Source organism: Oncorhynchus tshawytscha, linkage group LG13 (assembly GCF_018296145.1).
Source record: "Oncorhynchus tshawytscha isolate Ot180627B linkage group LG13, Otsh_v2.0, whole genome shotgun sequence".
Lineage (NCBI taxonomy): Eukaryota > Metazoa > Chordata > Actinopteri > Salmoniformes > Salmonidae > Oncorhynchus > Oncorhynchus tshawytscha.
The window spans coordinates 13,453,270-13,525,358 of record NC_056441.1 but is presented as its reverse complement, the minus strand read 5'-3'; the positions used below and the strand labels follow the sequence as shown (position 1 = coordinate 13,525,358).

Below are 72,089 nucleotides of genomic sequence, written 5' to 3'. Positions count from 1 at the left end.
AGGAAACAGAACTGAGTAAAAATAACGTACTTTACTCGGGAATAAAGAAACAGTACAATAAATCCACGTAGGGATACCAAACACACAAGACTAACACATAACAGGAACAATCACGCACAAAACACAATGAGAACCACAGGGTTAAATAAGGAAATAATAATAACGTAATGGGAACCAGGTGTGTACAATCAAGACATAACAAATGGAAAAAGAAATATGGATCTGTGGCAGCTAGAAAGCTGGTGACAACGACCGCCGAACGCCGCCCAAACAAGTAGAGGCATCAACTTCGGCGGAAGTCGTGACAGACAGTCCATCATTAGTTTAAATCATGAAGGTCAGTCAATCTGGAAAATGTAAAGAACTTTGAAAGTTTCTTCAAGTGCAGTCGCAAAAACCATCAAGTGCTATGATTAAACTGGCTCTCATGTGGACCGCCACAGGAAAAAAAGACCCAGAGTTACCTCTGCTGCAGAGCAAAAGCCCAAATAAATGCTTCACAGAGTTCAAGTAACAGACACATCTCAACATCAACTGTTCAGAGTAGACTCCGTGAATCAGGCCTTTATCGTCAAATTGCTGCAAAGAAACCAGTACTAAAGGACACCACTAAGAAGAATAGACTTACTTGGGCCAAGAAACAGGAGCAATGCCATTAGACCGGTGGAAGTCTGTCCTTTGTCTGATGTTTTGAAATTTGATATTTTTGGTTCCAATCGCTGTGTCTTTGTGAGACACAGAGTTGGTGAACAGATGATCTCTGCATGTGTGGTTCCCAACCGTGAAGCATGGAGGAGGAGGTTAAGACACACTTAACCAGCATGGCTACCACAGCATTCTGCAGCGATATGCTATCCCATCTGGTTTGCGCTTAGTGGGACTATCATTCGTTTTTCAACAGGACAAAGACCTAACACACCTCCAGGCTGTATAAGGGCTATTTGACCAAGAAGGAGAGTGATGGAGGCCTCCTGGCCTCCACAATCACCTGACCTCAACCCAATTGAGATGGTTTGGGATGAGTCAGACTGCAGAGTGAAGGAAAAGCAGCCAACAAGTGTTCAGCGTATGTGGGAACTCCTTCAAGACTGTTGGAAAAGCATTCCAGGTGAAGCTGGTTGAGAGAATGCCAAGAGGGTGCAATGTTGTCAAGGCAAAGGGTGGCTACTTTTAAGAATGTACAATGTAATATATATTTTGATTTGTTTAACACTTTTTTGGCAACTACATGATTCCATATGTGTTATTTCATGGTTTTGATGTCTTCACTATTATTCTACAATGTAGAAAATAGTAAGAATAAAAAAATAAAAACTAGAATGAGTAGGTGTGTCCAAACTTTTGACTGGTACTGTACCTCTACTTAAATATAAGACCTAAAAATGGTTATCTAGAAATGATCAACAACCAACATGACAGAGCTTCAATAATGTTTTAAAGAATAATGGGCAAATATTGTACAATCCTGGTGTGCAAAGGTCTTAGACTTACCAAGAAATGTGATTCTAACATGTATTGACTCGAGGTTTAATTCTTATCTAATCAAAATATATTAGTGTTTTACTTTCCTTAAAATTCTTCCACTTTGACATTACATTATTTTGTGTAGATGATAGACACTTTTTTTATGAAATACATTTCAATCCCACTTTGTAACACAACAAAATGTGGCAAAAATCAAGAGGTGTGAATCCTTTCTGATGGCACTGAATGCATATCGGGTCCGGGTGGAAAAGCCCCAGGTCCACTTTGGAACAGGTCCAACTTTTTGGACTTGTGAAGACCTCTAGTCTGTGTCGCCTCTCTCCTGCCAAAACCACAGAGACAAACTGTCACGGCATTCAAGAGAAGAAGGTGAGGACCAAGGTGCAGCATGGTACATGTTCATTATTTATTTATTAGCAACTGAACACTAATTACAAAAATGACAAAAATAATAACCGAAACAGTTATGTCTGGTACAGATACAAAACAGAAAACAACTACCCACAAAACCCATGTGGGCAAGAGATGCCTAAATATGGTTCTCAATCAGAGACAACGACAGACAGCTGTCCCTGATTGAGAACCATACCCGGCCAAAAACAAAGAAATACAAAAACATAGAAAAAAGAACATAGAATGCCCACCCTAGTCACACCCTGGCCGAACCAAAATAGAGAATAAAAAGCCTCTCTATGGCCAGGGTGTGACACAAACAAAGAAAAGTAGGCTTCATAAAGACTGGCGTCTGGTTTGACAGCAGAGTCCATTAATTCTTGGAGGAGAAGGAGAGCGGAGAAGATCCCTGGCCTGTGGTGGAAGCTGTTGTAGCTATCTCACACACACACACACACACACACACACACACACACACACACACACACACACACACACACACACACACACACACACACACACACACACACACACACACACACACACACACACACTCCTCTTAATCTCATCCACCCCTTTCCTAAGAAGAAAAAACCCTGTCTGGTTATCAGAGGCTTAGAAGCAGGTTTCTCTCCCACACTGCAAACACTCTGGCTCAGCACCAGGCTTCTCTCCCACACAGCAAACACTCTGGCTCAGCACTTGAGTCTGTGATACATGTTTGAGCCTGGCTTTCAACCCAACAGAGAAAGGACAAGGCTGGTTGGAGTTTGTATTGCAGGTGTCGCGTGTGCTCCCTCTCCGGCCTCAAGGTCACCAGGCTGCTTGTTATGGCACACACCTGTCACTATTGTTATGTGCATCTGCGTGTCATCAGACTCACCTGGACTCCATCACCTACTTGATTACCTGTCCTATGTAAACTCAGCAAAAAAAAGTAACGTCCTCTCACTGTCAACTGAGTTTATTTTCAGCAAACTTAACATGTGTAAATATTTGTATGAACATAACAAGATTCAACAACTGAGACATAAACCGAACAAGTTCCACAGACATGTGACTAACAGAAATGGAATAATGTGTCCCTGAACAAAGGTGGGGTCCAAATTAACAGTCAGTATCTGGTATGGCCACCAGCTGCATTAAGTACTGCAGTGCATCTCCTCCTCATGGACTGCACCAGATTTGTCAGTTATTGCGGTGAGATGTTACCTCACTCTTCCACCAAGGCATCTGCAAGTTCCCGGACATTTCTGGGGGGGGAATTACCCTAGACCTCACCCTCCGATCCAACAGGTCCCAGACGTGCTCAATGGGATTGCAATCTGGGCTCTTCGCTGGCCATGGCAGAACACTGACATTCCTGTCTTGCAGGAAATCACGCACAGAACAAGCAGTATGGCTGGTGGTATTGTCATGCTGGTGGGTCATGTCAGGATGAGCCTGCAGGAAGGGTACCACATGAGGGAGGAGGATGTCTTTCCTGTAACGCACAGCGTTGAGATTGCCTGCAATGACAACAGGCTCAGTCCGATGATGCTGTGACACACTGCCCCAGAACATGACGGACCCTGCACCTCCAAATCGATCCCACTCCAAATCAAATCAAATCAAATTTTATTTGTCACATACACATGGTTAGCAGATGTTAATGCGAGTGTTTTGATTTGATTTGATTTGATTTATCCTCCTCCCTCATGTGGTACCCTTCCTGCAGGCTCATCCTGAGTACAGGCCTCGGTGTAATGCTCATTCCTGCGAGGATAAACGCGAATCCAACCCCTGGTGAGACAAAACCATGACTCGTCAGTGAAGAGCACTTTTTGCCAGTCCTGTCTGGTCCAGCGACGGTGGGTTTGTGCCCATGGGCGACGTTGTTGCCGGTGATGTCTGGTGAGGACCTGCCTTACAACAGGCCTACAAGCCCTCAGTCCAGCCTCTCTCAGCCCATTGCGGACAGTCTGAGCACTGATGGAGGGATTGTGCATTCCTGGTGTAACTCAGGCAGTTGTTGTTGCCATCCTGTACCTGTCCCGTAGGTGTGATGTTCAGATGTACCGATCCTGTGCAGGTGTTGTTAAATGTGGTCTGCCACTGCAAGGACAATCAGCTGTCCGTCCTGTCTCCCTGTAGCACTGTCTTCGGCATCTCACAGTACAGACATTGCAATTTATTGCCCTGGCCACATATGCAGTCCTCATGCCTCCTTGTAGCATGCCTAAGGCACGTTCACGCAGATGAGCAGGGACCCTAGGCATCTTTCTTTTGGTGTTTTTTTTCCCAGAGTCAGTAGAAAGGCCTCTTTAGTGTCCTAAGTTTTCATAACTGTGACCTTAGTTGCCTACCGTCTGTAAGCTGTTAGTGTCTTAATGACCGTTCCACGGGTGCATGTTCATTAATTGTTTATGGTTCATTGAACAAGCATTGGAAACAGTGTTTAAACCCTTTACAATGAAGATCTGTGAACTTATTTGGATTTTTACGAATTTTGAAAGACAGGGTTCTGAAAAAGGGACGTTTCTTTTTTTGCTGAGTTTATGTCATTCCCTTTGGTCCCTCTTCCGGCGGTCTAGGTCGCCATTTTCCCACGTCTCAGCCGGACTGACAGGTTGCCCGCGCCTCAGCAGAGGTGACCGGTCCTCTCCTGATCCCTGGGATAATCATGTCGGTCAGCGTCCTGCGAGTGGCGGGGAGGGGGTACTGTCACATGTGCTCCCTCTCCGGCCTCTAGGTCACCAGGCTGCTCGTTATGGCGCACACCTGTCACCATCATTACGCACACCTACGCGTCATCAGACTCACCTGGACTCCATCACCTCCTTGATTACCTACCCTATATATTTCACTCCCTTTTGTTCCTTCCCCAGGCATCATTGTTTCTGTTTCTTGTCTGTGTGCTGTTAGTGTTTCTTTTGTATTATGTTGCGTTTATTTATTAATACACTCACTCCCTGAATGTGCTTCCCGACTTCCCGCACATTGTTACAGCAGGGAGGAACTGGACAGGATTCAAACTGAAGTTTGTGCTCAATTTTTTTATCCAGAAGTCAGTCAGTCAGATCCAAAAATGAGCTCTGAAATTCAAACAAAGTGCTATCAACACAAGGAGTGTTATTTATCCACTTGTACTTTGACATGTATCCAACGAGGAGCTTAAATCTGACACTGAGCTTTGGTTAATAAATGAGCTCAGCATTGCAGAGGACAGAGAGAAATGATGGCAGCCATACTTTTTATCAACAGTGAAGCGGTTCCAAATCACAGCTTGTCTCGTGCCAATTCTAGATCCTCTCGAATCAAGTGTCAAAAGCATCCCATGATCTGGCCAGGATCATTTGACTGTGTCCCTAATTGCACCCTTTTCCCTATGTAGTGCACTACTTTTGACCAGGGTGAATAGGGCTCTGGTCAAAAGTAATGCGCTATACATGTAATAGGGTGATTTATTTTTTTGCTGATTGGGTTTTATTTTTCTAAGCGTCTGTAAGGTCCTTCAGTCGAGTAGTGAATTTAAAGCACAGTTTCAACAACAAAGACCAGGGATGTTTTCCAATGCCTCGTAAAGTAGAGAACCGATTGGTCAATGGGTGAAACAAATAAAAAAGCAGACCCTAACTTAGTTGCAGGAGAGGAAGGAAACCGCTCATGGATTTCCCCATGATGCCAATGGTGATTTTAGGAGAAAACTGAGAATGGATCAGCAACATTGTAGTTACTCCATAATACTAACCGTAATGACAGAGTGAAAAGATTGAAGCCTGTACATTATAAAAATATTCAGACGCTAAAGTAATACTGTGAAAAATGTGGCAAAACTATTTTGTCAAGATTACAAGGTGTTATGTTTGGGGCAAATCCAACACAACACATCACTGAGTACCACTCTTCATATTTTCAAGCATAGTGGTGGCTACATCATGTTATGAGTACAGTATGCTTGTCATCGGCAACAGGATACAAATAAATGGAATGGAGCTAAGCACAGGCAAAATCCTTGAGGAAACCACCAGACACAGGGTGGCGAATTCACCTATCAGCAGGACATTAAACTTAAACACAAATCTACACTGGAGCTGCTCACCAAGATGGCATTGAATGTCCCTGAGTGGCCTAGTTACTAAATCTGCTTGAAGATCTATGGCAAGTCTTGAAAATGGCTGTCTACCAATGATCAACAAACATCTTGACAGAGATTGAAGAATTGTTTAAAGATTAATGTGCAAATATTGCATAATCCAGGTGTGTAAAGCTCTTAGAGACACCGCAAAAGATTCACATCTGTAATCACTGCCAAAGGTTATTCTAACATGTATTAACTAAGGGGGGAGGGGGGTTATTACCATATCCAGATATATTAGAGTTGTATTTTTCATTTAAAGGGCAGTGCAGTCAAAAATGTGAAATTCCTGTATCTTTTTCACACTTTGAGATTCAAATAACACTCTGGAATTGTGAAAATTATGATAATTCCCTTTTAGTGTAAGAGACTTTAAAGAACAACAACTAGAATTTCATTATTTTCAGGTGGGATGGAGTTTTTGGCCAACAGCATGACATCACAGTCTGATCGGATTATTCTGACCGATAACCAGTCATCTTCTATTTGTATAAATGTCCTCCTACTTTGAAGGGGTAGGCAGGGTAAGGTAGAATCTAGATGATCCTATCCTCCAATCAGAGCTGTGTATGTAAATATATTTAAATTTGTATCAACACGCCCACACAAGTGTTTCGATGGCAAAAGGAGGCTCGTGGAAATAAAATATTGTAACGATCTTCTTCATATGAGGAACAGGAAAGATCGGACCAAAACGCAGCGTGGTAAGTGTCCATGTTCATTTAATATAACTGAACACGAAATACAAAATAACAAAGTGAAACAACGAAAATCGAAACAGTCCTGACAGGTGACGTAACACAACACAGGAAACAACTACCCACAAACACCAGGTGGGAAAAGGCTACCTAAGTATGGTTCTCAATCAGAGACAACGATAGACAGCTGCCTCTGATTGGGAGCCATACCAGGCCAAATGCATAGAAAAGAAAACATAGAAAAACAACATAGAATGCCCACCCCAACTCACGCCCGACCAAACCAAAATAGAGACATAAAAAAGGAACTAAGGTCAGGGCGTGACAAATATAAACAACATAATGTATTTGGAGTTATTTTCATTAAATAAACACACAGTGATGTATTAGACATGCAGTGATGATATAAACATTTTATTAAAACGACTGCATGTGTTTTACATACAAAGCTCTCCCCCATCCTCCATTTGGCAAATCTGACCATAATTCTATCCTCCTAATTCCTGTTTACAAGCAAAAACTAAAGCAGGAAGAACCAGTGACTCGCTCAATACGTAAGTGGTCTGATGACATGGATGCTACACTACAGGACTGTTTTGCTAGCAAAGACTGGAATATGTTCCGGGATTCATCCAATGGGCACTGAGGAATACACCACCTCAGTCATCAGCTTCATCAATAAGTGCATTGATGATGTCGTCCCCACAGTGACTGTACGCACATATCCCATCCAGAAGCCATGGATTACAGGCAACATCCGCATTGAGCTACAGGCTAGAGCTGCCGCTTCCAAGGAGCAGGAGACTAATCCGGACGTTTATAAGAAATCCCACTATGCCCTCAGACGAACCATCAAACAAGCAAAGCGTCAATACAGGATTAAGATTGAATCCCACTACAACGTCTCTGACGCTCGTCGGATGTGGCAGGGCTTGAAAACTATTCTGGACTACAAAGGAAAACCCAGACACAAGCTGCACAGTAATGCGAGCCTACCAGATGATCTAAATGCCCTTTTATGCTTGCTTCGAGGCAAGCAGCACTGAAGCATGCACGAGAGCACCAGGTGTTCTGGATGACTGTCTGATAACGCTCTCGGTAGCCGATGTGAACAAAACCTTAACAGGTCAACATTCACAAAGCCGCTGGGACAGATGAATTACCAGGACGTGTACTCAAAGCATGCGTGGACCAACTGTCAAGTGTCTTCACTAACATTTTCAATCTCTGACTGAGTCTGTAATACCTACATGTTTCAAGCAGACCACAACAAGCGAAGCGAAGGTAACCTGCCCAAATGATTACCGCCCCGTAGCATTCACGGCGGTAGCCATGAAGTACTTTGAAAGGCTGGTCATGGCTCACATCAACAGCATCCTCCCGGACACACTAGACCCACTCCATTTCACATACTGCCCCAACAGATCCACTTATGACTCAATCTCAATCGCACTCCACACTGCCCTTTCTCACCTGGACAAAAGGAACACATAGGTGAGAATGCTGTACATTGACTACAGCTCAACATTCAACAATCATAGTTCCCATGAAGCTCATCACTAAGCTAAGGACTCTGGGACTGAACACCTCCCTCTGCAACTGGATCCTGGACTTCCTGACGGGCCTCCCCCAAGTGGTAAGAGTAGGCAACAACACGTCTGCCATGCTGATCGATAACACTGGGGCCCCTCAGGGGTGTGTGCTTAGTCCCCTCCTGTATTCCCTGTTCACCCATGACTGCGTGGCCAAACACGACTCCAACACCATCATTAAGTTTGCTGACAACACAACAGTGTTAGGCCTGATCACCGACAATGATGAGACAGCCTATAGGGAGGAGGTCAGAGAACTGGCAGTGTGGTGCCAGGACAACAACCTTTCCCTCAATGTGAGCAAGACTAAGGAGCTGATCGTGGACTATATAATAGGCGGTGTCAGAGGAAAGCCCATAAAATTGTCAGAAACTCCAGTCACCCAATTTATAGACTGTTATCTCTGCTACCACACAGCAAGCGGTACCGGAACGCCAAGTCTAGGACCAAAAGGCTCCTCAACAGCTTCTACCCCCAAGCCATAAGACTGCTGAACAATTCATAAAATCGCCACCGGACAATTTACATTGACCCCCACCTACATGTACAGATGACTTCAACTAGCCTGTACCCCTACACACTGACTCGGTACCGGTGCCCTGTATATAGTCTCGTTATTGTTATTGTGTTACTTTTTATTATTACTTTTTATTTTAGTCTACTTGTTAAATATCTTCTTCTTCTTGAACTGCACTGTTGGTTAAGGGCTTGTAAGTAAAGCATTTCACTGTAAAGTCTACACTTGTTGTATTCGGTGCATGTGATTTGATATTACATAATATTTTTTAAGATTGTTTGTTGACATTTTTTTTAAACAATTTAATCCATTTGAATCCCACTTTTTAACACATGAAAATGTGGAAAACGGTCAAGGGGTGTGTCTCAGACACAGAATTCCACATGAATCATTTTGGATTATCAGAGGGAGTAGTGATCTCCTGCATGGAAATAATCTACTGAGGAAAAATGATATATTGAATGGAAATAATACACTACTGATTTCGAGAGAAAAGTATACCTCTTGAAAGTGTTGGAAATGAAAAAGTGAGGAATAATCGGCTAACTTTGAAGCATTACAACTGTCCTTATTACCCTATCAAGACAGAGTGCTGTGGCTGCTGGAACTTTAGCTGTGTGTATGTGTGCGTGTGTGTGCATGTGTGTGTGTGTGTGTGTGTGTGGGCGTGCGCCTATTTGTGTGTGTGTGTTTCCACAGGTCCTGAGTCAGTTGCTTTGGTCCCAGTCTCAGGGCACAGAGCTGTTGTTTTTGGCAAGGCTGTGGCTCGCAAATATTTGCGCATTGTCTCATGACTTTTCTTCCAACCACACATTGAGACATGAATAGAAATGTCAACTTATTTATATATAAATGGTCATTAAAAGGATTGTGCAATCTATAAATACCAAAGACTAATGGTCAATGAATAACAGTGTTCCTTTTCCCATTGCTTAGTATTGTGGCCACACATGCCTGATACAAATCCTCACAATGTACATATAAACCTGACTTATGATTTTTGTTTGGACCCCCATAGGCTGAACATAGAACATAGAACACAGAACATAGAACACAGAACATAGAACATGACATAAATCACAACACTAATCCACATCGATGGAACAGTAGTGGAGAGGGTAGCAAGTTTTAAGTTCCTCGGCATACACATCACAGACAAACTGAATTGGTCCACTCACACAGACAGCATCGTGAAGAAGGCGCAGCAGCGCCTCTTCAACCTCAGGAGGCTGAAGAAATTCGGCTTGTCACCAAAAGCACTCACAAACTTCTACAGATGCACAATCGAGAGCATCCTGGCGGGCTGTATCACCGCCTGGTACGGCAACTGCTCCGCCCTCAACCGTAAGGCTCTCCAGAGGGTAGTGAGGTCTGTACAACGCATCACCGGGGGCAAACTACCTGCCCTCCAGGACACCTACACCACCCGATGTTACAGGAAGGCCATAAAGATCATCAAGGACATCAACCACCCGAGCCACTGCCTGTTCACCCCGCTATCATCCAGAAGGCGAGGTCAGTACAGGTGCATCAAAGCTGGGACCGAGAGACTGAAAAACAGCTTCTATCTCAAGGCCATCAGACTGTTAAACAGCCACCACTAACATTGAGTGGCCGCTGCCAACACACTGACACTGACACTGACTCAACTCCAGCCACTTTAATAATGGGAATTGACGGGAAATTATGTAAATATATCACTAGCCACTTTAAACAATGCTACCTTATATAATGTTACTTACCCTACATTATTCATCTCATATGCATACGTATATACTGTACTCTATATCATCAACTGCATCCTTATGTAATACATGTATCACTAGCCACTTTAACTATGCCACTTTGTTTACATACTCATCTCATATGTACGTATATACTGTACTCGATACCATCTACTGTATCTTGCCTATGCTGCTCTGTACCATCACTCATTCATATATCCTTATGTACATATTCTTTATCCCCTCAAATCAAATCAAATCAAATCAAATTTTATTTGTCACATACACATGGTTAGCAGATGTTAATGCGAGTGTAGCGAAATGCTTGTGCTTCTAGTTCCGACAATGCAGTAATAACGAGCAAGTAATCTAACTAACAATTCCAAAAAAAAAAAACTACTGTCTTATACACAGTGTAAGGGGATAAAGAATATGTACATAAGGATATATGAATGAGTGAATGGTACAGAGCAGCATAGGCAAGATACAGTAGATGATATCGAGTACAGTATATACATATGAGATAAGTATGTAAACCAAGTGGCATAGTTAAAGTGGCTAGTGATACATGTATTACATAAGGATGCAGTCAATGATATAGAGTACAGTATCAACGTATGCATATGAGATGAACAATGTAGGGTAAGTAACATTATATAAGGTAGCATTGTTTAAAGTGGCTAGTGATATATTTACATAATTTCCCATCAATTCCCATGATTAAAGTGGCTGGAGTAGAGTCAGTGTCATTGACAGTGTGTTGGCAGTAGCCACTCAATGTTAGTGGTGGCTGTTTAACAGTCTGATGGCCTTGAGATAGAAGCTGTTTTTCAGTCTCTCGGTCCCAGCTTTGATGCACCTGTACTGACCTCGCCTTCTGGATGACAGCGGGGTGAACAGGCAGTGGCTCGGTGGTTGATGTCCTTGATGATCTTTATGGCCTTCCTGTAGCATCGGGTGGTGTAGGTGTCCTGGAGGGCAGGTAGTTTGCCCCCGGTGATGCGTTGTGCAGACCTCACTACCCTCTGGAGAGCCTTACGGTTGAGGGCGGTGCAGTTGCCATACCAGGCGGTGATACAGCCCGCCAGGATGCTCTCGATTGTGCATCTGTAGAAGTTTGTGAGTGCTTTTGGTGACAAGCCGAATTTCTTCAGCCTCCTGAGGTTGAAGAGGCGCTGCTGCGCCTTCCTCACGATGCTGTCTGTGTGAGTGGACCAATTCAGTTTGTCTGTGATGTGTATGCCGAGGAACTTAAAACTTGCTACCCTCTCCACTACTGTTCCATCGATGTGGATGGGGGTGTTCCCTCTGCTGTTTCCTGAAGTCCACAATCATCTCCTTAGTTTTGTTGACGTTGAGTGTGAGGTTATTTTCCTGACACCACACTCCGAGGGCCCTCACCTCCTCCCTGTAGGCCGTCTCGTCGTTGTTGGTAATCAAGCCTACCACTGTTGTGTCGTCCGCAAACTTGATGATTGAGTTGGAGGCGTGCATGGCCACGCAGTCGTGGGTGAACAGGGAGTACAGGAGGGGGCTCAGAACGCACCCTTGTGGGGCCCCAGTGTTGAGGATCAGCGGGGAGGAGATGTTGTTGCCTACCCTCACCACCTGGGGCGGCCCGTCAGGAAGTCCAGTACCCAGTTGCACAGGGCGGGGTCGAGACCCAGGGTCTCGAGCTTGATGACGAGCTTGGAGGGTACTATGGTGTTGAATGCCGAGCTGTAGTCGATGAACAGCATTCTCACATAGGTATTCCTCTTGTCCAGATGGGTTAGGGCAGTGTGCAGTGTGGTTGAGATTGCATCGTCTGTGGACCTATTTGGGCGGTAAGCAAATTGGAGTGGGTCAAGGGTGTCAGGTAGGGTGGAGGTGATATGGTCCTTGACTAGTCTCTCAAAGCACTTCATGATGACGGATGTGAGTGCTACGGGGCGGTAGTCGTTTAGCTCAGTTACCTTAGCTTTCTTGGGAACAGGAACAATGGTGGCCCTCTTGAAGCATGTGGGAACAGCAGACTGGTATAGGGATTGGTTGAATATGTCCGTAAACACACCGGCCAGCTGGTCTGCGCATGCTCTGAGGGCGCCCCCTTACACTGTGTATAAGACAGTAGTTTTGGAATTGTTAGTAAGATTACTTGTTGGTTATTACTGCATTGTCGGAACTAGAAGCACAAGCATTTCGCTACACTCGCATTAACATCTGCTAACCATGTGTATGTGACAAATAAAATTGCAGTGTCATTGACAGTGTGTTGGCAGTAGCCACTCAATGTTAGTGGTGGCTGTTTAACAGTCTGATGGCCTTGAGATAGAAGCTGTTTTTCAGTCTCTCGGTCCCAGCTTTGATGCACCTGTACTGACCTCGCCTTCTGGATGACAGCGGGGTGAACAGGCAGTGGCTCAGGTGGTTGATGTCCTTGATGATCTTTATGGCCTTCCTGTAGCATCGGGTGGTGTAGGTGTCCTGGAGGGCAGGTAGTTTGCCCCCGGTGATGCGTTGTGCAGACCTCACTACCCTCTGGAGAGCCTTACGGTTGAGGGCGGTGCAGTTGCCATACCAGGCGGTGATACAGCCCGCCAGGATGCTCTCGATTGTGCATCTGTAGAAGTTTGTGAGTGCTTTTGGTGACAAGCCGAATTTCTTCAGCCTCCTGAGGTTGAAGAGGCGCTGCTGCGCCTTCCTCACGATGCTGTCTGTGTGAGTGGACCAATTCAGTTTGTCTGTGATGTGTATGCCGAGGAACTTAAAACTTGCTACCCTCTCCACTACTGTTCCATCGATGTGGATAGGGGGGTGTTCCCTCTGCTGTTTCCTGAAGTCCACAATCATCTCCTTAGTTTTGTTGACGTTGAGTGTGAGGTTATTTTCCTGACACCACACTCCGAGGGCCCTCACCTCCTCCCTGTAGGCCGTCTCGTCGTTGTTGGTAATCAAACCTACCACTGTTGTGTCGTCCGCAAACTTGATGATTGAGTTGGAGGCGTGCACGGCCACGCAGTCGTGGGTGAACAGGGAGTACAGGAGAGGGCTCAGAACGCACCCTTGTGGGGCCCCAGTGTTGAGGATCAGCGGGGTGGAGATGTTGTTGCCTACCCTCACCACCTGGGGCGGCCCGTCAGGAAGTCCAGTACCCAGTTGCACAGGGCGGGGTCGAGACCCAGGGTCTCGAGCTTGATGACGAGCTTGGAGGGTACTATGGTGTTGAATGCCGAGCTGTAGTCGATGAACAGCATTCTCACATAGGTATTCCTCTTGTCCAGATGGGTTAGGGCAGTGTGCAGTGTGGTTGAGATTGCATCGTCTGTGGACCTATTTGGGCGGTAAGCAAATTGGAGTGGGTCAAGGGTGTCAGGTAGGGTGGAGGTGATATGGTCCTTGACTAGTCTCTCAAAGCACTTCATGATGACGGATGTGAGTGCTACGGGGCGGTAGTCGTTTAGCTCAGTTACCTTAGCTTTCTTGGGAACAGGAACAATGGTGGCCCTCTTGAAGCATGTGGGAACAGCAGACTGGTATAGGGATTGGTTGAATATGTCCGTAAACACACCGGCCAGCTGGTCTGCGCATGCTCTGAGGGCGCCCCCTTACACTGTGTATAAGACAGTAGTTTTTTTTGGAATTGTTAGTTAGATTACTTGCTCGTTATTACTGCATTGTCGGAACTAGAAGCACAAGCATTTCGCTACACTCGCATTAACATCTGCTAACCATGTGTATGTGACAAATAAAATTTGATGGCCAACAGTCTGATGGCCTTGAGATAGAAGCTGTTTTTCAGTCTCTCGGTCCCAGCTTTGATGCACCTGTACTGACCTCGCCTTCTGGATGACAGCGGGGTGAACAGGCAGTGGCTCGGGTGGTTGATGTCCTTGATGATCTTTATGGCCTTCCTGTAGCATCGGGTGGTGTAGGTGTCCTGGAGGGCAGGTAGTTTGCCCCCGGTGATGCGTTGTGCAGACCTCACTACCCTCTGGAGAGCCTTACGGTTGAGGGCGGTGCAGTTGCCATACCAGGCGGTGATACAGCCCGCCAGGATGCTCTCGATTGTGCATCTGTAGAAGTTTGTGAGTGCTTTTGGTGACAAGCCGAATTTCTTCAGCCTCCTGAGGTTGAAGAGGCGCTGCTGCGCCTTCCTCACGATGCTGTCTGTGTGAGTGGACCAATTCAGTTTGTCTGTGATGTGTATGCCGAGGAACTTAAAACTTGCTACCCTCTCCACTACTGTTCCATCGATGTGGATGGGGGTGTTCCCTCTGCTGTTTCCTGAAGTCCACAATCATCTCCTTAGTTTTGTTGACGTTGAGTGTGAGGTTATTTTCCTGACACCACACTCCGAGGGCCCTCACCTCCTCCCTGTAGGCCGTCTCGTCGTTGTTGGTAATCAAGCCTACCACTGTTGTGTCGTCCGCAAACTTGATGATTGAGTTGGAGGCGTGCATGGCCACGCAGTCGTGGGTGAACAGGGAGTACAGGAGAGGGCTCAGAACGCACCCTTGTGGGGCCCCAGTGTTGAGGATCAGCGGGGAGGAGATGTTGTTGCCTACCCTCACCACCTGGGGCGGCCCGTCAGGAAGTCCAGTACCCAGTTGCACAGGGCGGGGTCGAGACCCAGGGTCTCGAGCTTGATGACGAGCTTGGAGGGTACTATGGTGTTGAATGCCGAGCTGTAGTCGATGAACAGCATTCTCACATAGGTATTCCTCTTGTCCAGATGGGTTAGGGCAGTGTGCAGTGTGGTTGAGATTGCATCGTCTGTGGACCTATTTGGGCGGTAAGCAAATTGGAGTGGGTCAAGGGTGTCAGGTAGGGTGGAGGTGATATGGTCCTTGACTAGTCTCTCAAAGCACTTCATGATGACGGATGTGAGTGCTACGGGGCGGTAGTCGTTTAGCTCAGTTACCTTAGCTTTCTTGGGAACAGGAACAATGGTGGCCCTCTTGAAGCATGTGGGAACAGCAGACTGGTATAGGGATTGATTGAATATGTCCGTAAACACACCGGCCAGCTGGTCTGCGCATGCTCTGAGGGCGCGGCTGGGGATGCCGTCTGGGCCTGCAGCCTTGCGATGGTTAACACGTTTAAATGTCTTACTCACTTCGGCTGCAGTGAAGGAGAGACCGCATGTTTCCGTTGCAGGCCGTGTCAGTGGCACTGTATTGTCCTCAAAGCGGGCAAAAAAGTTATTTAGTCTGCCTGGGAGCAAGACATCCTGGTCCGTGACTGGGCTGGGTTTCTTCCTGTAGTCCGTGATTGACTGTAGACCCTGCCACATACCTCTTGTGTCTGAGCCGTTGAATTGAGATTCTACTTTGTCTCTGTACTGGCGCTTAGCTTGTTTGATAGCCTTGCGGAGGGAATAGCTGCACTGTTTGTATTCAGTCATGTTACCAGACACCTTGCCCTGATTAAAAGCAGTGGTTCGTGCCTTCAGTTTCACACGAATGCTGCCATCAATCCACGGTTTCTGGTTAGGGAACGTTTTAATCGTTGCTATGGGAACGACATCTTCAACGCACGTTCTAATGAACTCGCACACCGTATCAGCGTATTCGTCAATGTTGTTGTCTGACGCAATACGAAACATCTCCCAGTCCACGTGATGGAAGCAGTCTTGGAGTGTGGAGTCAGCTTGGTCGGACCAGCGTTGGACAGACCTCAGCGTGGGAGCTTCTTGTTTTAGTTTCTGTCTGTAGGCAGGGATCAACAAAATGGAGTCGTGGTCAGCTTTTCCGAAAGGGGGCGGGGCAGGGCCTTATATGCGTCGCGGAAGTTAGAGTAACAATGATCCAGGGTCTTTCCACCCCTGGTTGCGCAATCGATATGCTGATAAAATTTAGGGAGTCTTGTTTTCAGATTAGCCTTGTTAAAATCCCCAGCTACAATGAATGCAGCCTCCGGATAAATCGTTTCCAGTTTGCAGAGAGTTAAATAAAGTTCGTTCAGAGCCATCGATGTGTCTGCTTGGGGGGGATATATACGGCTGTGATTATAATCGAAGAGAATTCTCTTGGTAGATAATGCGGTCTACATTTGATTGTGGGGAATTCTAAATCAGGTGAACAGAAGGATTTGAGTTCCTGTATGTTTCTTTCATCACACCATGTCACGTTGGCCATAAGGCATACGCCCCCGCCCCTCTTCTTACCAGAAAGATGTTTGTTTCTGTCGGCGCGATGCGTGGAGAAACCAGCTGGCTGCACCGCTTCGGATAGCGTCTCTCCAGTTAGCCATGTTTCCATGAAGCAGAGAACGTTACAGTCTCTGATGTCCCTCTGGAATGCTACCCTTGCTCGGATTTCATCAACCTTGTTGTCAAGAGACTGGACATTGGCAAGAAGAATGCTAGGGAGTGGTGCACGATGTGCCCGTCTCCGGAGTCTGACCAGAAGACCGCTTCGTTTCCCTCTTTTTCTGAGTCGTTTTTTTTTTTTTTTTTGTTCGCTGCATGTGATCCACTCCGTTACACTGGTTGTAAGGCAGAACACAGGATCCGCATCGCGAAAAACATATTCTTGGTCGTACTGATGGTGAGTTGACGCTGATCTTATATTCAGTAGTTCTTCTCGGCTGTATGTAAAGAAACCTAAGATGACCTGGGGTACTAGTGTAAGAAATAACACGTAAAAAAACAAAAAACTGCATAGTTTCCTAGGAACGCGAAGCGAGGCGGCCATCTCTGTCGGCGCCGGAAGTACACTATGTACTTAAGTACACTATTTTATTGCTTTCCTGAGTTACCTGTGGTGTAGCCATGGCTCTGTACAGTACTGTGCATTTCCCAGCCTCTGTTCTGGATTTGGGGACCATGAAGAGACCCCTGATTGCGTGTCTTCTGGGGTATGTTTGGGTTTTTGAGCTGTGGGTTAACTGGCTTAACAAACAATTCGGTACTTTCAACACATCAGTACTTCTTACAAAGACCAGTAGTGATGCAGTAAATCTCTCCTCCACTCTGAACGGAGAGACTGACACGCATGTTATTGACATTAACATGTATTTCAATCCAAAACATGAATTTCTTCCATTGCATCAAGACTTTAGTCATTTCATGTTATTTTATCTTAGAGCCTAGAAACATGTTTGTTTTTCCCTGCTTTTACGAACCGGATCGTAGCCCTTAACAAAGAGGGAGACAACACGGAGAGAAAGAAATAACAAACATATATTTATTAAAGAAAGTGAACAGTGTACCAGTAACAATGGTGTGTGTAGTCAGTAGTGTAAGTGAGGGATGCGTTCATAGATGGTGATAATGAGGGGTGTTGAGTGGTGCTAAAGAAACAAACACAAAGTTGCCCCAAAATGCCACAACCAAAAACAACAGTGTGTCTGCATGGAGAGAGTCTCCTCAATGAATGGGGGAAAGGTGTATTTATCCCCGGGACACACCCGGCCCAGGTGTGTCCCATTTCATGACGACCCTGCCAGCTCCACACGCCGACATCCTATTAAGGAAAGGTGGGAGGGTCGTCACACTGCCCTGATCACGTCAGCCACGGATGCAATAAGGTCTGGTTGCAGAGTCTGTTACGCAGTTATACTTTTGACTCATCTGTCCATACAACATTCTTCCAAGAGGCTTGGTGACTAATCAGGTGCTTCCAAGTTTTTTTTGACAAACTTGAGTCAACTTTTTGGACAAGATGGGTCCCATTATGTCTGGTGAAAACCATTCCACGGTAAGAACTTCATACCAACGGTAAAGCATGGTGGTGGTAGTGTGGTGGTTCAGGGATGCTTTGCTGCTTAAGGACCTGGATGACTTGCCTTAATAGAAGGCAACTCCGTCAGTAAGCTGAAGCTGAAGCGCAGCTGGGTCATGCAGCAAGACAATGATCCAAAACACACAATCAAGTCTACATGAAAATGATTAAAAAGTGGCCTAGTCAAAGTCCAGACCTAATCTCAATTGAGATGGTGTGGCAGGACTTGAAACGAGCGTCGACAGAGAGGGCTGCCTCACTTCTTACTTTTAGGAAACTTTTTAAAATGTATTATTTCTTACATTGTTAGCCCAGAAAATGTTTTGTGTTATTATATACAGCCGGGAAGAACTATTGGATATCAGAGTGGCGGTAACTCACCAGCACTGCCAGCATCATGACCAGGAATACAACTTTCCTGAAGCAGATCCTTTGTTCGCACCCCCAGAAGCCGACCCAAAACCGATTCCAGAAGCCGACCCAAAACAACGCTGGCGAAGGAGAGGTACTCAGAGTGGTATTCTAGTCCAATTTAGGAGGAGTGCACACCACCCACCACTTCTGAGTACATTACTCGCTAATGTTCCGTCTCTGAATAGTAAAGTTGACAAGCTCAGCGCGCCGGTCTCTTTCCAGAGAGACATCAGGGATTGTAACATAATCTGCTTCATGGAAACATGGCACTCTTGGGATATACCGTCTGAATTGGTCCAGCCATCTGGATTCTCAGTTCATCGCGCAGACAGGAATAAATATCTCTCGGGAAGAAGAAGGGCGGAGGTGTATGTTTCATGATTAATGACTCATGATGTAATTGTGATAACATACAGGAACTCAAGTCCTTCTGTTCACCCGATCTAGAATACCTCACAATCAAATGCTGACCGTGTTATCTCCCAATAGAATTCTCATTGGTTATAGCCACGGCCGTGTACAGAAAGTACCCGTGCAAAGGACTATTCAACGCTCGTCTGACCAATCAGAATCAATGCTTCAAGATTGTTTTGATCACGTGGACTGGGATATGTTTCGGTTAGCTTCCGAGAATGACATTGACGAATATATTGATTCGGTGACTGATTTTTCCAGGAACTGTATAGGAGATGTTGTACCCACTGTGACTATTAAAACCGTGGATAGATGACAGCAGTCACGCAAAACTGAATGCGCGAACCACCGCATTAAACCATGGCAAGGTGACTGGGAATATGGCAGAATACAAACAGTGTCGTTATTACCTCTGCAAGGCTATCAAACAGGCAAAATGTCAGTATAGAGACAAAGTGGAGTCACAATTCAATGGCTCAGACACAAGATGTATGTGGCAGGGTCTACAGACAATCACGGACTACAAAAGGAAAACCAGCCACGTTGCGGACACCATCTTGCTTCCAGACAAGCTAACCACCTTCTTTGGCCGCTGTGAATGATAACACAATGCCGCGGCCCGCTACCAAGGACTGTGGGCTCTCCTTCTTTGTGGCCACTGTGAGTAAGGTATTTAAGTGTGTTAACCCTCATAAGGCTGCCGGCTCAGACAACATCCCTAGCCGTATCCTTAGAGCATGTGCGGACCAGCTGGCTGGTGTGTTTACGGACTTATTCAATTGCTTCCTATTCCAGTCTGCTGTCCCCACATGCTTCAAGATGGCCACCATTGTTCCTGTGCCCAAGAAAGCAAAGGTAACTGAACTAAATGACTATCGCCCCATAGAACTCACTTCTGTCATCATGAAGTGCTTTGAGAGACTAATCAAGGATCGTATCACCTCTACCTTACCTGTCACCCTAGACCCACTTCAATTTGCTTACCGCCCCAATAGATCCACAATAGATGCACACTGCCCTATCCCATCTGGACAATAGGAATATATACGTAAAAATGCTATTAATTGACTATAGCTTAGCATTCAACACCATAGTACCCTCCAAGCTCATCATTAAGCTCGAGGCCCTGGGACTGAACCCCGCCCTGTGCAACTGGGTCCTGGATGTCCTGACAGCCCACCCCCAGATGGTGAAGGTAGGAAACAACACCTCCACTTCACTGATCCTTAATACTGGGGCCCCACAAGGGTGCATGCTCAGTCCCCTCCTGTGCTCCCTATTCACCCATGACTGCGTGGCTAAGCACACCTCTACAAACAAGATGGCATCTACAAACAAGACGGCATCTACCTCCTAAATTGGGTGGAATTTGTTTCAGCTTCTATCACATTACTTCTCCAAAGACAAGTTCAGTTTGTACTTTTCTGGCAATCATCAAGTTTGCAGATGATACAATAGTAGTAGACTTGATTACCAAAAATGACGAGACAACCTACAGGGAGGGGGTCAGGGCTCTGGGAGTGTGGTGCCAGGAAGATAACCTCTCACCCAATATCATCAAAACAAAGGAGATGATTGTGGACTTCAGGAAACAGCAGAGGGAGCACCCCCCTATCCACATTGACGGGACCGCAGTGGAGAAGATGGAAAGCTTCAAGTTCCTCGGCATACACATTACAGACAAACTGAAATGGTCCATTCAAACAGACAGTGTGGTGAAGAAGGAGCGAGCCTCTTCAATATCAGGAGGCTAAAGAAATGTGACTTGTCACCTATAACCCTCACAAACTTTTTCAGATGCACAATCGAGAGCATCCTGTCAGGCTGTATCACTGCTTGGTAAGGCAACTGCACCACCCTCAACCGCAGGATTCTCCAGAGGTTGGTGAGGTCTGCCCAATGCATCACCAGGGGCAAACTACATTCCCTCCAAGACACCTACAGCACTCAATGTCATAGGAAGGCCAAAAAGATCATCAAGGACAACAACCACCCGAGCCACAGCCTGTTCACCCCGCTATCATCCAGAAGGCAAGGTCAGTACAGGTGCATCAAAGCTGGGACCAAGAGACTGAAAATCAGCTTCTATCTCAAGGCCATCAGACTGTTAAATAGCTATCACTAGCACATAGAGGCTGCTGCCTATATACATAGACTTGAAATCACTGGCCATGTTAATAAATGGAACTCTAGTCATTTTAATAATGTCTACATATCTTGCATTACCCATCTCATATGTATATACTTTATCCTATTCTACTGTATCTTATTCTATGCCTCTCTGACATTGCTTGTCCATATATTTGTATATTCTTAATTCCATTCCTTTACTAGATCTTTGTTTATTGTGTATATGTTGTGTAATTGTTAGATATTACTTGTTAGATATTACTGCACTGTCGGAGCTAGATGCACAAGCATTTCGCTACACCCGCAAAAACATCTGCTAGACACGTGTATGTGACCAATAAAATTTGATTTGAAATGTCGCTGAGTTAAAGCAGTTCTGCATGGAAGAATGGGCCAAAATTCTTCCAATGTGAGAGACTAATCAACAACTACAGGAAACATTTAGTTGTGGTCATTATAGCTAAAGGTGGCACAACCAGTTATTGAGGGTAATTACTTTTTCACACAGGGGCATTGGGTGTAGCATAACTTTTGTTAATTAAATAAAGTATCTATTTGTAAACTCAGGTTCATGTTGAAGATCTGATAACATTCAGTATCAAAAATAGAGAAGATCAGAAAGGGGGCAAATACATTTTCACGGCTCTGTATGTCAAGTTCCCTGATGCTGCTGCCCAAGCCAACTACAAGGTCGAGTTCTAGGAACATTGGAACTTCCCTGATGCTGCTGCCCAAGCCAACTACAAGGTCGAGTTCTAGGAACATTGGAACTTCCCTGATGCTGCTGCCCAAGCCAACTACAAGGTCGAGTTCTAGGACCATTGGAACTTCCCTGATGCTGCTGCCCAAGCCAACTACAAGGTCGAGTTCTAGGAACATTGGAACTTCCCTGATGCTGCTGCCCAAGCCAACTACAAGGTCGAGTTCTAGGAACATTGGAACTTCCCTGATGCTGCTGCCCAAGCCAACTACAAGGTCGAGTTCTAGGACCATTGGAACTTCCCTGATGCTGCTGCCCAAGCCAACTACAAGGTAGAGTTCTAGGAACATTGGAACTTCCCTGGAATCATCAGCTGTAAAGATGAATGTCATATTCCTATCAGGTGTCCCTCTACAGCAGATACTGAGTACAGGAATCTTAAAAACGGCTCTCAATAAATGTACAAAGTGTGTGCTCTACCAGTGTGCAGTTCTCCATTGTTGCACATTGGAAAGGATTTTCTGAAACTCCTTCAAGCTCAGCTAAGGAGGAGGACAACATAGTGGAATCATACTTGGTGACAGTGGGTATGCACAGACCAACTTCTTGTTCACCTCCTATCTTCATGCAATATGACTTGAGCAACAACTGTACAACCAAGTTCATATCCACACAAGATGTGTAGTGGGGTGCACGTTTGGTGTATGGAAGAGTCGTTTCTAGTGTCTCAGAAACATATTGCGCTTCCAACCAAGAAGATGCTGCATTGTCAAAATTGTAACAGCAGTGCTTTCCAATTACCTCAAACAGCATGGCTGTCCAGATCTTCTCATTGAAGATGACCTAGATGTTCCCATGGTTGAGGCAGACAATGACAGAAATGGACAAGCCTGCAGAGATGCTGTTGCTATGCAGCACTTCTCACAACAAAGATAGCTCAAGTGACTGACACATTAGCCATGGATAAGATTTTTAATTCACAAATAGAAATATTGGGACCATGAACTGGTGCTGGTTTGAGAAGAACATTGGTACTGCTGTTGCTTCGAGTTTCTCTCATCCTCCACTTTTAAATACATTAGTTTGCGCTCATGAAATTCAATGGCCAGTTTGTCATGCATGCTCAGCCTCTTGTGTTTGTCCTCTGGCCCAGGTTAGTGACATAATCTTCCCTCCTGGTTGCTGCAGTTGTAGCAGGTTGACCTTCATCCTGTTGATCCCCCTCCAAGCTATGGTGATCATCTAAAAAATTATTACATTGCTGCATTAGAGAACATTTATTAATTATGTTTCATTATCGGAGTGCAAGAAATGACTGACAACATTACATATTCCCTGCTGTCTAGGGATGAATGAATGTGCCCTACCAAATCAGGATTGGAACGGTCCCCCATCTGTACTGTCCAAATGGTCATCATCGGGGATACCTTTCAGAGGTTGCTGACTATCAAGGATCCCAGTTAACAAGTCCCCCAGCTCATCTGTCTCTGGTCTTACCAATCTTGAGTCGCTCCCTACAAGCAACAGCCTCTCTCTTTTAATTGATTTTTATGTTTTTCCACAGGACCATAGAAAGAAAAGACAATATAGAGATGTTATTTGTAATTTTGTATTGTATTGTTTGTTTTACATTGCTATCTCACAAATACATTAGGCAGTGGTGGAAAAAGTACCCAATTGTCATACTTGAGATAGATACCTTTAATAGAAAATGACTCAAGAAAAAGTCACATAGTAAAATACTACTTGAGTAAAAGTATTTGGTTTTAATGTACATAAATATCAAAAGTAAATGTCATTGCTAAAATATACTTAAGTATCAAAGTAAAAGTATAAATAATTTCAATGTCCTTATATTAAAGAAAACCAGGTAACAATTCTTGTTTTTTAAATTTTATTTACGGATAGCCAGGGGTACTCTCCAACACAGACAAATTACAAACAAATCACCCCCTAAAAAATAAAACACACATGTTTTAAACTAAAAAAAAGAACTAAGAAAATCATCATTATAAAATTTTTAAAAATGAAAAAAGCATCTCATTAGTCCAGCAGATCAGAGGCAGTACCAGAGGGACCAGAGATTTTTATGCGTGACTTGAACCATTTTCCTGTCCTGCTAACCATTCAAAATGTACTTTTGAGTGTCAGGGAAAATGTATGGAGTAAAAAGTAGGTTATTTTCTTTAGGAATATAGTGAAGTAAAAATATAAAGAGTAACATAAAGTACAGATACTCCCAAAAATGACTTAAGTAGTACTTTAAAGTATTTTTACTTAAGTACTTTACACCACTACATTTAGGCCCCACTGTGTTGTTACACAAGAAGAACTAACTTTTCAAAGTGACTGTGATTTTGTAAAAGTGGGCCAACAATAAATACAGTATCTTACCTGAAGTTGTAGCCTCCTTTTGATTACTTTTTCAATTGAGTTGAATTCATTATAGATGCTTGTCCAGGCATTATTTCATGCTGTTTATTCTCCAAAATTGGGTGGTGTGACAAAAGTAGCTTCAAGAGAGTTTTCAAAGTCACTGACATTTGAGCGTTATTTTCTTTTAACCTCCATCCATTGTTTGGTTTTTGGTGACTCGCTCCAATTCCACACAATGCAACGTATTAGTGTCCCAGCCCTGGTTTTTGAAGCATCCTCAGATCAGCACCATGTGGATACCGTTAATCTAATCAGGCTTCAAAGATTAAGCGGTTAGTCCTTATTTACCCTAGTCTGGGACTCCCTAGTCTAGAACTAATTAATCAACGTCTCAGAAAGCAATTTTTTAAAATCTGGATTAATTTAAGTAGAATTAGCCTACAAGTTTAAAATGTCCTGCATTGCAGCAAAGTTATCCTGCAATAGGACGATCAGATTAAGATTATACATCTGTAGCCCTGTATATACAGTGCCTTCGGAAAGTATTCAGACCCCTTGACTTTTCCCACATTTCGTTACGTAACTGTATTAATGTATTAAATAGTTTCTCTTATCAATCCACATACAATACCCAATAATGACAAAGCAAAAATTGTTTTTTTAGAAATGTTTGCTAATTTATAAAAAGAAACTGAAATATCTCACTTACATATGTGTTCAGACCCTTTACTTGGTACTTTGAAGCACCTTTGGCAGCGATTACATTCTCGAGTCTACATGGGTTTGACGCTACAAGCTTGCCACATCTGTATTTGGAGAGTTTCTCCCATTCTTCTCTGCAGATACTCAAGCGCTGTCAGGTTGGATGGGGAGCATTGCTGCACAGCTATTTTTAAGTCTCTCCAGAGATTTTCGATCCAGTTCAAGTCCCGGCTCTGGCTGGGCCACTCAAGGACATTCAGAGACTTGTCCCGAAGCCACTCCTGCGTTGTCTTGGCTGTGTGCTTAGGGTTGTTGTCCTGTTGCAAGGTGAACTTTCGCCCCTAATCTTCCAATCCCTGCCCAGGTTTCATCCAGACGTGACGCTTGGCATTCAGGTGACTTAAATCTTGGCTTCATCAGACCAGAGAATCTTGTTTCTCATGGTCTGAGAGTCTTTAGGTGCCTTTTGGCAAATTCCAAGCAGGCTATCATGTGCTTTTTACTGAGGAGTGGCTTCCACCTGGCCACTCTATTATAAAGACCTGTTTGGTGAAGTGCTGCAGAGATGGTTATCCTTCTGGAATGTTCTCCCATCTCCACAGAGAAACTCCAGAGCTCTGTCAGAGTGACCATCAGGTTTTTGGTCACCTCCCTGTCCAAGACCCTTCTCCCCCGATTGCTCAGTTTGGCCGGGCGGCCAGCTCTAGGAAGAGTCTTGGTGGTTCCAAACTTAAGAATGATGGAGGCCACTGTGTTCTTGGGGATCTTCAATGTTGCAGAATGTTTTTGGTACCCTTCCCCAGATTTGTGCCTCGCCACAATCCTGTCTCGGAGCTCTACAGACAATTCCTTTGATCTCATGGCTTGGTTTTTGCTCTGACATGCACTGTCAACTGTGGGACCTTATATAGACAGTTGTTTGCCTTTCCAAATCATGTCCAATTGATTTAATTGACCACAGGTGGACTCCAATCAAGTTGTAGAAACATCTCAAGGATGATCAATGGAAACAGGATGCACCTGAGCTCAATTTCGAGTCTCATAGCAAAGGGTCTGGATACTTGGATAAGGAATTTCTTTTTTTTTTAAATACATTTGCAAAAATGTTATTATTGTTATTATTATTATGTTATTATTTAATACATTTTAGAAAAAGGCTCCAATGTAACAAAATGTGGAAAAAGTCAAGGGGTCTGAGTACTTGTCCAAAGGCACTGTATATATGGTGAATGAATCTTGCCATGGATCCAACTGTACAGTATGAAGGATGTTTCACACGCAAAAGTACTGTGTTTTTATCAAGGAACAATTTTCATATGACCTCTTTCTTTCTTTTGATTTTGTCTTGCTGTTGTAAACTCACTGGATAATGTATCCTACTTGACTTTGAAACCAAAGTATTTCCAGAACAGAATTTAATTTCAAGGAGTTCTCAGCTCAGGACCAAATAGCTATGAGACTCTAATAAGGGATTTTAATTTTGACATCTCTGTGTCCCAAATGGCACCCTATTTCTTTTAGAACGCAATACTTTGACCAGGGCCCATTGGTCATTGATCACAAGGAGTGCACTTGGGACACACACCAAAATTACAGGAGTCTTTAAGACATGGACAGCCAGGCTGATTCTACAGTCAGACGGTTTATGAAATTGGTTTCTGCATCACTCAACCCATCAGATTAAACCCTTCTTTAATGGTCCATGGTTGAGATAGAATAGTCCCTATTTTATCAAATGTCTCAGAGTTGGAGTGCTGATTTAGGGTTAGTTTTGCCTTTTAGATCACATTTAATAAGAATGCATGGACATGGAGGAACTGATTATAGGTCAACACTCCATGAGCCTCTTTGTGAATAACTTTAAACATTAAGAACTGTATATGACAAGAAAATTACCTTATGTCAGCCAACTCTCATTGGGCTGAAGTGGAAGCATAGGTCAGCCAACTCTCATTGGGCTGAAGCGGAAGCATATGTCAGCCAACTCTCATTGGGCTGAAGTGAAAGCATAGGTCAGCCAACTCTCATTGGACTGAAGTGGAAGCATATGTCAGCCAACTCTCATTGGGCTGAAGTGGAAGCATAGGTCAGCCAACTCTCATTGGGCTGAAGTGAAAGCATAGGTCAGCCAACTCTCATTGGGCTGAAGTGGAAGCATAGGTCAGCCAACTCTCATTGGGCTGAAGTGGAAGCATAGGTCAGCCAACTCTCATTGGGATGAAGTGAAAGCATAGGTCAGCCAACTCTCATTGGGCTGAAGTGGAAGCATAGGTCAGCCAACTCTCATTGGGATGAAGTGAAAGCATAGGTCAGCCAACTCTCATTGGGCTGAAGTGGAAGCATAGGTCAGCCAACTGTCATTGGGCTGAAGTGGAAGCATAGGTCAGCCAACTCTCATTGGGCTGAAGTGGAAGCATATGTCAGCCAACTCTCATTGGCTTGAAGTGGAAGCATAGGTCAGCCAACTCTCATTGGGCTGAAGTGGAAGCATATGTCAGCCAACTCTCATTGGGCTGAAGTGGAAGCATAGGTCAGCCAACTCTCATTGGGCTGAAGTGGAAGCATAGGTCAGCCAACTCTCATTGGCTTGAAGTGGAAGCATAGGTCAGCCAACTCTCATTGGCTTGAAGTGGAAGCATAGGTCAGCCAACTCTCATTGGGCTGAAGTGGAAGCATATGTCAGCCAACTCTCATTGGGCTGAAGTGGAAGCATAGGTCAGCCAACTCTCATTGGCTTGAAGTGGAAGCATAGGTCAGCCAACTCTCATTGGCTTGAAGTGGAAGCATTTGTGTTTAGTGAGTCCGCCAGATCAGAGGCAGTAGGGATGACCAGGGATGTTCTCTTGATAAGTGTGTGAATTGGACCATTTTCCTGTCAAAATGTAACAAGTACTTTTGGGTACCAGGGAAAATGTATGGAGTAAAAAGTACATTATTTTCTTTAGGAAGGTAGTGAAGTTAAAGTAAAAGTTCGCAAAAATAGAAATAGTACAAGTAAGTAATACTTTAAAGTATTTTTACTTCAGTACGTTACACCACTGCTGAAGCACAGGTCAGTCAACTCTCATTGGGCTGAAGCATAGCACATCCTATACTTAAGGCAAGGCAGTAGTCAACATGGCTGTTATTACAAGGGCCATGTGTGCAATCATTTGACATACCTGGATGTTAACATTGATTTAAAGCTTTTTCATTTAACAGTCCCCTTTTCTTTTTCTGTCGGACGGACAATTGCTTACATAGTCATCCGAATCTCTTCACCACATGCAGTTTGATGACACAGCTACAAACACATGGAAAACAAGCCGCCTCACCTCAGGTGCAGTTTTTGATTGACTTTTTTATGATGCACAGCTTCACACTGAATGACACTATTGTGTTAAAACTAAAGTTAGTAGCAGATGCATGATGAATGGTTTATCACTGGGACACTAGGTGAAATGTGTTCAGTCTTGGTGTTGTCCTCTGGTAGTGGATAGTGACAATGTTTACTGGGCTGGAGAAGAGGACAAGGTGTGTGTGCTCTGAGGGGTAATGTCAGTGTCTGTGTGCTCTGAGGGGTAATATCAGTATCTGTCTAGGTTCTCTGAGGGGTAATGTCAGTGTCTGTCTGTGTGCTCTGAGGGGTAATGTCAGTGTCTGTCTGTGTGCTCTGAGGGGTAATGTCAGTGTCTGTGTGCTCTGAGGGATAATGTCAGTGTCTGTCTGTGTGCTCTGAGGGGTAATGTCAGTGTCTGTCTGTGTGCTCTGAGGGGTAATGTCAGTGTCTGTGTGCGTGCTCTGAGGGGTAATGTCAGTGTCTGTCTGTGTGCTCTGAGGGGTAATGTCAGTATCTGTCTGTGTGCTCTGAGGGGTAATATCAGTGTCTGTCTGTGTGCTCTGAAGGGTAATGTCAGTATCTGCCTGTGTGCTCTGAGGGGTAATATACTATGAGGGGTAATGTACTATGAGGGGTAATGTACTATGAGGGGTAAGGTTGATGTGGTAAGTGTGGAAAACACACCTCTCAGATCACCTCAGAGCATCGCTCTCGTCAGTTTACCTGGCTTTACACATAATACCATAATACACCGATGCATTGCTTTGGTTTAGTACTAAGAGGTTTTTCCATAGTATGTAGACCAGCAGACAGCTACACTTGGTCAGGAGTGGGAACTCCCTGTGTTGGAGAGTGTGAGCTGTCTGTGCTAAAGTGACTGTGGATCTGAGACTTAACCACCTTTCACATAAATCAGTTTCCTTAACACATTTTCCACACCAAAGGCAATGTATAAAACTTCAATAGGCCCATGTCATTTAACAGCAAAGGCCGTTAATTCCAGACATTTAAAAATACATCACTGTCTTCCTGAACTGAACATCTGTGAACCAGACGAGTATTCAACCAGACATGCTTCATTTAATTCCTCTTAACTTTGAGGGGAAATTCAACTCACCTTGGTGGCCATATGAAAACATCCAAAAGGACTTCTGCCTTCTTTAGAGAATGTAGGACTGTCCCTCCCTAGTCCCTAGTCACACAGCTACGCATAATAATTCCTGTTTGTTTACAAATGCTATTGAATAATCTACAGCTCAGTGGCATAGCTGGGATGCACATTGCTCAGTTCATGGCCAGTTCGTCAGGGGCTTGTCCAACTTAAAGTGTCATAAAAAAACACACTCCCCTCTCCAACATTAGAAATATTTTCACATGACCCTCTACCTTTTACTGTAAAGAACATTGTACACCCTCCCCCGCATACAATCAACTCCATGAACAGGTTTCTGTGCCAATGCACCAGAACCAATAAGCAAAGCATACCGATTTCGGGCACTTCAACATTATGGTATGCGTCAACATTATTTTAGGAAGACTTGGAAGAATGATGATCCGCAACAGATAGCACATCTCAGTATCAGAACTTAACATACAGACAGACTGGCCAGCTACTGTGCCTTTCTAGACATTATAAACTGTCCAGAGTAGACCCACAACTGGTCCAAATGGAATGAATGGAATTAAATATTCAAATCCCAGGGCTTTTGCGTCGTTATTCAAATGAGAATTTCACTGCAGTTTACAACCTAGAGTAGAATTTTGTACTCACTTGAAAACAATAACGCACTTTTTCATTTCGTTGTGGTGTTGTAGGCTAGTCTTGGTAGGATAATAATATTGTCCCTAAACAAGCTCAATAGGGGAGCCTTTTGAACTGTGTGTCTCATGTCTTCACTGTTCTTTCATGAGCAATGACATACCTGGCCTCTCCGCATTTACTGAAAATTACTGCAGCTTTAAATGAATGTATGTGTGGTATGATTACTAGTTAGCATATTGTAGATCTGGACGAACGATCCCACCTACCACTATTGTCACTATTAATGGTGGATAGAGGGCAGTTAGACTGGTAGACTACATTGACTTGTGGTATAGTTTGCAAAAGGAAAAGCATAGTGCATAAGGGAAGTATCAAGACACCTTGACAGAGGGGAGGCGCAAGTGTCTTGGATGGAATACATGATATAGTAAAACCTGCAAAAGGGCGAAGGTAAAACATAACCCTCCCCAAAGCAAAACAAAAGTTTGACAATCGTCCCCTATTTTGGAAAACCACCACCCTTCCCCTAATAAATGTTGAACTGTCCCTTATAGACAAGCCACCTCAACTTCATGAAAGGCTTTCGTGCCTGAGGAGCAGAGGGTGAGAGTGGAGGAGAGGGAAAAGACAGAGCGCTATGCTAGAAAAATGCGGGGCTCGTCCTAAAACCTGACGTCAGCAGCACGAGCTTTAATAACATCTCCAGTCCCAGTCCGAGACAGTTGTCCTCCCGGAGGAGATGACAACTAGAAGAAGCATAATAATGCCTGAGACTTGTGCAGTGCAAAATATTTTGTTTTTAGAAAAGGAGTAATTCTGGGTTCAATGAATTTAAAATTCCTAACCAGTGATGAGCTGGCTCCTGGTGTGGATTCTTATAGCAGCTGGGATTCAAAAGGTGAGAAAGTGTCATCAGAATTATTTTTATTAACACGTGGTTTAAACTTTATTTAGCAAATATATTTCTTTCTGAAATACCAGACCTGACTCTTATGATTTATTTTGATTTATTAGGCCTAAATCATTTAATGTGTAAATTTCCAGTGGGGGAAAAAGTACCCAATTGTCATATTTGAGTAAAAGTAAAGATATCTTAAATAGAAAATTACTCAAGTAAAAGTGAAAGTCACCCAGTAAAATACAACTTAAGTAAAAGTCTAAAAGAATTTGGTTTTAAATATACTAATGTATCAAAAGTAAATGTAATTGCTCAAATAAGTATGAAAAGTATAAGTATATATCATGTGAAATTCCTTATATTAAGCAAACCAGACGGCACAATTTTCATGTTTTTTTTAAATTATTGACTTATAGCCAGGGGCACACTCCAACATTCAGACATCATTTACAAGCGAAAATTGTGTTTAGTGAGTCCACCAGATCAGAGGCAGTAGGAATGACCAGGGATGTTCTCTGTTTAGTGAGTCCACCAGATCAGAGGCAGTAGGGATGACCAGGAATGTTCTCTGTTTAGTGAGTCCACCAGATCAGAGGCAGTAGGGATGACCAGGGATGTTCTCTGCTTAGTGAGTCCACCAGATCAGAGGCAGTAGGAATGACCAGGGATGTTCTCTGTTTAGTGAGTCCACCAGATCAGAGGCAGTAGGGATGACCAGGAATGTTCTCTGTTTAGTGAGTCCACCAGATCAGAGGCAGTAGGGATGACCAGGGATGTTCTCTTGATAAGTGTGTGAATTGGACCATTTTCATGTCCTCTAACCACTCAAAATGTAACTACTTTTTTGTGTCAGGGAAAATGTATGGAGTTCTTTCGGAATGTAGTGGAGTAAAAATACAAGTAATCAGAAATATAAATAATAAAGTACAGATATGCAAAAAAAAAATACTTGGGTAGCACTTTAAAGTATTTTTCACTTGAGTACTTTCCACCACTGCTAATTTCCAATTAAGATATAAACATAGTCGCTAACGATGAAAAAGCTATATTGAATATAGAATGGCCTACCAATATGTGATTCCTTAGTCACCTTTAGGCTTCAGAATCAGAGAAGATAATTCTGCAGAATTCACTCCTCTGGCATTGGATCTACTGTGACATTTCGAGTAAAATCACCCTGAATTCCTTTTACACATCTCATTCTTAGTCATACTTTACTGCCACCTTGTGGTTGTGTGGAGTCAGGTTTTGCATTTTACTCGAGATTCCACAAGTTATTGGAAAATACTATTATTTGCATGGCCTCAACAAACAGCAACGTTTCTGTTTTGTTTTCTAGTTTAATTGTCCTCATGAAAGATTTTAAAGAACCTCAATAGATTTCAAAAGTTAAAACTGCTCACATCGTCTCTGATTTGCTGGGCTCAAACCTATGTTGTATCACTCACCCTCCATCAAGATAATTGACAATTGATTGATCACTTTTTCAGTCTCAGCACTTTACAGCGTTTGATGATATATGTCTGTTTAAGGTCACAAGGTCAAACAAAGGTCACACAAAGGGTCAAAAGGTTATAACCCTGAACATGTCACGGTGTTCACGTTCATCTCAACTCCAATTTCAGCTGTCTAGATATGATGGGGGTTAGGAATGATGCAACTATGCATAAATGTACCTAAACTGACATGCACATAGCTTGTCATATCATTAGAAAACCCAATTCAACTTCCTGTTATGCCATATGTATATGGATATTATGACATTATTGACTACACCTCTCTACTTTCTTTTCCTTTTTAGGTTAAAGAAGGGAAGCTACATGAAGACAACAAACTGTTCATGTCATGATCAGTTGTTGTTGTGGTCCGTGTGGGTTTCATTACCTTGAGAAATAACCATAAAATTCATTGTGAGGCGTAAAGTGACATTTTGTGATTGTGTCCCAAATGGAACCCTATTCCCTATATAGTGAACTACTTTTAACCAGGGGCCATACTGCTCTGCTCAAAAGTAGTACACTATATAGGGAACAGAGTACCATTTGGGACATATCCGTGTTCTCTGAGGTTGTTGTGTAATTGACAGCCTGATGACAGCTGACTGGGCTTCAGCAGCAGAACCCCCTGGTTACTGGCTCTGTGCTACAACCATGATTAAGCCTCGTTGATCTGGATTAAGCCTCCTATGCACGCCATGAATTTACTATTTATTAACAGAATTCTATTCGAAAAATGTAAAGGAAGCTGATTAAGGGGTCTTTTTTACAATCAATTAATTGGAGATTAATTGTGTGTATAATTTACTTGGATTAGAAGCTCTTTGGTTTTTAGGATATTTAACATGTTGGGGTTGAAATGTAATTAGCGCTTTGTTTTACCCACATAATTTTTACCACAAGGACAAGTTATAAGATAAATAACTGCCTTAGTGGAGCACGTAATAACACCTTTGATTGGGATCTGTTTCCCTGTTTGGGGGTGTTTGAAGGATCAACTTTTATAAGTGCCATTGCATTGACCACAGACATTACACTTGTAGTTTCCATCTAGTAGGGGCGCAAATACACGTTGTGCAAGGATATCTTGGGGTGGTAAATCAGAGTTTACCGATTGATCTCTGAGTTTTCTGCCCCGCAAAAATACGACCAAGGGATGGTGCGAAAACACACTCCCGATACCGTCATCGGATCTTAGAATGTGCCAATGTTTGTGAACGATTCTCTTAATTTGTTCAGAGCACTTTGACTAGCGGGTAGTTTGAACGCAAGAATGCTAAGGGTTGTTCTTAAGCACGACGCAACACGGACTTCCTGGACACAGCCCTTAGCCTTGGTATTTTGGCCATATACCACAAACCCCCAAAGTGCCGTATTGCTATTCTAAACTGGTTACCAACATAATTAGAGAAGTAAAAATAAATATTTTGTCATACCTGTGGTATATGGTCTGATATCCCATGGCTGTCAACCAATCAGCATTCAGAGCTAAAACCACCCAGTTTAGAGAATTCTACCCTGCAGTAACCTGTATGGGAAACTCCAAGACAAGTTTGTTAAGCAGGGTTGGTCGGCCCATACTGGAGGCAGTGGTTGCTGTTAAGACAGTAACAACAGGAGTTAATATTGTTTTCAATGGGCCGGTTTCCCGGACACAGATTAAGGTTCTGGACTAAAAAGGGATTTCACTTTTGGGAAACCCGCCCAATATGTTCTGATTCTGAAAAAAGCTCCCAAAAATGTGTCTGCTTGTTGAATGTTCAGACATCAGAAATAAGAGTAGTCACATCATTTTGGCCCACAGATGGCATGCAAGGCACAGCCAAAATAGTGTATGACATTTTAAATTAGACCATTAGGCGATCTGGCTACTTGATCTGTAATAATGTGTTGTAGAACACTCTGTGTCCTGACTCATACAAGGAAGTCATGCTCTCTTCACACTCAGACAGTCTGGATCCTAGACTAAGAATCATGTTTGTAGCCAGTCTGAGCCAGCGGACGGGCCAGTTTCCTCTGAAGGGACTCATACACTCTGGATCCTAGACTAAGAATCATGTTTGTAGCCAGTATGAACCAGTGGATGGGCCAGTTTCCTCTGAAGGGACTCATACGGTCTGGATCCTAGACTAAGAATCATGTTTGTAGCCAGTCTGAACCAGTGGACGGGCCAGTTCCCTCTGAAGGGACTCATACGGTCTGGATCGTAGACTAAAAAATCATCTTTATAGCCAGTCTGAACCAGTGGACGGGCCAGTTCCCTCTGAAGGGACTCAAATCCTATCTTTTATAGCCAGTCTGAACCAGTGGACGGGCCAGTTCCCTCTGAAGGGACTCATACGGTCTCCTAGACTAAGAATCATCTTTATAGCCAGTCTGAACCAGTGGAAGTTCCTCTTTATAGCCAGTCTGAACCAGTGGACGGGCCAGTTCCCTGTGAAGGGACTCATACAGTCTGGATCCTAGACTAAGAATCCTCTTTATAGCCAGTCTGAACCAGTGGACGGGCCAGTTCCCTGTGAAGGGACTCATACAGTCTGGATCCAAGACCAACCACCATTTGTTTGGTTGTAAAACTCTCCCTGGTGGCTTGTTCAGACAACATCTGTTTATGAGTGCTTTAAAAATGTTCTATTTCTGTTTGTACAGGCAATATTATGAAATGTTGGACACCTTTTATTGAACTTGTTTTGTCACTTCAGCTATGAACATACTTTATATTTTCAAAGAAACAATATGAGAAATAGGCAGAATAATATACAGCCAGAATATTATGTAGACATGGATCAAGTAAAGACTAACCAGTGTCATATTGATGAAATAATTTTTTCAAATGTAGCCTTGGCCATTGGACAGGACTACTAACTCAAGACCTGTGGGACAGCAGGTAGCCTAGCGGTTAAGAGTGTTGGGCCAGAAACTGAGAGGTTGAATCGCCAAGTTAACTAGGTGTGCTTTTGGGCAAGCAACTTAACTCTAATTGCTCCTGTATGTCACTCTGGGTAAGCACGTCGCCTAAAGGACTAAAATGTAATTGTCTCTCCGTTACCCTGTAATTCAACATTGCTATGAAGAAGGCCTGCAAACCAAACCTTTAAGCCCATACAGGAGGTGCAACATTTCTCCAGCCCAATAGGGGATTTGGGTCTATTACGTCGTTGGCCGAACTAGAGGGAGTTAGTTAGGACAGGTTAGAAATGAAAAGATTAAGTAGATGAAGTTAATTATGACTTTGTTCCTTGGGGTGAATTAATACTGTTTATGCAAGACTATTATTCTCCAGTACTGTTGCTACTTCAACCGAGTGCTGAGAAGTGTTTTAAATTGTCCCAGATATGGTAGCCTACTCAGAAAAAATACACATTCCATGTCTGTTCTCTACTTACATGGTTTATTGTGTTACAAGGTCATAGCGTTTGACCATGCCAAACTAAAATATGTATTATGCATATCAAGAGCGCATAACCCTAACTCCTCCTTGTCCCTCTCATCTAGGCCTACTCCCAGACCCAGAATCCCACTGCCATGCTGCCCCTAACAGAACCCATAGACCTGGAGCCATACAACCGGACCCAGTACTGCCACTGGCCCTGTGAGTGCCCCCCGGTCCTCCCCGCCTGCCCCGCAGGAGTGAGCCTGCTCATGGATGGCTGTGACTGCTGCAAGGCCTGCGCCAGGCAGGTGGGGGAGGAGTGCAACGAGGCAGACACCTGTGACTACCATAAGGGACTGTACTGCGACTACAGCACGGACAAGCCGAGGTACGAAAAAGGAGTGTGTGCATGTAAGTGTCATTCTAACCTACTAAAGACCGTTGTCTTACGTCAAATCGCATCACTTCTACACCACACTCAACGTGTAGGTGGAATCAACTCGCTATCTGTCGCAAGACAACGACTAAAGACACCAATCATAAGTCACAGTAACACTGCTATGATCATGTCCCAACACACTAATTGCACATCTAGTAACATAATCCTTGAAGAAAATGAGAAATGCAATGACAAATTAACAATTAAACAGTGAACATCTTTCATAATCATATTACTTGATGTCATGACTTGTTTGTTTTTGTTCAGATATCACTAAAAACAAAAGCTGCTACATTATCTTGTCATCATTACTGTGTGTCTCTCTGTGATGTAAGACTTCTGTCCTGATCTTCTTTGCCAGATATGGTTGGCACAGGCTGCGAGCATGATGGTGTGATCTACCGGAATGGGCAGAGCTTTAAGCCCAGCTGTAAATACCAGTGTCTGTGTGTGAACGGGGCCATTGGGTGCGTGACCCTGTGTACGGACTCCCAGCCCCCCCGGGTGTGGTGCCAGAACCCGAGGAGGGTCAAGATCCCCGGACGCTGCTGTGAACAGTGGATCTGTGACGAGCCCAAGAAGGGGAGGAAGACTGCAACAAGACATGCAGTGGAGGGTAGGACACAGATCCATCAATCAATCAATCAATTAAGGTTAAGGTCATGTTTTATTATGCCATTTGTAAGTATCAGAATACAGAATACATACATGTCTTTTGTAAGAGCTCTCAACAATCACTCATTTAATCAGTCTATCAATGGTGGCTGGTGTCACTTTAAATGTGAGGACATGCTCATACTAATAGCTTGAATGGAATGAATGGAACAGTATGATACCATTCCAGTCATTACTATAAGCTGTCCTCCCGTCACCAGCCTCCACTGCAGTATGCTACAGTTGATATGTATGTATTGAGAATCTTAAAACACTAATAACACAGGTGCATATTGGGTATTCCTTTGTGAATTGTATGCTGTGTGGGTTCTTGGAACAGTATCTGTGGTGGACTAGGGTGTAGCTTGTTACTCCAGGGAGGAACAGAGGTGCAGCTGTGTAAGAGAAGACCAAATGCTTTTCCTGTACACTCTCACTCTCTCTGTGTCTCAGTGTTATTTTTGGGTAGCTCAAGTGCTGAGTGATCCTGGCCAGTAGTGTGCAAAGTCAAAAGAGAACTTGGATTTACTAGAGAATGTTTGTTTTGGTTAAAAATACAAAATTGCAACAAGACCTGTCACCCTTGCACAACTTAACTATCAATCTTGAAGGTAAAAACACTTCTCATGGCAACAAGCTATTAGGTCCAGTTTTGATGAATAATTATATCACTGCCCATATTCAATTGTTATTATTCTCTGTCTCTCGCTCTTTATCTATGTATCTTTCCATCTCTCACTCTCACTCACTCTCCTTCTCTCTCTCTCTCTCTCTCTCTTTCTCTCTCTCTCTTTCTCTCTCTCTCTCTCTCTCTCTCTCTTTCTCTCTCTATGTATCTCTCTCTCTATGTATCTCTGTCTCTCGGTATCTGTCTCTCTCACACTTTCTCTCTCTCTATGTATCTCTGTCTCTTGGTATCTCTCTCTCTCTTTCTCTCTCTCTATGTATCTCTCTCTCTCTTTGTATCTCTCTTTCTCCATCTATCTCTATCTATGCATCTCTCTCTCACACGCTCTCTTTGTATCTCTCTTTCTCCATGTATCTCTCTCTCGCTATCATGTATATCTCTCTCTATCTATGTATCTCTATCTATGCATCTCTCTCTATGTATCTCTCTCTCTCTCCATGTATCTCTCTCTATTGCTCTCTCTCTCTATCTAGCTGCATATCTCTCTCTATTGCTCTCTCTCTCTATCTAGCTACATATCTCTCTCTATTGCTCTCTCTCTCTCTCTCTATCTAGCTACATATCTCTCTCTATTGCTCTCTCTCTCTATCTAGCTACATATCTCTCTATTGCTCTCTCTCTATCTAGCTACATATCTCTCTCTATTGCTCTCTCTCTCTATCTAGCTACATATCTCTCTATTGCTCTCTCTCTATCTAGCTACATATCTCTCTCTGTTGCTCTCTCTCTCTCTATCTAGCTACATATCTCTCTCTAAATTCTATTTGGCTTTATTGGCATGACATAAGCTTACTTTGGAGATTTACAATATTAACATAATTAAAATAATACTAACCAATATTGTCAACAATAATCTTGGGTAAAAATGACCATACATTGAACAATGACAATGTCATAGGGGACATGTGCAGGTTGGTTGATCTGTCAGACAATGTCCCTCCTCTCTCTCAATTCAATTTCAATGTAAGGGCTTTATTGGCATTGGAAACATATGGTAACATTGCCAAAACAAGTGAACTAGATAATAAACAAAAGTGAAATAAACAATTTACAGTAAAAATGTACAGTAAACATTACACTCACAAAAGTGTCTGTCTGTCGTTCTGTCTGTCTGTCTGTGTTGATATAGCTCTTCCTGCTGAGGCTCAGGGCCGGAGCAGGAACTGTGTGATCCAGACCACCTCCTGGAGTATCTGTTCTAAGACGTGTGGTCGAGGTCTGTCACTGCGCGTCTCCAACGCCAACGAGAGGTGTGAGATGGTGAAAGAGTCCCGCCTCTGCAACATACGGCCCTGTGGGGTGGACATCACCAAGCACATCAAGGTACATGTACTGACGTGCACAGACACACTTCCACGCTGAAATATGCACGAACACGTGGACACAGACACACATGTGCATGCATGCATAGACGCACATGCATTGCATAGAGGTCAAATGTTTGTTCATGCTATCTATATTGAAGAGTTTGTCTAAAAAAATACAACATTCCCAATATTAAAGGAACATTACAGAGCATTGATTCAATCATTCAACTTGTCCTCTTTCTCTTTCGCTCTTTCTCATCGCTCTCAGCCAGGGAAGAAGTGTCTGAACATCTACAGAGAAGAACAGCCAAAAAACTTCACAATCTCAGGCTGTGTCAGTAAGCAGCCTTACTGGCCTAAATACTGTGGGGTGTGCATGGCCACAGACGATCGCTGCTGCATTCCATACAAGTCCAAGACCATCGACGTGGAGTTTGTGTGTCCCAACGGGGCAGTGTTCACATGGCAGGTCATGTGGATCAACGCCTGCTTCTGTAACCTCAGCTGCAGGAACCCCAACAACATCTTCGCCGAGCTGGAGAATTACTATGGTTACCCTGAGATCGTGAACTGAGACATTTCAATAATTCGCCGTAAGCTTATTAAGGGCTCTATTCAGTCTGGATCGCTGAAGCGTTACAGATTGCACAATAGAAATTTAAAGGTCATTTCTGATTGAGACGACATATGCAGTGTTTACGGTGAATGCAGCCTTCGCTAACAAGAGAACATTGCCTTTAAATTTCAATCACGCTGTAACACTGAACTTCGGTGATACGGAGTAGAGCCCTAAACTTCCATCTACCTACATTTTGATCTTCTTTTCCCTTCCTCAAACGTTTTTTTTTTGTCAGAACTTCCGAAAAATGATTTTATTTGACGTTGGTATACATAAAGGCAGGTATTCAATCCGAGGCGCGTTATAGTGCAGAGCACCATACAACAGACAGTCCGCCCTTTGAAGGCATTTTCCCGGTGTCCACAGATGTCATTCATGGCAAATGCTCTGATTGTCAGCTCAAGCCTAAATTTCCTTTACAAGCCTGTTAGTGTGCTGCTCTATATCTTGCATTGGTTTGAATCGATTAGATTGAATCCCACCCAAAGTATTTTTCTTATAAGGGGATATTTCAACGTGAGGATTTTTTTCAGAATATCTTTATGGTCTGTATAGGGTTGCTTTGGGAATGAGTGTGAAATATTTTACTTTTAATTTATTCAATACTAAATGATTGAAAAAATGTTGCCATACAGGTATTTTTTGAGTCACAGTAACAAGTTTCACGAAATCTCGTCCACACTCATGTAAAGATTGGTTTGATCACGTGGCTCTGAATTGAATGATGAGTAAGAGACGGCGTGAGATGCTACTATAGAATGCATGTACTATATACGGTTAAATATCCATCTGTGGAAGTGTGGTGTCATTCTTACAAGGTCACATTCTACTTATGATCATTGAAGTAATCACAACACCAGGACAAAAAGTTATAGGTTTTTATTTATTAAATAAATACAAAACTGTTATGCCATATTTAATGCTTCTCATCTACAGCATTAGGCAGTTGTGCATCTTTAAAAAGCGATGTAGGCCTGTGTTCTACAAAGCCGGCAAGTGTTGCTGTAGTGCACGTAAGAGTGGGAGGGTTTTGATACGTTCTAAGGAGAACTATCCTCACATTACATTATGTGGATCTATCGGCTTGACTCTCTCATCCTTCACAACAAAATAACTTTAAGTCAGAGAAGGTTTCCATGGCACATCATCTTTGTTCTGCCGTGCTTGATTGCATAGAAAACATTTACATACACACACACAAAAAATATCAAAAATATTTTTTTGTTGCCTGAAGCCATGATCTATTAATAAAGCAATAGGATTCAAAGCTGTTCAATTTAGTTTTTGTTGTGTTTGATTAATGAAAATAATTAATGAAAAGAATAGCGGATAGAATTATGGAATGTTCTAGAATAGAACAGTTACAATTGTTTGATTCCACAGAGTTGACAGATACAGAACATCCAGGAGACTTAACTCAAAATGAATGGACAACATCATAAAACAGAGGAATGGTTACAGGAATGTGTTGTATGCACATGATACATTTCCGATTCCCTCCTTCCCACGGTTTCAAAGACGAATATCAATTTGAGCAAAAAAACTTTATCCACTTGCCTCCCTTTTCTTTCTCCACATCTAGGCCTAACACTGTCTATCCTATATCACACAGAACATGAATTATAACACTGAAAAGTTAATGAACAATAACAATGAGAACAGAAAGAAGCACTCATTTACAGTCAGGTACGTATTTAAGAAAACTGTGTCAGATGTGATAAAACACTACAAACAAACAAAAAAATCCTTATGAGAGATTTAAAAGAAAAATGTACAAACTGGTATACTAGGTACTCGCTCTGCAGCAACAGCTTTCTCCCACATTCTCTGTTGCGGTGTAGCTCAGCTGCGTTGTCCCTAACACCTAGATATTCCACTGGACTCTGCAATTGGGAAGGGATCAGTTAATTTCAGGTTTTTTTTTTTCCCTCTACAGAATTTCCTTTATTATGCCGTAGTATATACTTGCATATCTTTACAAAAACAACTCTTTGCATTGAATGGAATGGAATCGTGTGTGTGTGTGTGTGTGTGTGTGTGTGTGTGTGTGTGAGAGAGAGAGAGAGTGGTTAGTGGCAGTGCAGCAGGAACCAGAGGGCTGGAGGTTAAAGGTCGAGGGTAAGGGTCGTCTAGCAGGACACTTCGGTGGACTTGAGAGCGGTGCTGCTGTTTGCTGTGCCTTCCATACTGTCTGTGTGGGATCGGCCACGCTTCTCGTTGGTGTGAGACCGGCTTCGGTTTCCCTCGTTGGTGTGAGACCGGCTTCGGTTTCCCTCGTTGGTGTGAGACCGGCTCCTGTTGCCTTCCATGGAGTGAATGCTGGATCCGGACGCCGTGCGAGAGCGGACCAGTCTAGTCATGCTGGCAGCAGGCACTGAGGGAAGGAGGAAGAGGAGAGAAGGAGGAGGAAAAGGAGGCAGGGGGAACAGGAGGAGGAAAAGGAGCCATAGGAGGAGGTGGAGGAGGCAGGGGTAAATAGGAGGAGGAAAAGGAGCCATAGGAGGAGGTGGAGGAGGCAGGGGTGAATAGGAGGAGGAAAAGGGGCCATAGGAAAAGGTGGAGGAGGCAGGGGTAAATAGGAGGAGGAAAGGGGGCCATAGGAGGAGGTGGAGGAGGCAGGGGTAAATAGGAGGAGGAAAAGGGGCCATAGGAGGAGGTGGAGGAGGCAGGGGGGACAGGAGGAGGAGGAGAGACAGGGTTAATGATCCATTCACACTCCTGTGTCCATGGTCAGCTGGATTCCTATTGAGGGCATTATGTAATATATTATATTTAATCATTACAGAACAGGTAACAGACTTCCTGTTGTCTAAATGTCTAATCTGAAGGTGAAATTACTAATCTCATCTCCTAGTTCTAGACAATGTCATTCTTACAGGTTGTCGTGAAGACCCGTGTTATTAGTTGGCAGCAACACTAATAGGGAAACAGGCTTTTATATTTCTACATACCGAATGTTAATATAATTACTGGTCAGTGTTGGTTACACAGAGAGAGTGTGTACTTACTGTAGCCCATTCCCTGAATGAAGTACTTGAAGGCCTCTGTCAGCTTTGCGGGCTGTTGAGAGAGCAAATGAGAAAGTTAGGCCCTTTTTTCCCCTGTTATTATCCACATAATGACATATCAACTGACAGGTTCGTGGCCATATCCTACAGACGCTGTGATAAAGAGATGACAGCTGTTGTAGCAGAAGGTGCTGAGCTGGGTATAAACTCTCCAGCCTGACGTCCGTGCCTCATTGCTACTGTCACTAATGCTCTTAAGTGAAGCTGCCCTGTATTAGCCCCCTAACTGTTATCCCTTGGCCACCCCAATCCGCCCGGCCTCCGTGAACGTGTTAACAAGCTAGAAACACACCTGGTCAACCATGGGCAGGCCTCCACAATCAGCCATCTGGATGGAGGAGGGGAGAAAAGAAACAGGCTATGAGTTAGGAGTCAGTTAACACCTCATGGGGTGCGCCATTCAAGAGAGCAGAGTTAAGGTAGCACGTCATCAGCGGGACGACATTAGTCACCCGCCATGACTCTTCATTACACAAAACAACTTCCCATTTAATATTTAACACTGTCTCAGCAAACAACAAGTTCCATTAACATCACGTGTCCATTAACATCACGTGTCCATTAACATCACGTGTCCATTAACATCACGTGTCCATTAACATCACGTGTCCATTAACATCACGTGTCCATTAACATCACGTGTCCATTAACATCACGTGTCCATTAACATCACGTGTCCATTAACATCACGTGTCCATTAACATCATCACGTGTCCATTAACATTAACATCACGTGTCCATTAACATCACGTGTCCATTAACATCACGTGTCCATTAACATTAACATCACGTGTCCATTAACATTAACATCACGTGTCCATTAACATTAACATCACGTGTCCATTAACATCACGTGTCAACATCATCACGTGTCAATTAACAATTAACATCACGTGTCAATTAACATCACATCACGTGTCAATTAACATCACGTGTCATTAACATCACGTGTCCATTAACATTAACATCACGTGTCAATTAACATTAACATCACGTGTCAATTAACATCAACATTAACATCACGTGTCAATTAACATCACGTGTCCATTAACATCACGTGTCCATTAACATCACGTGTCCATTAACATCACGTGTCCATTAACATCACGTGTCCATTAACATCACGTGTCCATTAACATTAACATCACGTGTCCATTAACATCACGTGTCCATTAACATCACGTGTCCATTAACATCACGTGTCCATTAACATCACGTGTCCATTAACATCACGTGTCCATTAACATCACGTGTCCATTAACATCACGTGTCCATTAACATCACGTGTCCATTAACATCACGTGTCCATTAACATCACGTGTCCATTAACATCACATGTCCATTAACATTAACATCACGTGTCCATTAACATCACGTGTCCATTAACAACAAGTGACCATTTCCCTTAGCCTCTGAACAGCTAACACAGTTAACGTTGGTAAAACGTGCCCATTTGGTCACAGCCGGGGGCATGCATTTCATAGGTAAGCCTAAGTAGGTCAAACAGGAAGAATTGTGATATGGGTCATGTTCATCAGGAACCAAACAGGGGTAAACAAACTCAAACAGGGAGGCCTCTAGCTGGACGTCGTGCAATAAATAATGCACATTTTTGTTTTCCGTTGCGAAACGTTTTATATTACATGCCTAATGAACAGGACCCTGGAGGCTGGGTACAGCAGCAGTAGCCTCAGCCAGTGGCAAGGCTAGCAAATCAGTCACCAGGTCATTACTGAGCTACTGGAAGCTTATCAGTGATCGCCTTTCCATGATCAGATCTGTTATGAGCAGCAGGAGGGAGATTGTTGGAGGCCACTCACCTTCAGCAATGTGGTCTTTGTCGGGTCCAGCTTAGTATTGCACTCCACCTGTGGACGCAAAGTACAGAGTCTAATTTAGCGACTAAATATAATTAATTTACCATAGTAGAGAACTAAATAGGTAGTCAAATTAAAGGAATTGGGGGAGTAATATTTCATTGCTTTAGTTGTGGTTGACTTCTTTCCCTATTTTGTCCCATGTTTGAATCAGAAACTACATTTTTAACCTTCCATTGTTAATCTTTAAAAATCTCCTGTTAACTTAGGTGAATGTTCAACGCATCAACACATGTTCCTAGGGAACGGGAATGAGGACCAGAGGCATTATCGTTAATGATTTGTTTATGACATTTAGGATTACAGAGTGTGTACTTACCACAGCGTCAACGGCCGGAGAGCTGTCTCCTACCACCAACAGAGAAGGACACCTGAGAGCAATAACAGGAATTGGAACAAATTTGAACCTGTTGGGTTAGAGGATTACAGGGCCAAGAGTTTCCTCGACTATGTGACCTATTGACCAGGCTATAACTAGGGCCCAGAGTTTCCAGGTCAGGGAAAACTCAGGGCTCTAGCAATATGCCATATGAGGTAATTGAGGTATGGTGAAAGTCAGAAGGTTTGGAACTCACGTCAGGGTTCTGACGGTGACTTTTCCACCAGGAATGGGCCTCTCAATCTCCAGATCCCGCCGGCTGGGATGGGAAAAGGTGAAATATCAGTGAGGCACCCAATTAACATACATATATTACAAATATAATAAATATACTATTAAACACATGAGACATTGAATATATTAGAAATACATAGATAATATATATGTTCATAGGCAGTGTTCAATGTACTCTGGAAGACTTTGAAGACTTGAGTATGTATATAAAATATATACTGAACAAAAATATAAAACGCAACATGTAAAAGTGTTGATCCCATGTTTAATGAGCTGTCACACAACACAATGCCACAGATGTCTCAAGTTGAGGGAGTGTGTAATTGGCATGCTGACTGCAGGAATGTCCACCAGAGCTGTTGCCAGAGAATTTAATGTTAATTTCTCTACCATAAGCCGCTTCCAACATCGTTTTAGAGAATTTGGCAGTACGTCCAACCTTCCTCACAAATGCAGACCACGTGTAACCACACTAGCCCAGGACCTCCACATCCGGGCTTCTTCACCTGCAGGATCGTCTGAAATCAGCCACCCATACAGCTGATCAAACTTTGCACAACTGAAGAATTTCTGCACAAGCTGTCAGAAACCTTCAAGGAAGCGCATATGCTTGCTCGTTGTCCTCACCAGGGTCTTGACCTGACTGCAGTTCGGCGTCATAACCGACTTCAGAGGGCAAATGCTCACCTTTGATGGCCACTGGTACGCTGGAGAAGTGCGCTCTTCACGGATAAATCCCAGTTTCAACTATACTGGGCAGATGGCAGACAGGGTGTATGGCGTCGTGTGGGCGAGTGGTTTGATGATGTCAACGTTGTGAACAGAGTGCCCCATGGTGGTGGTGGGGTTATTGTATGGGCAGGCATAAGCTACGAACAACAAACACAATTGCATTTTATTGATGGCCATTTCAATGCACACAGTCACCGTGACGAGATCCTGAGGCCCGTTGTCATGCCATTCATTGGCCGCCATATCCTCATGTTTCAGCATGATAATGCACAGCCCTATGTCGCAAGAATTTGTACATAATTCTTGGAGCTGAAAATGTTCCAGTTCTTCCATGGCCTGCATACTCACCAGACAAGTCACCCATTGAGCATGTTTGGGATGCTCTGGTTCAAAGTGTATGACACTGTGTTCCACTTCCCGTCTATTGGCAATATACCACAAACCCCAGAGGTGCTTTATTGTTATTATAAACTGGTTTACAAAATAATTAGAGCAGTAAAAATACATGTTTTGTAATTGATTTACCTGTTGTAAGCTTTAACAAAATGTTGAAGGTTGTACTGGTTCATGTCATTCATGATGTGATGGCGGTAGGTGGCGATAAGGTCATGGTTGTTGGAGATTTCCTCCTACAGAGACAATAATAAACACCTCCTCAGACTCTGATCTAGTGACACAGTACTGAACATTCTAAGCCAGTTTATATCTATGTAGCCGACAATTAGAATAGATTCAGTGGGATTATGTTGACGTGATTTGCAGTTTCAATCACCGTCTCTATCTGGGGGCTCACTGCTTACCTTTCCGAAGAGATGGCCGATGAGCATGTCAGGCAAAGGAGTGACCTGAAAAGAGATTCAAAAGCAGATTTATATCACAGCAACGTTCAATCATATGCTGTATACACATACATAGTTATGTGATGCTTTGTTGAAATGGGTAGAGAATGTCCCTAGCTGATTGGGCGGGTGGGACTTTTGTGATTTTGTGACAACTGTTGACAATGTAAAAAGGGCTTTATAAATCTAAGTGGATTGATTGTTGTGGATCTGTGGTTGTGTGGACTTCAGGAGATGTATAGTACCTTGTTTGTAGCCCAGTCCATCCACCCCTCAGCACAGGGGTTGATATTAATCAGAACCAGGCCTTCCACCAACGTGGGGTAGTCCAGCTAAAAACAGAAACAAACATTCAGTCACTGACTTCTTAATGGTGAAAATATTTTTTAAAGTACTCGTTGAAACTTCAAAGGGGTCGATTTTATTCATTATACTCATTGAAACCTCAATGTTTCATAACAAAGAGAGGTCAGATGTGGGTCAGTTAGGAGTGAAAACATCCTTTGTGTTCCTCCATTGCTGGGTATCAGCACAGTGAGACTGTCCCCACAGAGTCGGGTGTTTTGGTGCGGAGCCAGTCTAGAACATTCCACAGCAGCAGGCTAAAGCAATAAGCAGGAGTGAACTGCCAAAATCAGCACAGCATCACTGGAAACATTGGTTTCAGTTCTAATCCCGGTTTGATTAAAACTCTTCATAATGAAGCAAACTTAAGCATAACTGAAGGGGGAAATGAGGAAGGAGGGAGGAGGACATCAAACTCACAGCGAATCTTGCAAGGATGTAGGCTCCAGCTCCGACGGCCATTCCAATGACGCTCTTCAGACTGTGGTTAACAAAGAAACAGAGAGAATATCATCAGAATCTCTTTTTTGATCCAAAATGGATGCAGGTCTAATACACCATGGTCTGTATTCAGCAAAGAATCCCAGAGTAGGAGTGCAGATCTAGGATCAGTCTTATTCATCATGATCTACAGGGAAAAACAGCAGTTCTAATCTGAGACGCTTTATGAATATGAATCCTGAACGGTCAGCAGTGTAAACCCTATGGACTGGGTTCAAATGTATGAGGATGTCACGTACTGACCATAGAAATCCTTTATTTTCTATGGTGGAGTAGGTCAGGGTGTGACTGGGGGGTGTTTTAGTTTATTACTTCTATGTGTAGTTTAGTTTTTGTATTTCTATGTTGGCCTGGTATGGTTCCCAATTAGAGGCAGCGGTCTATCGTTGTCTCTGATTGGGGATCATATTTAGGCAGCCTTTTCCCACCTGTTGTTTGTGGGATCTTGTTTTTGTATTGTTGCTTTTGAGCCCTACAAGGCTGTACATTTGTTTGTTTCTCTTTATTGTTTTTGTTGCTGGTTCACATTTAAATAAATGATGATGAACCCAAATCACTCTGCGCCTCGGTCTACCCATTTCAACAAGCGTTACAGAGGAGAAATACATTACATCATGAAATGATCTGATCAATGTCAAAATCGTATAAAGTCCTTCTTTGGACTTACCCAAAATGCTTGAGGACCAGGGGGAGAGACTCAGACAGCAGATCCATGGAGGGGTACTCGTACCTGGAGAGAAAACAACAACCGTCAGGGTTATAGTACTTCAATTGTCAACACTTTACAATGCATTTTATCACAGCCCTCCATCTCTTTATTCCATCCATGGCCTTACACTGGATTCTGCTATCTGTTTTTCACTTTGAATATCTCTCCTATTCAAGTGAAGTGTCAAAGCATTCAGGTAAAAACAAGCAGTGTAAACCAAGCTAATGATTTATCAAGAGAGTGTAAATGTGTCACAAAAGTAATCTAGATCAACAGTAAAGAACTTTGATGGGGGCCACAAATAATCTGAACTCATCGTGCGGGGCTGTAGTTGCCCGCAGGTCTGCATCATTTTTTTTTACATTTTAGAGTTAATGTTGTGCAATTCACATTTTTCCATGGTGTGTAGAGAGAATGTTGCTGTTTTAAAGCAAGTTTGCTGCAATTCTACACATTTTAGCATGGGGCGGAGAGAAGATTTTGCAACTGATTTCATGCAATTCTAAAAATGAGAGAAATGTTTGCAGTTAATATATCTGACTGAGACTGTATCAGAAAATTGAATGGGGCCCCACGGCTGTAAATTCGACCATATTAACAAGTTTAGATAGCTGGCCGCAAAACTAACTTAGTAATCTTAAAAACGTACAACCAAATTTTGAAATCGCACCTTGTGTACTCTACTATTCTAACTCACAACCGTAAATTGAGACCCCGACTGAGTAAAAAAAATAAAATAATAATAATAATAATTGATCTGGGGATATTCAAAAGGAAGCACCGGGCCGCCAGTTGCCCTTCCCTGATCTAGATTCTCTAGATCAGAGGTCAAAGGGTGACAGACAGACGGACACGCTGGCAAACAGACAGGCAGGCTGACCTACATTTGGTGCTAAGGCGAGGTGTGGCGTGGACTATAGGTGGTTTAACGGTGGGTTCGATTCCGGTCCATTCTCTCCTCTATATTCCCCTCAGTACTATCCAATCAACAAAATAATCTGTGGGATGATGCTAGGCAACTGGACTCACCCGGTAGAGAAGGTGCTGGCCCCCTTGTGCTGTCCAGGGGCATCGACATGGCACACAGCAAAGTGCTGCATGATCTCCTGCATGTCCTCATGCTGGAACATGGAGTCAAAGCACGTCTTGTCTGAAACAACATGGAGGGCAGGTACAAGACGTTAGTGATGAGGTCTCGCATAATTTGTAGATGTCAGATGTCGAACACTGTGACATGGTGACCATTGAGTGTTTCTTCTCAACGTTAGATAATGCTAATAAATAGATAAATCTATTCCATTTGCCATTATTTAGCCAATAAAGAGAACCAATTCTCTTCTACAACAATTGACTCAAGCTAAGTAAATGAACTGTCGTTAACCAGCCGTTACAATCAACAGATGTTCTCATTCACTCTGAAGGCAGTACAACCAAAGTGCATGGGAGCTTTAGACTCACATTGGGGGGTGACATTAAATTCATTAAATATTATGGGATGAATTAAGTGTATGGGGCTTACGGTTCAGTCCAATGTCATGGAAGGTAAGGATGACGGGGCGGTCTCCTTTGGGCACCCCCTTCATGGTGCAGTGGATCCTTCCATGGGGAGTCTCTACATTGTGCTCCTAAAGATGGAATAAACCATGGTTAGCAAATAGGGGTACCACAGAACTCAGTCAACTTTCTGAGAAAATGTTATCCATAGCAAAAATAAACATTATTGAAGAACTCTACCCGACCTGGACAAGGTAAACCCTAAGCGAAACAGAGTTGAACTGCACCAAGGTATCCATGCTTAGCAGAGAATGGTATTCCAGAACACTGTTCAAACGCACCAATACAGCCTATAGCTCATGTGGTGAGCCCTGAAGATGGCAGTGGACAGAACTTTATTTCATGTTTTACTTTGATCTGCATGTGTTTTTTCTCCAATACTCAACACATTGTAATCAGAATACATCCACTGACTTTAAGTCCTTCTGAATAAGAGAAAATGCTAAATGACCTAAATGTAAATGCTTCATCCGTAAGAGCCATTCAAAACAAAACACATGTATCCAACCTTCTGTAAATTAGACCATTGGCTCATGCAAAAGAAGTTAGCCTTTCTGCATCTAGTTCTTTTAGTATGTTCCGTTTCTTGAGGAGTCGTCAGCCAGAGCGTCTGGCAGTGATGCTTCAAATAATCAACAATATTCAATCCCACATCATGATTTCTGACTGATGCATATTACTTCAAAGGGACCATTAATCCACAATATTTCTCACAGTCTGAGATGTTCTCTTCATTTCAATCCCACAAAGGTATAAACAGACGAAAAGCTACAGAAGGTAAACAAGCCCAAGACTATCCATCAAAGCACACTATCAACTATAGACAGAGAGACCCACTAGTACTCACAGAGGTTTCAATCTCAGCCATAACACACTCCATGTCCGAATCCCCCTCAAGAACCATGTTTCCTAGTGCCTTTTTGGTCACCCGTAGGGAGTAGTGAACTGTGAACGGATGTAGTGTTCTGAGCTATAGATTGAATTGGTGGTAAGCTTCTGTAAAGGTGCTTATGAGGGCACTTCCCTGAGGGTTGTGTTTTATACCCCTGGTACTTACTACTCTGCATAAGACCTGGCCTCCCATGGTGCTTTGCACGGTGGTCAAAACAAGCTAATTCTAGCTGAAGAGATCCTTAAATTGGATCAGCACAATGTCAGACAGTGGGGCAGCATGGGATATTTAATGAAGAGTAGTGCAAAGTGAAGAGTAAGCAAGCCATCAGATCAATGGGAATATACAAGAGCAATGATTAACCTTTAACCCCTTTTGTCAAAATATCCTAATTTGTCAACACATCAGGCAGTCAAGAAAGTTACAAAATAGCACTGGAAACACTAGCAATATAATTAATTATTACTTTTCATAAGCATGTCTGACGTCTTTATAGTGTATAAACTCATAGTATGTTAAGTCTGTCTGTGGTAATGTTTCAATAGATTGAAAATGACAAACTCGGGATCATTATGAGATACATATCTTGTCTCATTGGTCTATTTCACAATAATCTGGGATAACAATCCACCATTATCAATGAGGGAGAACCATCTTTAAACTACTCGATAAGATAAGAGACTATTGGCCCCTAGCGGGGATTTTGTTTCAGGCATTGTGTGAAGGTTCAACTTCATAGGTGGCCGGTAGCCTAGTGGTTAAGAATGGTGGGGCCAGTAACCGAAAGGTCTCTGGTTTGAATCCCTGAGCCAACTAGGTGAAAGATCTGTGCCATCAAGCAAGGCACTTAACCCTAATTGCTCCTGAAAGTCACTCTGGATAAATGACTTTGTCATAAACACCATACACTGACCAAAACAACTCCAGTTTGAGACCCTTAGGAGGGAGGTTGGGTGTAGAATAGAAGGTCAGGGGCAAAGTCAAGACCCTAATGGCACCCCTATCGCACAGCTTTTGACCAGATTTCTAGGGCCCTGGTCCAAAGTAATACACCACATCAGGAATAGGGTGTCATTTCGAATGTAATAAGAGTCAATTACATAACTGAATCCAGTTCAACCAAGTCTTCCCTCCAGTAAGAACATTCACATAACCTGTTTACATGACTGGAGGTAAACAACTGACGGCAGTGCCACCTAGGTAGCCAGGGCTAAATTAGTGGCCGTTTGATGCAGACACATGCTGAGCTAATCCCAGACGAGGCCGAGGGAGAGGAGGAAGGAGGAGGGATACGTGTGGACCTAGTGTGTCTGAAGGCAGCCTCGGAATGGGACAGATGGAGGAAGTGTCCCTCCACCTACGTCACTAGGGCTCCAAGACACAAAGTGATTTTGAACGTTGCCCTGGAAACCTGAGTTGACTAATCCTAGCCGTCGTGAGGGTCGGTTAGCACGAGATGGTTGGCTGCAGGGGGCATACCTCTACTGGCCTCATAGATAACACTCTAGAAGGAAAAGCTGTTTGACTCCCAGGTTGAGAGTCAAACATTTTTAAAGGCACTTCAACAAGTTAAGCATGATTGTTAGGTAGTGGTTTCTATGTGGTGCTATCCGAGGTCCTGAATGTACGTAGTTGGTACAGTATGTATGCTGTACAGTTGAAGTTGGAAGTTCACATACACCTTAGCCAAATACATAAAAACAGAGTTTTTCACAATTCCTAATCCTAGTAACAATTCCCTGTCTTAGGTCAGTTAGGATCACCAATTTATTTTAAGAATGTGAAATGTCAGAATAATAGTAGAGATAATGATTCACTTCAGCTTTTATTTTTTTCATCACATTCCCAGTGGGTCAGAAGTTTACATACACTCAATTAGTATTTGGTAGCATTGACTTTAAATTGCTTAACTTGGGTCAAACATTTCGGCTAGCCATACACAAGCTTCCAACAATAAGTTGGGGGAATTTTGGCCCATTCCTCCTGAAATAGCTGGTGTAACGGAGTCAGGTTTGTAGGCCTCCTTGCTCGCACATGCTTTTTCAGTTCTGCCCATACATATTCTATAGGTTTGAGGTCAGGTCTTTGTGATGGCCACTCCAATACCTTGACTTTGTTGTCCTTAAGCCATTTTGCCACAATTTTGGAAGTATGCTTGGGGTCATTGTCCATTTGGAAGACCCATTTGCAACCAAGCTTTAACGTCCTGACTGATGTCTTGAGATGTTGCTTCAATATATCCACATCATTTTCCTACCTCATGATGGCTTCTTCCTTGCTGAGCGGCCTTTCAGGTTATGTCGATATAGGGCTCGTTTTACTGTGGATAAAGATACTTTTGTATCTGTTTCCTCCAGCATCTTCACAAGGTCCTTTGCTGTTGTTCTGGGATTGATTTGCACTTTTCACACCAAAGTACGTTCATCTCTAGGAGACAGTCTCCTTCCTGAGCGGTATGACGGCTACGTGGTCCCAATGTGTTTATACTTGCGTACTATTGTTTTGTACAGATGAACATGGTACTTTCAGGTGTTTGGAAATTGCTCCCCAGGATAAACCAGACTTGTGGAGGTCTACAATTTTTTTTCTGAGGTCTTGGCTGATTTCTTTTGATGTTCCCATGATGTCAAGCAAAGAGGCACTGAGTTTGACGGTAGGCCTTGAAATACATCCACAGGTACACCTCCAATTGACTCAAATGATGTCAATTAGCCTATCAGAAGCTTCTAAGGCCACAACATTTTCGGAAATGTTCCAAGCTGTTTCAAGGCACAGTCAACTTAGTGTATGTAAACTTCTGACCCACTGGAATTGTGATACAAGTGAAATAATCTGTCTGTAAACAATTGTTGGAAAAATGACTTGCATCATGCACAAAGTAGATGTCCTAACCGACTTGCCAAAACTATAGTTTGTTAACAGAACATTTGTGGAGTGGTTGAAAAATGAGTTTTAATGACACCAATTTAAGTGTATGTAAACTTCCGACTCCAACTGTGTGTCAAGTCAACAGATAGTCACACAGGAATACTACAGCAGGCCATACTTTTTCCACTTCAGATTACACAAAGGGTGTGGTCATCTCTTAGTATCAAAGAGCCCAACATGTGGACAAATCTTCCACCACAAATGGCTAAGGGGCACCAAGTGCTGCAAGATGAAATATAAATCATTGCCCACTAGATGGGGCTAAATAATATTGAAATATCCTAACCTAATCCACGTGGAAATTCAACTGAGGGTAGGCGCTACAGTGAAACAAGTGGATCATGTGTGGATTTGTATGGATATAAGTGTGGACCATAGGGACATACCTTTATCACGAGTTGTGCTACAGCCTCTCTCAACCCCTAGAAATGACAGAAACAGAACAGTTATATAAAGTTAAAGAGATACTTCAGGATTTGGTGAATGAAGCCCTTTATCTACTTCCCGAGTCAGATCAACTTATGGATACCATTTTTATGTCTCTGTGTGCAGTTTGAAGGAAGTTGCTAACTACTGTTAGTGCAATTGCTAACTAGGGTTAGCACAATGACTGGAAGTCTATGGTAAGTGCTAGCATGCTACTAGATACCATAGACTTCCAGTCATTGTGCTAGTCAGCATTGACTTGAAAAACTACTTCTAACTTCCTTTATACTGCAAAAATCACAAAGTATCCCTTTAAATTAAGCAATTAAGATATGATAACAGAGACAACAACTGTCCTTTGGGCTGAAATATGTTTTAAATATAAAGAAAGTGAAAAATGAATTTCTGTATCCATAAGGACCGGTTTCATTGTACTGTGTACATATTTCGGACAATTCCTGACATGCTAAACAGACATAATTCATCTATGGAGTTCAGCTGTCATATAACAACAAAGTGTGAGCTACATGGTACTACTGGGCATGGTATAGATAGAGTGACAGGTAGAGCCTCTAAGATGAGTGCAGATGTCCCCTTCTGCAGCTGCTCTGTGACTGGCTGCATCCTGTATGTAGTATCCTGGACTGTAGTGTACTGCACAGTGTAAAGCGCTGTGGTGTTAGCGCCAACCACAGCCTGTGTCAGGTAGGGAGGGGCTTTGGGATTCCAGTTCAGTGGGGGGAAAGGCCAGGGGGCAGTGGGTTGTTGTTGACATGGCATACAAAGTTAATATTTGCACTTGTCTTTTCCTACTAGCACTGACTTTGCTGATAAATACTTTGTTGAGGAAATATATACTTACTTGATATGATGCGTTCTTGTCTCACATAACTATCTTAAAATGAATGCACGAACTGTAAGTCGTTCTGATAACAGCATCTGCTAATGACTAAAATTTACATTTTTCACAGACAAGTAAACCTGCAGGCTATACATGCAAAGCAAATCACGTGTCTACTTACTGGCAATTCCCTGTCAACAAGCAGGGGTGCTTTTGACGCAACCTGGATATCATCCATGTCTTTCAATTGAGGAAACCTGGAGGGAGAGAGGGATGGTGGGAGAGAGAAAGAGGAGAGGGAGAAAGAGTGTTATTTAGACCCATGAGGACTGGTTCAGCCAGTGGTAGAGCGTTCCTTCATGTTGGGAACCTTTCAATGAAAGGAAGTTTCGTATTACACACGTGCCTTTCTGATACTGTAGATGTGTTTTCGTATCATGTTATTAGGATAATAACTTACCACTGAGAAAAACACTGATACAATCTCATTAAACAGGTTCCAATGTGGATCTTATATGAACAGATGTAGGATCTTAATTTGAGCCAGTTTGATACAGCAGGAAAATAGTCCTGCAGCAACAGGAAATGTGAATTATTATGTGGATTATAATGAAGAGACATTTTTTTGTTACGGCAAATCAAGTCTGACATTTTTAAGTGGAACCTACAAACTTTAGAAGCTCTTTTAAACCTTGAATACACAACATGTTTGCTGAGAAAATTCTCAGCTAAAAAAAAGTGTGTTCAAATTAAGATACTACACCCCAATCAACCAAAAGTGAGAAAAGGCCTTTTCATTTCCATGACAACAGACTGTACAATTAGAATAAATTCTTATTTACAATGACGGCCTACACCGGCCAAAACCGGACGACGCTGGGACACCCAATCCCAGCCGCTTGAGATACAGCCTGTAGCAACCAATACAAGTTAATAGCAACTTTATTACCAAAAAGGCATTACAAAGCCAAAGTCGCTTTTCACTGCACTACATTTTCTATAGCTACATTTTACTGTATAGCAGCACACCAGGCCCTATAGCTACATTTCACTGTATAGCAGTACACCAGGCCCTATAGCTACATTTCACTGTATAGCAGTACACCAGGCCCTATAGCTACATTTCACTGTATAGCAGCACACCAGGCCCTATAGCTACATTTCACTGTATAGCAGCACACCAGGCCCTATAGCTACATTTCACTGTATAGCAGCACACCAGGCCCTATAGCTACATTTCACTGTATAGCAGCACACCAGGCCCTATAGCTACATTTCACTGTATAGCAGTACACCAGGCCCTATAGCTACATTTGACTGTATAGCAGTACACCAGGCCCTATAGCTACATTTCACTGTATAGCAGTACACCAGGCCCTATAGCTACATTTCACTGTATAGCAGTACACCAGGCCCTATACCTACATTTCACTGTATAGCAGTACACCAGGCCCTATAGCTACATTTCACTGTATAGCAGTACACCAGGCCCTATAGCTACAGCTACAGTTTCCAATGCATTCTAAACCAAAATGAACTCAAATGAACTCTTATGAGAGTTGCTCCGGCTGCTTGCTATTTCGACAGAGGCGAGGGAGAAACGAAATCAAGCTGCTGTCTGCAGATCATGCTGTTGTGGATCGTGATGCCATTTTGGTAGGAGAGTGGGAGCGCTGCTGTGCATGCTAATCAAATCAGATGGTAAACAGGCGGGGGCTTTGTGTCCGGCAGGCCGAGGCAGGACAGGCAGGCAGGCCGAGGCAGGACAGGCTTGTATAGGCCAGGAGTCAGGCTCTTCCTCTGTGGTGTGGTGGGCTAACTGGGCTTGGCCGGCTCACAGGAAGCTACTGACAAGGCACAGCTTCCATAGCTCCCATCACACACACATTCTCTGTGACTAAACCTCTCTCATACCCTCTCAGTAAATCTCTCCCTCTTCCTGCCTCACTCTTTGTTTCTTGCTGTGTCTCTCTCCCCCTCTGTCTCTCCTGCTCTCAGCTATAACAGTATATTTAGCATCTGATCCACCTACAGGTTTGAGATGCGTCTCTACAGGTTTCAGATGAGTCTCTTCTGGGTAATCTTTAACCTTTTACTGCAGTGATGCTAAATCAGTGGGCTAAACATTATTGGTAGTCTTAAACAAATTTACTTTGAAACACAAGTGTGCACCTCACACAGACACACATGGTCATGGGCACAAAAAGGAGACACCTGTACCATGTCAGATATAATGTTGAAATGTATTACATTTTGAGTCTGCGTCCCAATATTACACTTTATATACATCAGAGAAGAATGAAATATAACCAAACTGTGACATACTGTATGTGTCAATTTTTTATACGCAATAATCTTTATTAATTATAAAAAATATTAACAACATTCCACTCATGAGGCCAAAAGGGGCACTTTTGGCCATTGACTGCATGAAAGGGCTACAGGAAGTGATTCATTTTTGGGCACCTGGCCAGCTTTTCAACAAAACATCCTCCTGACTCTAGGGTTCTGTCCCAAATAACACCCTATTCCCTATGTAGTGTTGGTCAAAAGTAGTGTACTACATAGGTAGTCATTTGGGATGCACTTCAGCCAGGCCTCACAATAGTGTAGAGATGAAGAGTAGTATAAAAATAATAATAATAATTTAAAAAAGGGATATATTTCTGTGGTTTTTAGGAAAAACATGGACGCCTTCTACTGCAAATCCTTTGTTGGAGAAACTGTCCGCCAGCTCCCACTGACATTCCAACATTCAATTCAACTGAAAGCATGTGAGAGATGTTACGTAACCATAAATAATCTGGAAATTCAGATAACAGAAAATATTTCTTTACAGCAACAAGGTTAATCCTACTTAGCATAGGAAAGTAACATTAAACCCAAACCAGTTTCCAGACCTGTAAATAGGCTAGGTGCTGAGCAAGTAGTTTGAGGCCACTAGGCAAACCTATATTTACAAGATAAGATTCCCTTCTGACGCCCCATAACTAATATTTTACCTGCCGGTATCAAACACCTCTCAGGACATCAGTAATGTCTCATTGAGATCCACATGGGGCACCTCACGAGTACAGAACTCTCTCCCAATCCAATTCAAATGGCTTTAGTGGCATGGGAAACATACGTTTGCATTGCCAAAGTAATTGAAACAGGTAATAAACAAAAGTGAAATAAACAATATATATATATATACACACAGTGGGGAGAACAAGTATTTGATACACTGCCTATTTAGCAGGTTTTCCTACTTTCAAAGCATGTAGAGGTCTGTAAATGTTATCATAGGTACACTTCAACTGTGAGAGACGGAATCTAAAACAAAAATCCAGAAAATCACATTGTATGATTTTTAAGTAATTAGTTAGCATTTTATTGCATGACATAAGTATTTGAACACCTACCAACCAGTAAGAATTCCGTCTCTCACAAACCTGTTAGTTTTTCTTTAAGAATCCCTCCTGTTCTCCACTCATTGCCTGTATTAACTGCACCTGTTTGAACTCGTTACCTGTATAAAAGACACCTGTCCACACACTCAATCAAATAGACTCCAACCTCTCCACAATGGCCAAGACCAGAGAGCTATGTAAGGACATCAGGGATAAAATTGTAGACCTGCACAAGGCTGGGATGGGCTACAGGACAATAGGCAAGTAGCTTGGTTAGAAGGCAACAACTGTTGGCGCAATTATTAGAAAATGGAAGAAGTTCAAGATGACGGTTAATCACCCTCGGTCTGGGGCTCCATGCAAGATCTCACCTCGTGGGGCATAAATGATCATGAGGAAGGTGAGGGATCAGCCCAGAACTACACGGCAGGATCTGGTCAATGACCTGAAGAGAGCTGGGACCACAGTCTCAAAGAAAACCATTAGTAACACACTACACCGTCATGGATGCCGTCACGCAAGGTCCCCCTGCTCAAGCCAGCGCATGTCCAGGCCCATTTGAAGTTTGCCAATGACCATCTGGATGATCCAGAGGAGGAATGGGAGAAGGTCATGTGGTCTGATGAGACACAAATAGAGCTTTTTGGTCTAAACTCCACTCGCTGTGTTTGGAGGAAGAAGAAGGATGAGTACAACCCCAAGAACAACATCCCAACCGTGAAGGATGGAGGTGGAACCATCATTCTTTGGGATGCTTTTCTGCAAAGGGGACAGGACGACTGCACCGTATTGAGGGGAGGATGGATGGGGCCATGTATCGCAAGATCTTGGCCAACAACCTCCTTCCCTCAGTAAGAGCATTGAAGATGGGTGGTGTCTGGGTCTTCCAGCATGACAACGACCTGAAACACACACCCAGGGCAACTAAGGAGTGGCTCCGTAAGAAGCATCTCAAGGTCCTGGAGTGGCAGACTGGAGTCTGGAGTCTCCAGACTTGAACCCAATAGAAAATCTTTGGAGGGAGCTGAAAGTCCGTATTGCCCAGCGACAGCCCCGAAACCTGAAGGATCTGGAGAAGGTCTGTTTTGAGGAGTGGGCCAAAATCCCTGCTGCAGTGTGTGCAAACCTGGTCAAGAACTACAGGAAACGTATGATCTCTGTAATTGCAAACAAAGGCTTCTGTACCAAATATTAAGTTCTGCTTTTCTGTTGTATCAAATACTTATGTCATGCAATAAAATGCAAATGAATTACTTAAAAATCATACAATGTGATTTTCTGGATTTTTTAGATTCAGTCTCTCACAGTTGAAGTGTACCTATGATAACAATTACAGACCTCTACATGCTTTGTAAGTAGAAAAACCTGCAAAATCTGCAGTGTATCAAATACTTGTTCTCCCCACTGTGTATATATATATATATATATATATATCAGTGCCTTGCGAAAGTATTCGGCCCCCTTGAACTTTGCGACCTTTTGCCACATTTCAGGCTTCAAACAAAGACATAAAACTATTTTTTTGTGAAGAATCAACAACAAGTGGGACACAATCATGAAGTGGACCGACATTTATTGGATATTTCAAACTTTTTTAACAAATTAAAAACTGAAAAATTGGTCGTGCAAAATTATTCAGCCCCCTTAAGTTAATACTTTGTAGCGCCACCTTTTTCTGCGATTACAGCTGTTTGTGAACAGCAGTTTTCAGTTCTTTCCACAGATTCTCAATTGGATTCAGGTCTGGACTTTGACTTGGCCATTCTAACACCTGGATATGTTTATTTTTGAACCATTCCATTGTAGATTTTGCTTTATGTTTTTATCATTGTCTTGTTGGAAGACAAATCTCCATCCCAGTCTCAGGTCTTTTGCAGACTCCATCAGGTTTTCTTCCAGAATGGTCCTGTATTTGGCTCCATCCATCTTCTCATCAATTTTAACCATCTTCCCTGTCCCTGCTGAAGAAAAGCAGGCCCAAACCATGATGCTGCCACCACCATGTTTGACAGTGGGGATGGTGTGTTCAGGGTGATGAGCTGTGTTGCTTTTACGCCAAACATAACGTTTTGCATTGTTGCCAAAAAGTTCAATTTTGGTTTCATCTGACCAGAGCACCTTCCACATGTTTGGTGTGTCTCCCAGGTGGCTTGTGGCAAACTTTAAACGACACTTTTTATGGATATCTTTAAGAAATGGCTTTCTTCTTGCCACTCTTCCATAAAGGCCAGATTTGTGCAATATACAACTGATTGTTGTCCTATGGACAGAGTCTCCCACCTCAGCTGTAGATCTCTGCAGTTCATCCAGAGTGATCATGGGCCTCTTGGCTGCATCTCTGATCAGTCTTCTCCTTGTATGAGCTGAAATTTTAGAGGGACGGCCATGTCTTGGTAGATTTGCAGTGGTCTGATACTCCTTCCATTTCAATATTATCGCTTGCACAGTGCTCCTTGGGATGTTTAAAGCTTGGGAAATCTTTTTGTATCCAAATCCGGCTTTAAACTTCTTCACAACAGTATCTCGGACCTGCCTGGTGTGTTCCTTGTTCTTCATGATGCTCTCTGCGCTTTTAACGGACCTCTGAGACTATCACAGTGCAGGTGCATTTATACGGAGACTTGATTACACACAGGTGGATTGTATTTATCATCATTAGTCATTTAGGTCAACATTGGATCATTCAGAGATCCTCACTGAACTTCTGGAGAGAGTTTGCTGCACTGAAAGTAAAGGGGCTGAATAATTTTGCACGCCCAATTTTTCAGTTTTTGATTTGTTAAAAAAGTTTGAAATATCCAATAATTGTCGTTCCACTTCATGATTGTGTCCCACTTGTTGTTGATTCTTCACAAAAAAATACAGTTTTATATCTTTATGTTTGAAGCCTGAAATGTGGCAAAAGGTCGCAAAGTTCAAGGGGGCAGAATACTTTCGCAAGGCACTGTATATATATACAGTGTTGTAACGATGTGCAAATAGTTCAAGTACAAAAGGGAACATAAATAAACATGGGTTGTATTTACAATGTTCTTCACTAGTTGCCCTTTTCTTGTGGAAACAGGTCACAAATATTTCTGCTGTGATGCACACTGTGGTATTTCACCCAGTAGATACGGAAGTTTATCAACATATGATTTGTTTTCGAATTCCTCGTGGGTCTGTGTAATCTGAGGGAAATATGTGTCTCTAATATGGTCATACATTTGGCAGGAGGTTAGGAAGTGCAGCTCAATTTCTACCTCATTGTGTGGGCAGTGTGCACAGCCTGTTTAGGGCCAAATAGCATTAGTTTGGAAGGGCCAAATAGCATAGTTTCGAAGGAATTAACCAAAAAAACTGAGCAATGTGTCAAGTAATTATCTTTTTGTTATCTCGTGATTTGGTTGGGTCCAATGGTGTTGCTGTCTTGGGGCTCTGTGTGGTTTGTTTGTGAACAGAGCTCCAGGACCAGCTTGCTTAGCGGACTCTTATCCTGATTCTTCTCTCTGTGGATAATGGCTGGGAATCGCTTCCTTTTAGATGGTTGTAGAACTGAACCACTCTTTTCTGGATTTTGATAATTTGCGGGTATCTGCCCAATTCAGCTCTGCATGCATTATTTTGTGTTTCACGTGGTACAAGAAGGATATTTTTTCAGAATTCTGCATGCAGAGTCTCAATTTGGTGTCCCATTTTGTGAGTTATTGGTTGGTGAGCAGACCCCAGACCTCACCACCATAAGGGTCAATGGGTTCTATAACTGATTCAAGCATTTAGCCAGATCCTAGGTTTTGGCCTTTCTAGGGAGTTTTTCCTAGCCACGGTGCTTCTACACCTGCATTGCTTGCTGTTTGGAGTTTTAGGCTGGGTTTCTGTACAGCACTTTGATATATCAGCTGATGTAAGAAGGGCTATAGAAATACATTTAAAAAATGTAATATTTTATTTTTGCATTTTCCAATTAAGAACATTCAAAACAAAAGTGAAAAGATAGACAACGATAGGACAAAGTGACAGTAACAGACGAGCGTAACAAAAATAAATAATAATAATAATTATATAAACAAACATACAATAATAAAAAATATATTAAAAAATAACGAGACATTGGATCACCTGCCGTAGGCTACATATTATACATTACATGTGAAACATTATGTGAGGAGTATATATAGATTCAATCAATGAGATGTGGGGGGAGATTCTCCATATAGTCAATAAAAGGTTGCCAAATTCTGTAAAATGTCTTTAACTTATTCCTCAAGCAGTAAGTGATTTTCTCCAAAGGGATACAACTATTAACTTCCGATAGCCACATTGCAACTGGCAGGGAGGAATCCAATTTCCATTTCAAGGCAATACATTTCTTGGCAATCGCTAGCAATATTTCTGTTAGCTTTATAGTATGGCTTTGCCTAAGATTGGTGTTAGTAAAGTTACCCAGTAGACAGACCTCTGGGTCTAAAGGGAATGCAACTCCGTGAATTGAGGATATGGTATCGCATACCCCCTGCCAGAAACTGTGTAGTTTTGAACACTGCCAAGTGGAACGGAGGAATGTTCCTTCATCTGAGCCACATCTAAAACATAGGGAGGAGATATCTGGGTTGAACTTGTGCATTCTAGATGTATATAAATACATTTGATTTGATAAATGGAAATGTCCCGCACTGACCTTAGAGGTTTGTATGTCTCTATTTTGGTTTGGTCAGGGTGTAATTTGGGTGGGCATTCTATGTTCATCTTTCTATGTTTTTGTATTTCTTTGTTTTGGCCTGGTATGGTTCTCAATCAGGGACAGCTGTCTATTGTTGTCTCTGATGGTGAACCATACTTAGGTAGCTTTTTCCCACAGGGTTTTAGTGGGTAATTGTTTTCTGTATAGTTTAGTTTCCTTACAGAACTGTTCGTTTTCCTCTTTGTTATTTTTGTTCAAGTGTTTTGATTTAATAAAATATAATGAACGTGTACCAGGCTGCGCTTTGGTCCAGTCATTTACAGGAAGAAGAGCGTGACAGTATGTCAAATTTCATGTTCATTTTGATGGTGTAGAAGGCCCTCAGATTGTTTACAACTTTGAGGAAGTTACCTGTTGTGCTGATGTTTAGGCCGAGGTATGTATAGTTTTTTGTGTGCTCTAGGGCAACGATGTCTAGATGGAATTTGTATTTGTGGTCCTGGCAACTGGACCTTTATTGGAACGCCATTTTTGTCTTACTGAGATTTACTGTCAGGACCCAGGTCTGACAGAATCTGTGCAGAAGATCTAGATGCTGCTGTAGGCCCTCCTTGGTTGGAGACAGAAGTGCCAGATCATCAGAAAACAGTAGGCATTTGACTTCAGATTCTAGTAGGGTGAGGCCGGGTGCTGCAGACTGTTCTAGTGCCCCCGCCAATTTGTTAATATACATTTGAAGTCGGAGGTTTACATACGCCTTAGCCAAATACATTTAAACTCAGTTTCACAATTCCTGACATTTAATCCTAGTAAAAATTCCCTGTCTTAGGTCAGTTAGGATCACCACTTTATTTTAAGAATGTGAAATGTCAGAATAGAGTGATTTATTTCAGCTTTTATTTCTATCATCTCACTCCCAGTGGGTCAGAAGTTTTCATACACTCAATTAGTATTTGGAAGCATTGTCTTTAAATTGTTTAACTTGGGTCAAACATTTCGGGTAGCCTTCCACAAGCTTCCAACAATAAGTTGGGGGATTTGTGGCCAATTCCTCTTGACAGGGCTGGAGTAACTGAGACAGGTTTGTAGGCCTCCTTGCTCGCACATGCTTTTTCAGTTCTGCACATATATTTTCTATAGGATTGAGGTCAGGGATTTGTGATGGCCACTCCAATACCTTGACTTTGTTGTCCTTAAGCCATTTTGCCACAAGTTTGGAAGTATGCTTGGGGTCATTGTCCATTTGGAAGACCCATTTGCGACCAAGCTTTAACGTCTGATGTCTTGAGATGTTGCTTCAATATATCCACATCATTTTCCTACCTCATGAGGCCATCTATTTTGTGAAGTGCACCAGTCCCTCCTGCAGCAAAGCACCCCCACAACATGATGCTGCCACCCCTGTGCTTCAGGGTTGGGATGGTGTTCTTCGGCTTGCAAGCCTCCCCCTTTTTCCTCCAAACATAACAATGGATTAAAGGGCCAAACAGTTCTATTTTTGTTTCATCAGACCAGAGGACATTCCTCCAAAAAGTACGATCTTTGTCCCCATGTCTGGCTTTTAGTCTGGCTTTTTTATGGCGGTTTTGGAGCAGTGGCTTCCTCCTTGCTGAGCGGGCGTTCAGGTTATGTCGATATAGGACTCGTTTTACTGTGGATATAGATACTTTTGTATCTGTTTCCTCCAGCATCTTCACAAGGTCTTTTGCTGTTCTGGGATTGATTTGCACTTTTCGCACCAAAGTACGTTCATCTCTAGGACACGTCTCCTTCCTGAGCGGTATGACGGCTGCGTGGTCCCATGGTGTTTATACTTGCGTACTATTGTTTGTACATATGAACGTGGTATCTTCAGACATTTAGAAATTGCTCCCAAGGATAAACCAGACTTGTGGAGGTCTACAATTTTTTTCTGAGGTCTTGGATGATTTCTTTTGATTTTCCCATGATGTCAAGCAAAGAGGCACTGAGTTTGAAGGTAGGCCTTGAAATACATCCACAGGTACACCTCCAATTGACTCAAATTATGTCAATTAGCCTATCAGAAGCTTCTAAAGCCATGACATCATTTTCTGGAATTTTCCAAGCTGTTTAAAGGCACAGCCAAGTGTATGTAAACTTCTGACCTACTGAAATTGTGATACAGTGAATTATAAGTGAAATAATCGGTCTGTAAACAATTGTTGGAAAAATGACTTGTGTCATGCACAAAGTACATGTCCTAACAGACTTTACAAATCTATTGTTTGTTAACAATACATTTGCAGAGTGGTTGAAAAACAAGTTTAATTGACTCCAACCTAAGTGTATGTAAACTTCCGACTTCAACTGTATGTTGAAGAGCTCAAGCTGCATCCCTGTCTCACCCCACGGCCCTGTGGAAAGAAATGTTTTTGCCAATTTTAACCACACACACACACACTTGTTTCTGTACATTAATTTTATAATGTTGTATGTTTTTCCACCAACAATGCTTTCCATCAATTTGAATAGCAGGCCCTCATGCCAAATTGAGTCAAAAGCTTTTGCCTTTGTTTTTTCTGTTTGTCAATTAGGTTGTGCAGTAGAGGTCGACCGATTAAATCGGAATAACCGATTAATTAGGGCCGATTTCAAGTTTTCATAGCAATCGGTAATCGGTATTTTTGGACACCGATTTGCCAATTTTAATTTTTTACACACCTTTATTTAACTAGGCAAGTCAGTTAAGAACACATTCTTATTTTCAATGACGGCCTAGTGGGTTAACTGCCTTGTTCAGGGGCAGAACAACAGATTTTTACTTTGTCAGCTCGGGGATTTGTTTTTGCAATCTTCCGGTTACTAGTCCAACGCTCTAACCACCTTCCTTACATTGCACTCCACGAGAAGCCTGAGTGGCAGGCTGACTACCTGTTATGTGAGGGCAGCAAGAAACCAAGGTAAGTTGCTAGCTAGCATTAAACTTATCTTGTAAAAAACAATCAATCTTAACATAATCACTAGTTAACTACACATGGTTGATGATGTTACTAGTTTATCCAGCATGTCCTGCGTTGCATATAATCGATGCGGTGCCTGTTCATTTCTCATCAAATCACAAATGGCTGATTTAACAAGCGCATTTGCGAAAAAAAGCACTGTCGTTGCACCAATGTACCTAACCATAAACATCAATGCCTTTCTTTAAAATCAATACACAAGTATACATTTTTAAACCTGCATATTTAGTTAATATTGCCTGCTAACATAAATCTTATAATTAGGGAAATTGTGTCACTTCTCTTGCAGCAGTTTGGGCCGCCTGGCTCGTTGCAAACTGTGTGAAGTCCATTTATTCCTAAGAAAGGCCGTAATTAATTTGCCAGAATTTTACATAATTATGACATAACATTCAAGGTTGTACAATTTAACAGCAATATTTAGACTTATGGATGCCACCCGTTAGATAAAATACAGAACGGTTCCGTATTTCACTGAAAGAAAAAATGTTTTGTTTTCGAAATTATAGTTTCCGGATTCGACCATTTTAATGACCAAAGGCTCGTATTTCTGCGTGTTATTATGTTATAATTAAGTATATGATTTGATAGAGCAGTCTGACTGAGCGGTGGTAGGCACCAGCAGGCTCGTAAGCATTCATTCAAACAGCACTTTTGTGTGTTTGCCAGCAGCTATTGCGCTGTTTATGACTTCAAGCCTATCAACTCCCGAGATTAGGCTGGTGTAACCGATGTGAAATGGCTAGCTAGTTAGCAGGGTGCGCGCTAATAGTGTTTCAAACGTCACTCGCTCTGAGACTTGGAGTAGTTGTTCTCCTTGCTCTGCATGGGTAACGCTGCTTCGAGGGTGGCTGTTGTCGATGTGTTCCTGGTTCGAGCCCAGGTAGGAGCGAGGAGAGTAACGGAAACTATACTGTTACACTGGCAATACTAAAGTGCCTATAAGAACATCCAATAGTCAAAAGGTATATGAAATATAAAATGGTATAGACAAAAATAGTCCTATAATAACTACAATCTAAAACTTCTTACCTGGGAATATTGAAGACTCATGTTAAAAGGAACCACCAGCTTTCATATGTTCTGAGCAAGGAACGTGAAAGTTAGCTTTTTTACATGGCACATATTGCACTTTTACTTTCTTCTCCAACACTTTGTTTTTGCATTATTTAAACCAAATTTAACATGTTTCATTATTTATTAGAGGTTAAATAGATTTTTATGATGTATTATATTAAGTTAAAATAAGTGTTAATTCAGTATTGTTGTAATTGTCATTATTACAAATAATTAAATCGGTAATAGAGGCCGATTCATCGGTATCGGCTTTTTTTGGTCCTCCAATTATCGGTATCTGCGTTGAAAAATCATAATCGGTCGACCTCTATTTTGCAGTGTAAATACGTGGTCTGTTGTCCAGTAATTTGGTGAAAAGCCAATTTGACATTTGCTCACTTCATTGTTTTCACTGATGAAATGCAGAAACACACTCCTTACTCTCTCTCTCTCTCTCTCTCTGAGCGCACTAAGATCTTACAACCTCCTAAGCACATCTACAACAACTAGAATAAACATGTATACCCTCCTAATGAGCATGATTCACATAGGCAAAACATTCTGCTACAGACTGGCGTAAACTGTAAGGTAGGCTAAACGGCCTAAATAATGTATATACCGTATTCTGACACTAATATTTCAGTGACATTTCTTGTTAAATTCAGGGGAAGGCAAAATATGTTAACTTTAACAAAGATGGATTCATCGCTCATATAAATAACTTGTCAATGGTGGTAAGCGATGGAGGTGTTTTGTTAGTTACTCTCCAACTGTGTGGGAATATGACAATGACAGTATTGCCACAGATACAGCTGTGTGGTGGTCAACTGCGTATCTGATCCTAAGCTTCCTGAGGATTCCTTCCATTCTTCTGTTCTTCTACAATTTGTGCGTAGACACGAACAACAGACAATTCACTAAAATAATCTGGCCTGCTGAAGTGAGACTGCCTTATGCAATCATCCAAAACAGGAAATATTAGAGGGAGAAAGTGTCTGCGTTACAAATATTCAACACTTTCTGACTGAGAAGGCCTTAAATGTTGAGATCGACTGCTTAAAACAAGATAATGTAAGTTATATGTTACAAAACACAATCTCCGCTACTTTGTTGACAAAATCCATTTGTGGACTACTGATTAGAATTGGGAAGCAAAGTCTCCCTTTTAGATAGATAGAATTAAGGCCACTGCCACTCTGTCTTGCCCTTCATATGGGTTAAATCCAGAAACCAATCCAGCTACATCTACACAAACAATGATTACTTCCCTAATCTTTCGTCGCCCAGTTAATCTGTCAAATCCCCTCATTCTGAAATATTAGCAGCAGGGCAGGCTGCTGCTTGCTAAATTAAGCTCTTACAAACATACATTTTGAGATGGTAAAAGATATCAAAATGTATGTGCATGGCTCATACTAGGGGGATGATACACAGTTATTTTTGTGTTTATGCACACTCACAGGACCCTACACACTTACCCACACCGACACTCCAACACACATACAAACACTCACTCCATGATTGCTCACACACACAAATATGCACATACATTTACACCCACTCACATACAATCATCATACAGTGGGGCAAAAAAGTATTTAGTCAGCCACCAATTGTGCAAGTTCTCCCACTTAAAAAGATGAGGCCTGTAATTTTCATCATAGGTACACTTCAACTATGACAGACAAAATGAGAAAAAAAATCCAGAAAATCACATTGTAGGATTTTTAATGAATTTATTTGCAAATTATGATGTAAGTATTTGGTCACCTACAAACAAGCAAGATTTCTGGCTCTCACAGACCTGTAACTTCTTCTTTAAGAGGCTCCTCTGTCCTCCACTCGTTACCTGTATTAATGGCACCTGTTTGAACTTGTTATTAGTATAAAAGACACCTGTCCACAACCTCAAACAGTCACACTCCAAACTCCACTATGGCCAATACCAAAGAGCTGTCAAAGGACACCAGAAACAAAATTGTAGACCTGCACCAGCCTGGGAAGACTGAATCTGCAATAGGTAAGCAGCTTGGTTTGAAGAAATCAACTGTGGGAGCAATTATTAGGAAATGGAAGACATACAAGACCACTGATAATCTCCCTCGATCTGGGGCTCCACGCAAGATCTCACCCCGTGGGGTCAAAATGATCACAAGAACGGTGAGCAAAAATCCCAGAACCACACGGGGGGACCTAGTGAATGACCTGCAGAGAGCTGGGACCAAAGTAACAAAGCCTACCATCAGTAACACACTACGCCGCCAGGGACTCAAATCCTGCAGTGCCAGACGTGTCCCCCTGCTTAAGCCAGTACATGTCCAGGCCCGTCTGAAGTTTGCTAGAGAGCATTTGGATGATCCAGAAGAAGATTGGGAGAATGTCATATGGTCAGATGAAACCAAAATATAACTTTTTGGTAAAAACTCAACTCGTCGTGTTTGGAGGACAAATAATGCTGAGTTGCATCCAAAGAACACCATACCTACTGTGAAGCATGCGGGTGGAAACATCATGCTTTGGGGCTGTTTTTCTGCAAAGGGACCAGGACGACTGATCCGTGTAAAGGAAAGAATGAATGGGGCCATGTATCCATCAGCAAGGGCATTGAAGATAAAACGTGGCTGGGTCTTTCAGCATGACAAAGCGAAGGAGTGGCTTCGTAAGAATAATTTCAAGGTCCTGGAGTGGCCTAGCCAGTCTCCAGATCTCAACCCCATAGAAAATCTTTGGAGGGAGTTGAAAGTCCGTGTTGCCCAGCAACAGCCCCAATACATCACTGCTCTAGAGGAGATCTGCATGGAGGAATGGGCCAAAATACCAGCAACAGTGTGTGAAAACCTTGTGAAGACTTACAGAAAACCTTTGACCTCTGTCATTGCCAACAAAGGGTATATAACAAAGTATTAATATACACTTTTGTTTTTGACCAAATACTTATTTTCCACCATAATTTGCAAATAAATTCATTAAAAATCCTACAATGTGATTTTTTCTGGATTTCTTTTTCTAATTTTGTCTGTCATAGTTGAAGTGTACCTATGATGAAAATTACAGGCCTCTCTCATCTTTTTAAGTGGGAGAACTTGCACAATTGGTGGCTGACTAAATACTTTTTTGCCCCACTGTATATGCTGCTGCTACTTTGTTAATCATATATCCTGTTGCCTAGTCATCTTACCTCGATACATATCTACCTCTATCGATCCAGTATCCCTGCACATGGTAAATATGGTGTTGAACTGACCCTGTATACAGTATGCTTATTTACTTTATTGTATTCTTCTTATTTTTATATCTTCTGTGTTTTGTTTCTACCGTGTTATTTTTAGTATTATATTGTTATTGATTACTGCAAAGGCATTTCACTGTACTTGAGCAGGTGACATTAAAACATGATATAGTTGGTCTGTGGATACCACAAAAACATACGCTAATAAGGTAAAAGGTTGAACCAATTCAAATGAGAGGGGATGCTACAGAAACTGAAGGATGGGTATTTCACTACTAGACGGTCACTGCGTAGGCCATCTTACTTTGGACTTAGCTACATTCATTAGTGATAGCTGCCAAGCATACTTGTGAAAACAAAAAGTATGTATCATAATTGAAAGAATATCCTCTCAATCCTGAAAGACCCTGTCCTTGTTATATCTCTTAAACAGAAATGTATCTTGAAATAGTGAGAACTCTGACATTACTTCCTAATGAAAGAGACAAATATTTCCCTTTTGTATCGTATTTTGTCACTTTTCTTCTGAAAATAATTGTCATGCCATCTTAATGTCACACTTCATCTTCTGCCCATGCTGTCACGTCCACAATTGCTTGACTGTAGGCAACCACCCCTGGGTATTTTGACCACACATACTAATAAAAACACAAACGCAAGCTTGTGCACCCACTATTACACAAACAAAAGCAAAAGGTATACGGTTGTTTCGTTATGAGATAGAGGCGTCCACAGAATCCGGTCACGCAGCCACTCCATTGTTGAAAACGTAAACAAACAATCTTCCTGTGTGGCTTAGCGGTGTTCGTGGCACGTGCATAGCAGCATGTAATATGTTTACACGCAATAGCAGCTACACTGGCACGAGCATCTGGACAGTTTAAAAAGGACCTGTATATTTAGGACCTGCATTTAATGTGGAATGTGTTGTAATATCCTGAGATCTACCAATTTTTTAAAAAAGGAATACAAAATGTGAAAAATATCGATATCACTGTAGTCAATGAAAGTACGATTTTATACAAACCAGAAACAAAAATAAAATGCAGACTTACAAAGTGTAAAGTTGTATAGAAATTACAACGTCATAATAATTATGATAACCATATTCATCGTTCTAATGTATGCTAAATAACTTACCTGTAAAGCTTGATTGTCCACTGGTGATCACCCACAAGTCCTTAAACACTCTTTAAATGGTTTGCAAATCGCCTCAGTACTATTTCTTCACTTTAACAAAGATTTGGTTATTTACTACGTGCAACTGAAGCGCGGATGTACCGGACGTTTATAAAGACCTCAGACCAGCCTCTTTCCCCTTCTCCACTTGCTATTGGGCAATATCGCTGCATTTGGTAAAACAGCTACACAGTTTACAGCGGTTGCACGACAAATGGGATGACACAGAGACTGCTGATTAAAGTGTGTCAATAGCACAGTTGTAGTGAAGTATTAGTACATTCACTTCTCACCTCTTAACTACATATGTATATCTCCGGACATTTGTGCATTTATGTAGTGCAGTTATTGCATTTACTCATTTTGCAACGCGTTTAGAATCAGAGAGGGATCACTTTGATGTGAGTTTTTTCGGGGAAGTTTGTTACTTTGTCAACAGTCAATTTTTTGTGGTTAGGTGATAATTACTGGGATATTACTTGGGTACACTTTCACTAAACTGTGGCTGGGTGTGTTCTGGAATCTTGGCAACCCTGTCGTATTTATATGAGACCATGCCAAACTAATTCATCTGCTTATGACGTTGTCAACCCGCAAAGTGCAACTTTTAAGCTTTGGAAGAGGAGGAGGAGCAGGAGAATGCCTGCAACCTTGGGTTTGTATTCTCCAGAGAGTAGCTCTGGTCCAGGTCCTTCACTAAGGATCACACACTCACACTCCTGGACCAGAGATAAGTCTGTATGA

At 42.6% G+C, this 72,089-nt stretch overlaps 2 protein-coding genes across 3 annotated transcripts; one reads left to right on the top strand and one right to left on the bottom strand.

Annotated features, from left to right (window-relative positions):
• The first annotated feature begins 30,736 nt into the window (after window positions 1–30,736).
• LOC112264341 (CCN family member 4) lies at window positions 30,737–40,794 on the top strand. Its single transcript, XM_024440881.2, has 5 exons — window positions 30,737–30,947; window positions 35,939–36,227; window positions 36,617–36,871; window positions 38,727–38,920; window positions 39,173–40,794. The coding sequence occupies exons 1-5, from the start codon at window positions 30,900–30,902 to the stop codon at window positions 39,476–39,478; spliced, it is 1,092 nt and encodes a 363-aa protein (XP_024296649.2). The 5' UTR covers window positions 30,737–30,899; the 3' UTR covers window positions 39,479–40,794.
• A 644-nt stretch (window positions 40,795–41,438) lies between these two features.
• Window positions 41,439–71,499, bottom strand: LOC112264340 (protein NDRG1). Of its 2 annotated transcripts, XM_024440879.2 has the most exons (16): window positions 71,307–71,499; window positions 55,030–55,105; window positions 53,968–54,003; window positions 49,727–49,832; window positions 49,237–49,357; window positions 48,166–48,228; window positions 47,418–47,478; window positions 46,898–46,984; window positions 46,614–46,658; window positions 46,339–46,442; window positions 45,044–45,106; window positions 44,788–44,839; window positions 44,412–44,459; window positions 42,884–42,919; window positions 42,532–42,583; window positions 41,439–41,897 (listed from the first exon to the last, which is right to left on the bottom strand). In XM_024440879.2, exons 2-16 carry the CDS (start codon window positions 55,084–55,086, stop codon window positions 41,653–41,655), a joined length of 1,176 nt encoding a protein of 391 aa, XP_024296647.1. In that variant the 5' UTR covers window positions 55,087–55,105; window positions 71,307–71,499; the 3' UTR covers window positions 41,439–41,652. The 2 variants fall into 2 exon arrangements, with proteins under 2 accessions (XP_024296647.1, XP_024296648.1); XM_024440880.2 differs by lacking the exons at window positions 53,968–54,003; window positions 55,030–55,105; window positions 71,307–71,499 and adding an exon at window positions 50,609–50,779.
• Between the last annotated feature and the right edge of the window lie 590 nt (window positions 71,500–72,089).

What these genes read in the sequence shown, in the direction of transcription:
- LOC112264341 (XM_024440881.2), top strand. Translation starts at nt 30,900, where the DNA reads ATGAGCTGGCTCCTGGTGTGGATTCTTATAGCAGCTGGGATTCAAAAG. An exon ending in TAGCAGCTGGGATTCAAAAG is followed by an intron (nt 30,948 to 35,938) that starts GTGAGAAAGTGT and finishes CCTCTCATCTAG; the next exon opens with GCCTACTCCCAGACCCAGAA. An exon ending in CGAAAAAGGAGTGTGTGCAT is followed by an intron (nt 36,228 to 36,616) that starts GTAAGTGTCATT and finishes CTTCTTTGCCAG; the next exon opens with ATATGGTTGGCACAGGCTGC.
- LOC112264340 (XM_024440879.2), bottom strand. Translation starts at nt 55,086, where the DNA reads ATGGATGATATCCAGGTTGCGTCAAAAGCACCCCTGCTTGTTGACAGG. An exon ending in CCATGACATTGGACTGAACC is followed by an intron (nt 49,358 to 49,726) that starts GTAAGCCCCATA and finishes ATGTTGTTTCAG; the next exon opens with ACAAGACGTGCTTTGACTCC. An exon ending in TCGGCCATCTCTTCGGAAAG is followed by an intron (nt 46,443 to 46,613) that starts GTAAGCAGTGAG and finishes TTGTCTCTGTAG; the next exon opens with GAGGAAATCTCCAACAACCA.